We start from the raw sequence: 72,089 nt of genomic DNA, 5'->3' as shown, positions 1-72,089 counted from the left end.
ACGAGAGTATGGTGGTGTTGAGCAAGTTAATCGAAGAATGAATTGTTTATCTTTGATCTGTGAGTGTCGTTGTGTCTTCATACATAACTTCACTCTTCTCTTCGATGCTTCCGCTAAAACCTGTTTTACTTATTGTTTAATCTTGACACTATTTTGAGTTTCGTTTTAGAATCTAAATACATGATACGTTTTGGAGTACGCTGAACCCGTATTATTTTGAATACCAATGATAATAATTGTTTTTCTCCTTTTGGTCTATCTGTCAAAGCGTCACCCTTTTCTCTTGATTTATTGTTCATTTATTTCCTTGGTCAAACCCCTTTTATAAAACCCTAGCCTTTTTCTTTGATTGCGTTTAAGTCCTGTTTAGTCGCGATCGCCGCATTTATTATACCCTAGAAGGGTCGTGACACTATACCCCAATACCTACATTTGAAAACAATATAGGAAAAAGATCAGTTGAAAGCAGCCACAATAAATTAAACAAGCAAAATTCAAAATTCTTGGATTTGCTTTTAAAAGTTTTTTGTTTATCTATTAAAAATAATGATTTTTTTTTTGTTACTGACCCTCTTTGTGAGTCTTTAAACTCGGGTTCGAGGACGTTGGCGATGCCGTTATATGACAAGCCGGCGATCTGGCCCGACGGATTTAGCAGACTGAGTTTAACAATGCCGTTGTCTATCTCCACCTGATTTTTCATTTGTATTTTTAATCATGTTAATTACTTAGAATTTGTGTTTTTGATTCAAAAATTTGTAGATAAGAAATTTTTTCATTTTAGAATTGAAGCTTACAATGCCAGGCGAAAAACGCAGTTGGGGTGGAGAAGATGCGGTTGCTTTGAAGCAGCCTGCATTCATGAGATAAGGTAATAAAAAAAATATGATTTTTTATACATTTTCTCAAAAATCTTTAACATATTCTTTTTGACCATTTATGTTTTGATATACTCCACTATGAAATGCAAACTAAATTCGGAGTATTTAATATGACAATATCTGAAGGTGTAATAAATTGTAAACTACACTACGAAACGCAAACTAAATTCAGATTTTAGTTTGCATTTTGTAGTGAAGATGCAATTCGAAGTATAATAGAACTCACAATAATTATTGGTCTCAAACTATAGATATGTACTCCCTCCTTCCATGATTAATTGACACAAATTTTATTTTTCGTCCTTGCACGATTAATTGACACCCTTACTAATGGATCTCACATTTCTACTAACTTATTAAACTCACATTTTATTTTAAAAGTAGGATCCATATTTCAATATCTTTTTCTTACTCACTTTCCACTATATTTCTACCATCTGAGTCGAGTCAAATATCAAGATTTTAAACAACAAACAACAACATTTTTTTTAATCCATGATACTGATATGCGAAATGGACCAAAATGTGTAAATATAGAAAAATGAATATGGTAACAATATATATAGTTGACTTTTGGTTGTATTAAATTAATCTCATCAACTCATCAAAATAGTTGGTTTAACACCAAAAATAGAAGACTAAAAAATACATGTTGCGTGCTAACCTGTGTGAAGGAATTGCAGTAGTGGAATCGACAAAAAAGAAGAAGAAAGAAAACATGAATCCAAAACATCCCATTAATAAGCAATTTCGAGTCGTCTCCATATTCAATAGCTTCATTCCCTACACAATTAGTAAATTGTATAATTATGCATTTTCGAACAACATATCAAAAGAAGCACTAATTTTTCAAAAACCAGTTGTAAATAAGAGAATTTCATCATAGTATATACGTGCAAGTTATTAATATATTTACCTCGAAAAAATTAAAATGAACCCTAAACAATTAATTTAACTGTCTCTTTTAATTCCTCTTCACGGTTTCTTCCCTTCTATCCCACAATAATTAATGGCTTCATTCTTTGCCATTTCTCAACTTAGATTCTTCCCTTTAATTTTATTGTAAGTGTAATTTTTGTCACTATATTTTTTATTTACTCTAATTTTTGCTGCAATTTATGATCCAAGGAATGAAAGTGCTGATGTTGTCAATAGACTAAATTAAAAATGATAAAGTTGCATATGTTGCCTACAAACTAAAAACTTTCAAGTTACATTTTGTAATTCTTTTATCTTTCTTTGTTACATAAAACTGTTGTACATCTGAATGTTTTAGGTTTATAGTAGAACTGTGATCTTTTAAGTTCTGTGTTATCTACTAATAATTTGTTTTATTTTGACTAAGAAAGGATAAAATTTTTCAAAAAACCAGTTCTAAAAAATACAATAGATAACAATTATCCATTTTAAAACTAGCTTTTTTTCCATGTGATGTGAATCAAATGATGCTAATTCTACTCCAAGATTTCTCCTATTTTTTATATTAAAATCATCTTTCAATTAATCATTAAAGTTTGATTATTATATATTAGTTGATAGATATACATGTGGAGTGACTACAATGAGCAAAAGCGGTGGGGTCTGATTCAAAGTGTTCGTTTCCTATTAAGACAATGTCCAAATTCTTTTATCTTATCACCGTTATCTTTGTCTTTGAAATAGTTTCATGTGGGTACCTTGTATGCCTCAATCGGAGCTCGGATGAAAAAGTTATGACCATTTGACAAAGACTGCGCGGAGCAGTGCAAACCCGGCGAAAACGCCAGGGTCCAGTAGAAACGCCCGGTTTGGCATAAAAAACGCCCGGGTCGGGCGTTTTTCTCGGAAACTGCCGAATTTAGTCTTCAAATTGGTTTCGGGAGCAGTTTTTGGGGATTTTCAGATATTCCAGACGAGAAAGGAGGGGAAAAGAGAGGAGAAAGGAAGAGAGGAAGATTGGAGGTGCAATCATTCAACTTCCATCATCCCCAAGAAGATTTGCTACCATCTACACATCAATTTCATGAGTTATATGGTTCTTCTTTATTGGTTGTGGATGTGTAACTAAACTTTTACGTTGCTCCTAATTTGTGAAAGATGTGAATTACTTTTGGATTCTATGGATCAGTATTAATTTAAAAATAAAAAAAATAAAAATAAAAGAGAATGAAAGTGCTGATGTTGGTGAATATATAATAGCCATCTACGTGTTTTATTTAGAACTGTATCTGATACTATACGATATTTAGGCGTTTAAATGATAGCAAATGGAATCATTTTTTAAATAAGGTCGAGAATATTTTTTAATAAATGCTTGGTTCCTACAATTTTATCAACGGAATATTTTTCGATTTTTTTAATTTATAAGATTTGAAAGTTTTTTGGGGTCATAGCTATATTTAAAGTTTCTACATTTTATATGATCTTTGGGCATTAATTTCATGTTTCTTTGCTTGATTGCAATTAATATAGCAGTACGTATTTTTTAATAATAGACCAAATCCAACTGCCATCGGTTAAATTGACACCAAAATTTTGTAAATAAGCACAATTTAGAATGTAAAAAACAGTAGAGGATAAATTATTTTAATATTTTATTTTTTTAGGATACTTTTATTTATGTCCTCTAACTTTATTGGGATATAAGAACAAGGACTTTTTTTAAACTTTAGTAATATATTTAAAAACACAAATTAACAAAACATGTCCTTAAAATGTTTACTGTTTTTTATAGTGCATTTATTAATTGTATAACTATTTGGCTTGGATTTTTTTACGTAACTTTTGAAAAAATCAATATAGATCAATAATCTGAGAACTTGATATGTTGTTAAGAGAAAAAAAAATTATATACTATATATATACGCTCTTCAATTTTTAATCTAATAAGAGTGGTTTATATCTTTTTGGTGAACGGATTCCTTTACAAATTAATTAATGTATAACTAATTGGCCCCTTCTGCTGCAACTGCAGGGGAAACTACGTCATTATTATGTTAGGAAAATATATAATTAAATTTATTCTTGAAAATCACCATTATTATTAAAAGATTCGCATAAAATTAATTATTCACAATATTTAAATGGAATAAGTTTAATTATTTCCATTTTCTTTAAACTATCAAAAGGTATAAATGAATTATTTCACTTCTTTTTCTTTATAATTTTGAAACTAGGTAAAATACTCCTTTTATGTGGAACTTGTCTTGTATCACCCCATATATATATATAAACGATTACATACCTTTTTTTAAGTTTTTAAAAAAATTAAAAGATTTATTAAAATTATTTATTTAAATTTATGAAGTATTTCTTTTAAGATTTTGTTTTTAAATTTAGAAAAATGAAAGATAATTATTAGAAAAAAATTAACATTTTCCCTTTGAAACTGAGTTAGAAAGTTTATTTTTTACATTTCTTAATTGGAATGGTCAAAGTCAAACGAAAGTGAAAGTGCAATTAAATATGAAAACCCCTTAAATTGTGAAGTGACGAAAAATAACAAATTTGTATATATTTATGTAAATTATCATTGCTCCTTAAAATATTGTTATCTAGCTATAAAATACTACTCCATTTGTCTGTGAATAAGAGTCTCGTTTTTCCATTTTAGTTCATCCGCAATTAGGAGTCTCGGTTCATTTTTACCAATTATCATAAATGGTAATAGTGTCATACCTTCCACTAACTCATTCAACTCACATTTCATTTAAAACCAATATATACAAGTAGAACCTCTATTCCACTAACTTTTTTTCCACTCACTTTTCTTAACATTTGTTAAAACTCATGTCACCAAGAAATGAGACTCATAATGGTGGACGGAGGGAGTATATAGTATGTGACATAAAAATTTCACCAATTTTTTACTCCGTTTCATTTCAATTAGATGAACGGAGGGAGTATATAGTATGTGAGATAAAAATTTCACCAATTTTTTACTCCGTTTCATTTCAATTAGATGAAGATAAAGTTTAACAAAACATAGTCGACCATTGTGGCTGATCCAGAACCAAAATATGGTAGGGCTGAATTAAAATATTAAAAAAATGAGTATAGTTCTAAATAATAAAAGTAAATAATATATTAATGAAAATATAACAATACAAAAGTAATATAAATAAAATTGTAAATATTTAGACCCCATAAAAATTTAAATGCCTATTTTGATATACAAATAATAAGATGCAAACATATACTAAAATAAGTATTTCATAGCAATAAAGAAAATGTACCAAATATTTAAAAAAATTACTTAACTAAAAATTAAATAATACAATAAAATAATGTATATAAACTAATAAAAATATAGATTCATAAAGTATTTTAATGGTTTAATTTGGTAATAAGATAATAAAGAAAGCTTGATTTGGTAACATGAAGTACTACATCCGTCCCATAAAATACTCCCTCCGTCCCGTAATAGAAGTTCTATTTAGTTATAACACGAATTTTAAAAAATGTAAAGAAAGTGGATTGAATAAGTTAGTAGAATATGAGTCTCACTTATATATATATATATATGGGAGCGTTATTCTCCTATTCATCCCTGAGATCCTTTATTCTTCTTAATATGGGCCGTTAGATCTCATTCATCAACGGTCCAGATGATCTGCATTATTATACTATAATGGTGCATTATTAGTCGGTGTGCATTATTCAACTGAAAATCTGCATTATTACATAATAATGGTGCATTATTAGTCGGTGTGCATTATTCAACTGAAAATCTGCATTATTAAATGACACGTGGCACCAATCTAACCGTCGGATGACAAAATCGTGGGGTTGAGATTAAAAAGAACAAAGAACAAAAGATACAAAAAGGAAATGAATACATCCCTATATATATATATATATAGGATAGTGATCAAGATATAACTAATCTTAAGTGTATAACTAGAGAACAAATCTCAGCCACACATCTTAATGGAATAAATATTATTTATTTTAATTATAGAAAATATGCTGAGGGTATTTTTGGAAATTACATTATCAAATTTAAATCAAATTATCCAGCCAAGTGCGACAAGGCCAAGGCCGCCAGCTCCTCCGTCGACCTCCTCGGCGTCGCCTCCGAGTACGGCAAGCTCAACTCCACCCAGCTCTTTTCTGTGGTGATCGTGGATCCGATTGATTGATAATTTGATGGTTTGACTTGATCCGAATTTTGTTCTGTTTTGGTCGGATTCAATCCTTAATTACGGATCTCCGATTGTTAGTTTTAGCTGTTTCATTGATTTTAGCAGGTTTTTCACATTATGATCTGTTTTTTGCTTGATTGTGTGTGATTACGTTTATTATTGTGATGGAAGAGTTGTTGTAGGCTATGTTGAGATTGGAATTTTTGGGGGAAATAATCATGGAAGTACTTGTTGGCTGCGTTACTTCCTGATTTGGGGAAATGAGAGTTTCTGTGAGCTATGTTGATGGATCTTCTGGATTCAACTAGCTAGCATCAAATCACATGCCATGTCATTTGTAATTTGAAATCGTCCGATTATGGAGCTGTAACGTCTTCGATCAGAATGCTGAAATTGAAAACAAATTGGACAAAAATCATGGAACTAAATAATTTGGAACTAAAAATGCTGAAACTGAATACAAATTTGATGTAATTGGGATCAAAACTGAATATAACGAAACACATCACTCTTAGCGTGATTTTACTTCACTCTTGTTTACAAAATACATCACTCTTATTCTGATTTTACTTCACTCTTGTTTACAAAACACATCACTCTTATTGTGATTTTACTTCACTCTTGTTTACGAAACACATCACTCTTATTGTGATTTTACTTCACTCTTGTTTACAAAACACATCACTCTTATTCTGATTTTACTTCACTCTTGTTTACAAAACACATCACTCTTAGTATGATTTTACTTCACTCTTGTTCACAAAACACATCACTCTTACTGTGATTTTACTTCACTCTTGTTCACAAAACACATCACTCTTACTGTGATTTTACTTCACTCTTGTTCACAAAACACATCACTCTTATTCTGATTTCACTTCACTCTTGTTCACAAAACACATCACTCTTATTCAGATTTTACTTCACTCTTGTTCACAAAACACATCACTCTTATTACGATTTTACTTCACTGTTATTTACAAAACTCATCACTCTTAGCATGATTTTACTTCACTCTTGTTTACAAAACACATCACTCTTAGGCATGATTTTACTTCACTCTTGTTTACAAAATACATCACTCTTAGGCATGATTTTACTTCACTCTTGTTTACAAAACACATCACTCTTATTCTGATTTTACTTCACTCTTGTTCACAAAACACATCACTCTTAGGCATGATTTTACTTCACTCTCGTTTACAAAACACATCACTCTTGGCATGATTTTACTTACAAAACACATCACTCTTGGCATGATTTTACTTCACTCTTGTTTACAAAACACATCACTCTTGTCATGATTTTACTTCACTCTTGTTTACAAAACAAATCACTCTTAGTATGTAATTTGACTCGGTAAATTTGCCACGATTGTGAATTTAAAAATATTAAATTTATTTTCTAAGAAATGAACTTACATATTTTGATTCATATATATTGGATTGATCCACGTAGGAGTATTTTTTATGAATTAATAATTGATAAAATCTTCGAACACTATTTGACAACCAACTACCCAGTTTGCTCTTAAATATGTATTTCTTCTCTTTCTCTATCTAAAAAGACACAATTGAATTGCACAAGAAGAGGAAGAAGACAAATCCTCACTCTGCTCATCAAAGATCCTCCGAATTTACACACACACTCATGATTTACACACACACGCAACCTTCCTCCTCCCCTTCCTCTCTTTTCCTCTTTTTGTTGCTCTTTATCACCAGCGTGTTTTCCTCCTCTACCATCACCTGCAGCAATTCCGCACCAATTTCATAAATACCTTCAGCTCGAGCGAGCTATTTCGCATCAATTTCATGAATTCCTAAAGAAATTTCGTTTCAATCAAGCAACGGAGCTTAATTTCTGGTGAATTTCCAAAACAGAGAAGAGGAGAAGAGAGAGGAGTAATCGCGGTTCTTTTTCAAATGAATTCAATTTGCAGACGAAATCTAATTTTGGCTATGCAATGACTATTATACCCCCGCCTTGTTATTGTGGAGTAAATTTATGATTGGGATAACTAATTTCTCCTTAAATTCGAAAATTAATACTAGCCCTTGATTTTTTTGATCTTGTGGCTATTATTTGTTCTCTAGTTATATGGTTAAGAGGTGTTTGCCATAGATCATGACCCTATATATATATATATATGACTGTGATCAATACCAAACCACTCATAAACCTTAAACGCCGAACAACATCATTATATGATAACCTGGAGTTCATTATAATGAACTTCAGATTTCTAAACTATGCATGATGATGTAATTGTTTTTAAATCTCAGAATTCCCTATAATGAACTACAAATAAAGTTGTAATGAACTCCGCGTTATTATATAATGATGTGTTTGGCGTTTAATGTTTTAAACTAGTTTGGTATATAATACAACCACATATATATATATATATATATGTATATATTAGTTTTATAAGAAAATAAGAGTGAAATAAGTTAGTGGAATGTGAGGCCTACTTATCATTTATGGTAAAAATAAAATAGGACTCTTATTGTGTTATTGTGGAACAGACTGAAATGGTATAAGTTGTAAATAAAATAAAGTGTAGGAGTAATATGTTGTTTAACTATTCTAGAATTAGAAAGTATATATTTTTTAGACACAGACTAATAAGGAAATAGTTAATAAATTTCAGGGATGGAGAAAGTATTTTTCTACACATGGTGGGAGCGATTTTACTATTTTTAACACTATCCTAAAAGATATTTAGGCTCTCCGGATGGCCAAGAGGGAGCGGAGGCCGCCTCCCTGATTCCGCCATTGTATATGTGTTTGTAACCTTACTAATACAATAAGGAACCTTACTAATAAAAAAAGGAATCTTAGAATGGTAAGTGTGTATTATATTATAAATATGAGCAATGAGTATGGCACGAGAATTAAGATAAAATTAGTAAAGTAAGAAAGAGGAGCAGAATGGTATGGTAAAGTAAGAGACAGAATGAGAATGCTAGTTAAAGTAGTGTTATTGGATAGTTAGACCTATATTATTAAATTGATTTCACTTTTCAAAAATGGAATGCACATCTTTTTGTGGGACAAATAAAAATAGAAAGTGCACATATTTTTATGGGACGGGGGTATCTTACCATGATCTCTATTATTTTTCTTTCATTTTAGAAGAGCATATGTAATTGCAAACCACAATTTAATTGATAAAATGGTACTTCCTTCTCCCATCATTACAACTGATTCTGCTTAAGGGCCTTTTTTTTTAAGAATAAGTATGGAAGAATAAACACCAACGATCGTCTCTTTAGACATGGAATCCAACGAGTTGAGGATGATAGGTGTACCCTTTCAAGGAGGAATGAGAGACTATTGAGCATCTCTTTTCAGCTGCAAGTTCTCCTCCAGCTTGTGGTATTTTTGTTGCTCTCAATGGGGTATCTCGTACTGCATCTCAAACCATGCAATGGCAAATCTACTCTCATGGCGTGGTACACTGCTCACAAAGTTTGATATGAAATCTTGGTTGTCACTGTTCTACGTTATTATTTGGACAGTTTGGGATATCAGGAATAAGGTTGGTTTCCAAGGCCTCAATCCGAAATGGGAGCTTGAGAAAAAAAATGTTGTTTTGGCGCCTCAGCATGTGGACTCGGGGTTGGTGTCACGATTTTCCCTTCTTGTTCGGATAAATTCTTGATAATTTGAAGGAAGACATGAAGTGGGCAGGTTCGTGTCAACCTGAGGCTAGGTGGTAAGCTTTTCGTGGCTTTCTTGACAATGGTTTTATGGTACTTTTTACTTGTCGTAGTTTTTCTTTTCTAACTGTGTTTGGGGAGGAGTTTGTTGCTCCTGTTGAAAGTTGATTCAATTATTCTATAAATATTAGATAAGCTAGGAGTTGGTTATTATTAGATTATGATAATGTCAGTTATGGAAGTTATGGATATCAGTTATGGATACAAGTTAGGAAAAGTAGTTATTCTTAGCATTATAAAGTGTTGCTGTATATTACGTTTGTACATATGTGTTTTATCAATAATAGAACAGAAGTTTCCAGCCTAATCCTTTACTTTGATATGATTATACCACAATAAGTGGTATCAGAGAGATTAATATTTCCATGTTTGATCCCCACCCAAATTAAAAGGAAAAATGGCAGGCAATGGAACAACATCTACTTCACAGTCCCAAATTCCAAATTTTAGGGAAAATAAATATCATCTATGGAGTTCAAAATGAAGACTATGTTCAAATCCCAAGAACTGTGGGATTTGGTGGATAACGGTTTTACTAAACAGAATCCGGCACACTGAGGGAGAATCGCAAGAAAGATGCTAAGGCCTTGTTCTTCATTTAGTCTGCGTTGGAAGATGATATATTTCCAATGATTTCGGCAACAAATACAGCCCATGAAGCATGGGAAATACTAAAGCAGGAACATTTGAGTGATCAGAAAGTAATTAAGGTACGATTGCAAACGCTTCGTTGCAGTTTCGCTGAATTAATGATGGGTGAGAAAGAAACTGTGCAGAATTATTTGTCGTGAGTGACTGAAATTGTCAGTCAAATGGGATCCTATGGTGAAAGTATCAGCGATGAACAAGTTGTGGGTAAAGTTTTAACAAGTTTGAGTGAAAGCTTTGATTATCTTATTCCTGCCATTGTGGAGTCAAAGGATCTGTCCACTTACACATTTGATGAATTGATGAGTTCTTTGTTAGCCCATGAAACCAGGGTGAGAAAACCTTGTGATAAGGTGGAAGAGAAGGCATTTCAAGTAAAAGGAGATTCTTTTTATAGAGGAAAGATTGAAAATTCAGGAGGCCGATACGGTAGAGGCGGATTTCGCGGTGGATTTCATGGCCGAGGACGTGGCAGTGGCAGAGGACGCGGACGCCAGGATGAGGGACGTCAAAACATATAAGGTATTCAATGTCATTATTGCAAGAAGAATGGACACAAAGAAGCTTTCTGTTGGAGTAAGCAAAAAAGATGAACAAAAGGCAAATTTCACAGAGAAAGTGGAAGAGGAAAATAATCTATTCATGGCACACACAAATATAGTTGCTGATGCAAATGAAAGAATGTGGTTCGTGGACAGCGGGTGCTCAAATCATATGTCCGTGTCAAGGTCATTATTCAAAGATTTTGATGAGAAGCAAAAATGGAGAGTGCGTCTTGGAGAAGATAAACAAGTCTCTACTGAAGGCCGAGGTGCAGTGGCTATCAAAACTGTTTAAGGTGATGTCAAACTTATACCAGATGAGCAATATGTGCCTAGCTTAGCCCATAGTTTACTAAGTGTTGGTCAATTGATGGCTAGTGGATATTCTATTGTGTTTGATAAAAAGACTTGTGCCATTGTTGGTAGTGCACTAGTGGCTTAAAGTGACAATGAAACTAGACTGTGGCATTTTCGTTATGGGCATTTGAATGTGAATAGTCTAAGGGTCCTAAATCAAAATGAGATGGTTATTGGATTGCCAAAAATTGGAGAACATGTCTTTTGTGAAGGGTGTGTGTATGGTAACCAATGCAGGCAGCCCTTTCTCTCCGGGGGAAGGCATGGAGAGCGTCACATATTTTGGAGTTAGTACATGTTGATTTATGTGGGCCAATGCAAACCGAATATATTGGTGGAAGTCGATATTTTTTGCTATTTACTGATGATGACTACACTCGGATGAGTTGGATATATTTCTTGAAATTAAAATCTGAGGCATTTGAACATTTAAAGAAATTTGAAGTGTTGGTGGAAAATCATAGTGACAGGAACTTGAATGCTCTTCGTACTGATCATGGTGGTGAGTTTCTAGGTCATGGATTCACAAGCTACTGTGAGGAAATGGGATACGCAGAGAGCTAACGGCACCCTACACGCCTCAGCAAAACGGCGTGGTGTCTCTAGAAATATAGAAAAGAATACCAAAATTACCAATAATTATTGGATATTATATAACATAATGATTTCTATAGCGATATAAAATTTTGGATTTCTTTATCACAATTCCAAATTCGAATAAAATAATATTGGATAGTCAAACTTTTTTAATTTTGAATTCACTTTTTTAATTTTTAATTTTCCATTTTGGTTAGTCCCTTATTAATTATTGCACTTCATTTTTACTACTTTTGGTACTGGTCCACATATTCCACTAACTCAATTCCACTTATATTTTATTATAAAAATAATAATATATATAAAAATAGGACTCACGTACCACTAACTTTTTTAACCCACTATTTTTTTACATTTCTTAAAACTTGTGTCAGGTTTAAGTGGGATACATATTATGGAACGGAGGGAGTAATATCTACTCCTGATATTTAAATTTCAGTCAGTAAAGCGGTTATTTATAGCTTTCATAAATTAAAAAGATGGCGGCCCCTCTAGGCGAAGATAATCATACATAACTCCGGTGAAAGGATTGCCGACTTTTGATTGCCGGAGATAGATTGTATTGTTTCCTTTGATAATCATTTTTTCCCATATATTCACATTAAATAGCCAATATCTCCCATGAATCATGTCTTGCTATTGTATTGTCACTGCCTATAACTCCTGTCCTAAAATAGGGCTTACTCTTTGGATTATTGTATTGTCAATGCCTATAACTCCTGTCCTAAAATAGGGCTTACTCTTTGGATTGTTGATTCTTACCTGCAAATATCCAACAAAAGTATTTAATACTCTCTGCATCCCCATAAAAATAAGGACACTTTCCATTTTCACTTGTCCTATAAAAATATATCATTTTTATTTATGAAAAGTTCCTACAAACTCATTACCCATATATATCAATTTATTTATAACTTATACCACTATGGCTCACCATGAAACACTAATAATAATATGGTATCATTATCCACTAACCACTATTTTAACTATCATTTTCCTCATTTCTCTTACGTTATCAATTATGCGTTCATTCGTGTGCTGTCCCAAATGTCTTTAGTTTTTTTATGACAAAGGGAGTAAATTGAAACCACTAATTGAAGTTAGTACGTAGAATAGATGGATCATACTTGTAAGTTGGCAATGGTAGCAGACGCAAGAGCTATCCTCAGTGTGTAGTTTACTGTCCTCACCACATCATTTCTAAGATTGAATTTTATTTGCCACGTTGTTGCTTCGTAGGTATTTTTGGTTGTTTTCCTGCAAATTAGTTTTATCACTAATATTGCAAAATATTGCAAAATATCACAAATTAAAAGGAAAGTTTTGTGTATTAAATATTAGGAGTAAAATGAATGACTTAATCCATGCTATACATCAAATGATGCAATTAGACTTGAAAATACATATCAAAGAAAATTAATCAGGTAGCTGCCTAGTTCGCTAAAGATAATCTTAGATTAAATGCAGAATTTTTTTTATTTCAATTTCCACCTAGAGAGGTTGTTAAACTGCTTCTAAAAAATGTTATTGGTGTTTCCCTGTCAAAATTTGTTAGACATTCGTAATTTAACGTAAAGAGCTACGCCTTTTTTAGCACCAACAAAAAAAATAATAAAAACCTTTAAAAAAGAATAATCAACCAAAATAGAAAATATAGTACTCCCTCCGTCCCATTGAAGATGACCCACTTTCCTTTTTGGTTTGTCCCAATCAAGATGACTCATTACTTAAAATGGAAATCCCTTTATCTCTACTTTATTCCATCGCTCTTACTTTACTCTCTCCACTTAACACACAAAATAAAATTACATAAAATCACGTGCCGCCCAAGGAAGGGGTCATCTTCCTTAGGACGGAGGGAGTACTACCTATTAACCTGCGCAAAAAACCAATCTTTTTGGTAGTTACTCTTTCCAACTGTATAAACTAGATCATTTCTAGGATATTCATCCGTGTACCTGTTAAGGAATGCCTTTCCTTAACGGTCGGAATCCTCACAATCAAGAAACAGAGACCGTAGTCGTCGAGCGCCCAAGAGGTTTGTGTCGGCGATGACGTCGGTCGAGGGGGGGTGCTGGGCGCGAGAGAGGTTCTCGTTGGCAGCATTGATGATAGTTTCTTGAAGCACAAAATAGTGAGCCAATTGAATAAATTCCTATATTGATCGACTCCATATTATGGAAGACTCCACACATATTATAAATATGTGTGGATACAAAAAGATATGCTAAATCCCTATAATATCTAAACAAAGAAGATATGTTAAATCCCTATAATATCTAAACAAATTAATAATAATAGAAATACGCGTATCAACTCCCCCACAGTTAAAATCCACCTTGTCCTCAAGGTGGGAACCATGACACCACGAAGAGTCCCTCCGGGATCAAACGCACAAGACTGCCCTCTCTTTTTCAATATTTTCTTTGTGTAGCTGATTGCGGTCTTCTTCGTAACCAATTTTACAGTCTTGACTCTAATCTCATCCTCAAATAACCTTCTCTTCTCTTCCATTTCCTCTTCAAGGTTGTACTTTTGTATCTCAAAAGCAGCCTTGTCCATCTTCGCGATTTTGCTCTGCTTTTCAGGATGCATACTTAAATCCTTTTCTTTCGACTCCAAACTAGAATCAAGAGCTTCAGGTTTCATCTCTTTCTCGATCAGCCTCATAAAGGTGTTGTTGACCTCATCTTCTCTTTTGATAATAGAGTCATTCTCCTTCCTTATCTCTTTTTGATTCCACACATTACTAAGTCCTATCGACTTCTCTTCCCTCTTCTCTTCACCATCGTGCGAGTCAATTTTCCACTCCTTATTCCTTGAGCTTGAGACACCCGCTTGCGGTTGACGAGGAGAGGCGCATAATGGAGCTTTCACGGACATCGATAGCAAGGGCTGGCAAGGGCTCGGTGCGGCGTAGGGAGGAAGCTCAATAGTCGATGTTGTACTTGGCTGCTGTAGCTGACGATCTGACCATAGCGGTGGCTTCTGGTCGAGCACGAGCTACGGGCGTGTGGGGGTACGAGAGCTTGGGAACGTGGGGCGTTGGTTCCGGTTTTGGGGCTGCTGGCACAACAGGTTTGGGGGAGTCAGCTGTGGTGGATGTTCTGGCAACGGGGGAGCGCGAATCTTTCCAACACGGCGACCGGACGTTTAGGAGGGCAGATCCCAGCAAGTCTGGTTTTTCGCAAGCAGAAACGGCTGCTGGTGCGATTCTGGCGAAGACCAACCCGAGTTCAGGCTTTGGCGAGCGTAATGCGGCTGTCGGAGTGGTCGTTCCTGCTCCGCGAACTGATCCCCAGAGGTGAAGGCGTTGCGCGGAGGCCGGTAGACCTTCTGTCGGGCGGAATACCATCTGGAATTAGAGCACGTGTGTGGCGGCTCGTAGTAGTCGCTGAGCCCTCCAGGTGGCCGGTAGGCATTCCGTCAGACGGAATACCGGCTAGAATTAGAGCGCTCGTGCGACGGCTTGTAGTAGTCGCTGAGCACTCCAAGTTGTTCCCAGTCTGAACAAGAATACGGCTGCGGGCCGTACATATCTGGGCTGAAATACGATGACGGCCCAGAGGTGTAAGGAGGTGTTCTAGGCCGCGACTGACTGTGGGGCAGATAGCGGCGGGTTCGCTGCGAGTACATCGGGTCTGGAGTCTGATGAGGCGGAGGCTCCGGCAGCGGAGGCTCACGAAGTTTACCAATGTGTCGATTGGTTATGTCCAACCGGGTCTCCAAATTGTCAATCGCAGCATGTATGCGATCAAACAACTTGGTTGTATAGGAGTCTTCCAAATTTGGCATCTCAAAGTCTTTTACGGATGCAAGAGGTGGCAATGGTGATAATGGTGAAGAACTGACAATATAAAGAAAATGATGTGGGTGTGTTTTCTTCGCCGTAGAAATTGACCTCTAATTAGGGTGAATGGATGCGGAGGGTGAGAACCGATGAAAGCACCAGTTGTTAAGGAATGCCTTTCCTTAACTGTCGGAATCCTCACAATCAAGAAACAGAGACCGTAGTCGTCGAGCGCCCAAGAGGTTTGGGTCGGCGACGACGTCGGTCGAGGGGGGGTGCTGGGCGCGAGAGAGGTTCTCGTCGGCAGCGTTGATGATAGTTTCTTGAAGCACAAAATAGTGAGCCAATGGATAAATTCCTATATTGATCGACTCCATATTATGGAATACTCCACACATATTATAAATATGTGTGGATACAAAAAGATATGCTAAATCCCTACAATATCTAAACAAAGAATATATGTTAAATCCCTATAATATCTAAACAAATTAATAATAATAGAAATACTCGTATCAATACCTATCCCATAAACCGTATTGTCTGTACCTGGATTGATCAACAAAATGAAATGAAATTAACATCAGCCTTGATCTTATAGACAAGATAGTACCATGTGACTTTCAAGTGTTTAACAAACTTACTTTTCTTTTCTGTTGAGAAATATCTTGTTTGTATAGTTGGGTGAAGGATCGGGGACGTAGAAATCGGCAGCAGTGCGATCAGGGATTCCGATTTCCCCTAGTGTCGGCCCGTCTTGGAGCTGTGTACACAACATCCCCTAAGTTAGCTTTACTCCCTGCAAAACAAACGATGAATCATAACTCAGTTATGATTAATAATAATAGAAATACTCGTATCAATACCTATCCCATAAACCCTATCCCATAAACCGTATTGTCTGTACCTGGATTGATCAACAAAATGAAATGAAATTAACATCAGCCTTGATCTTATAGACAAGATAGTACCATGTGACTTTCAAGTGTTTAACAAACTTACTTTTCTTTTCCGTTGAGAAATATCTTGTTTGTATAGTTAGGTGAAGGATCGGGGACGTAGAACTCGGCAGCAGGCGATCAGGGATTCCGATTTCCCCTAGTGTCGGCCCGTTTCTTGGAGGTGTGTACACAAAATCCCCTAAGTTAGCTTTACTCCCTGCAAAACAAACGATGAATCATAACTCAGTTAGTTGGTAAGATAACACGCATTGATTTACCTAGCAATTTGTAACTTTAAAAACATAAATTAGTTTTTGCAAGAGCATACACTACAAGAAAAAACGGCTATGGACATTTTACTATTAAAGACTGTTAATTTGTGTCTTTATTGTTGGTGTCTCAATAAAAATTATGGGACACTAATAAAAGTATCCTAAAAAATTAAAAAAGTTAAGATAATTTTCCATCAACATGTTTTCTTTTGCATCCTAAATTATAGTTATGTTTAAATATTTTCAAACGCTAGTAATTGTGTCTCAATTTTTTTGTCCTTAAAGAATAAGTTTTTTTGTAGTGATACTAGACATTACCTGGCTTGATCACGACATATCCATCGCATCTAAAGTCACCAATGACACCCGGAACCCAAGCGTACAGATTGTAGACACCTGCACGAACTCCTCCGATGGTAAAGAGCCCATCAGAGTCGGTTCGTGTCCAAAATTGATAGCCCTTAGAATCAGATTGCCAGGATCTGAGGGGTCCAGGTGGAGCCAACCCTACGTAAGCTGATCTTACGACATCCGGAAAAGGAGAAGCGTACTTGTCGTTGATCAATAATCAGCCGTTGATTTCTCCTTGTTGTTTTGCATCAGAAAAGTCTACCGAAGATGGGAACTCATACGGCCATTTTTTCATTTCTAAGTTCATCTGCGTTTCTTACAAGTTACTTCAACAAAATATCGAAAAACCCAACAATTTTAATTCATTGTTTGATACTATTACCTGTGTTTTTGCATCTTACCAAAGAGTTTTAGGGTTATTGTCTGACCCCGAGTTTAGGTATATAAAAACTGGACCCAAAACCTTTTTCCATATCTCTCCAGCATCTAAGTTCACTCCATATCTAGGACCGCATAATGTGTACTGAAAAATATCTGTATCACATGACCAAAATTTAGTCCACATTGATGAGTTAAAATTGGATACATAATTTTAAAATATATACTCCCTTCATCCCATAAAAATAGAGACTTTTAGAACGAAGTGTGTTTTAATGCACAATTAGTAAAATAAACTAAATTTTTGGTATGAGACATACCAAAATAGAAAAAAGTCTCTATTTTCATGAGATGAAGAGAGTACATAATTTTAATGTTATTGTTAAAACCAGAATTGAATCAAAATTCATGGTTTTTCCAACAATTGATTTAATGCACTACTCACAGCTAACGAAGTAGAGCCAACATGAGAAGTGAGATCCGCTTTCATTGTACCACTTGGTCGAAACTCATCACTCGGCGTTACAACCCAAAATCCGACCTGGGGCCGTGAGCCAATCCACCTGTGCACATGGTTGTCCTTGTTGTCACATGAGTACTGGTACTTGTCGTCTACCTAGATGACGTCATCAGTATACAGGCTACAAAATCATAATCAAAATATTTAATTAGGGTTGTCACCTCTCCTTTGAGGCTTGGTAACGTTATTTAATCAAAATAGACAAACTTGTAAATGACATGGATTTTAATGTGCAATTGGTAACGTTAGCGTTAGCGAGAGATGAGAAAAAGTAAGAGAAATGGGAAAAGGTAGTGAAAGGAGTGTTAGTGGGTTGCTTGGTCCACAGTATATATGATGTGTACGATTATTATTTGTTGAAAACTTTATATATTTAGACTTGGTCTAATTTTGGAGGACGACCTTAAATGGTAAAACTAGTCTATTTTTTAAGGACGAAACTGACCCTCGACGGAATCAACAAACTCTTCTTCAAGGATATTTCCAACGACACCTTTAATGAGCCCCCCTGGATTTGTTAAGCTTAGTTTTACAATGCCATTATCAATTTCCACCTGTAAAAATCACTCTTTTCAATTTCATAATGACAATTGACACTCCATGACAGAGAACAAAATTCTAAGTTACAACACAAATATGAACACAACTAATAAAGACATAAAGATGGATTACAAATTCAATCTCTCATCAGTTCAAAAATCTAAAAACATTACTAAAATAGGAGGAAACTAAAGTTTATAATATTCGTGTTTGTTAATACACAAAAAAAATTTAGATAGATATAGTTGATTTTATGCTTACAGTGTCACGCTCTACGCGAAGCTGGAGTTGAGAAGTTGAGCTCTCGTTGATATGTGGAATCGATTTTCCAGAATTGATGCTCAGGATTGAAAAATATATGCAAATGCACAGATTAAAAACCCATTTTTTCATTTGCTTAGATTTCGTCTGTTTTTATTTTTATTTTTTGAAAGAGAAGTAATTGGTAAAGAACTGAAATAACTACGATAAATTTTTGTTACAATAGTTTCATACGTTAAACAAGTGAGATTAATAATAAATTCATAATTAAAGGATGTCATCAATCGAAACATCCTTAAATTTATGTTTCGATGTTATATCACTCATATAGTCAGGAAATAGACAAATGCTAATTATTTTTTCTATAAACATATGGAATGCGAAAGAGTGCCATAAAATAAATAAATAAACGGAGAATAAGAAAATTAAAAAAGAGAGTATCCTTTTATTTTATTTTATTTTATTTTTTGCCTAATGGGTTTGAACTGTACAAAAATTGACTGAGGTAGTTAATGCATGAATCTATCGGTAATTAATTGTGGAAATAAATGAAAGTTAACTGTGACTTCACTTTATATTTGGGGAGGTTTGCTTTAAAACTTGGATGAGAAAGAATAAATGCACGTTTAATATTAGTTCGGTGCGAAATATACAATTCACTAATGCTATATGATCATATCACATTAGTCACAATATTAATTCAATAGGAGTAAATTTAAGCATTAATAAAATATTAATTACATCTAATGGACAAATAAAATTATATAGTACATATTCTTTGCCTTATTTCCATTTTATTTAATTCCCTGAATCAATTAGAGAGAAACAATATATGTATAATCAAATCAGATCGAGATGTGATTATTTTAAAAGTGAAGTGATTTTCATAATAAAATACGAAAACAATATTAGATATAAATAAAATAGAGAATTAATTACATATTTTGTTTCTGCTGTGCTACTCCTACATTTATCGGCGTTGGGCCTTCTAAACGGATATAATCGTACATGATACTATTAAAGGGTCCAAGCTTCGAACCATTCCTATTTGCTTGTGTTAAGAATAACTTGTTCTCTCCCACAACAAGTTTTAGGCCTTGTACCGGGATGCTGTAGAAACGGTACAGCCCTCGAATCCCATGTCTTGCTAATGCATTGTCACGACCTATGAATCCCGTCTCGAAATGTGGAGGGGATATTTGATCGTTGAAACGTACCTTAAATTAAACAAGATTGATATAAATATATAATTATGAGTATGTGATAGTGAATTAAAATTGATTGATGGTAAGAAAAATGAGAAGGTACTTGTAAATCTAGTGCAGTGGCTGATGCGAGGGACAATTGGAGAGTGTAATTTGCTTGTTTGTCGACGGTATTGAGGTTGAACACTATTTGCCATGTTGTTGGTGCATATTCTGTCTCTCCCATTTTCCTATATTGAAATACTAATAGTTATATATGTAGTCTAGTTAAAATAAAAGTAGTAAGAGCAAGGTAGCTAGTGTTACCTTGTAACATGTGCGAAAAACCAATCTGTTTTATAGTTGCTAGTCCCAATTGTGAAAACAAGGTCATTTTTAGGGTATAAATCGGTGTAGCGATCCCAAAGCCCGTATTGTCGGAACCTGTGAACATAAGAAATTTAAGAGCATTCAAGTCATAGAATACAAAGTTTAGAAAATTTCTAACGATCTAAAATGGAAATAGTTTCTCTTTATAAGGGAATGAGGTAGTACAGTATCTGCACGAAGAAATAATTACTTTTGAATGGAAAGTTTGTATGGATGAAGCTTGAATTTTGGATTAGGGTCCGGGATGAAAAACTCGACAGCAGAGCGATCTGGAATCCCAATCTCCCACAAAGTTGGACCGTTTCTCGGGGGATCGAACACTAGGTTTTCAACCTTGACACTAGATCCAGGGTTGATGGCGATGTCGGATACATGCTTAAAGTCTCCTACAACTCCCGAAACCCATCCAAACAAGTTGTAGGTTCCCGGAATCACATTCTTGATCTCAAAATTTCCCTCTTCATTGGTCCGTGTCCAAAATTGATACCCCTAATTAAAATCCAAACCAAAGATATGACAATTAATCACATGAAAATTAATTGGCATTTTTCCCAAGTGCAAGCTCAAAATAACCTTATTCTCAATCTGCCATGACCCAGCCGCCCCGGGTGGAGCTAATCCCACATAAGCTGAGCCAGCCGGCATAGGTTGCTCACTAACCAACCTATCAACGTCAAAATAACAAGCTAATTAACTAGACAAAACATAAAAATAGCAAAGGCCATTTATATATAATCGTACCGATCATGAACTAGCAATTGACCGGTAATAGATCCCCGTTGATCTGATTTGAGGTATTCGTTCGAATGTAGGAAATTATACGGCCAATCCGCTTCCTCCTTTTGCAGCTGATGATCAATCGACCCAAAGACGAATCATAAATACAATTCTCTCTACCATATTCAAAATAAAGTCTAGAAACATAATTGTGTGATTATTTATAGTACTATTAAAAATTTGTAGTACTATATAAATGCATACCCTTAGTTTAGCATCGTTCCAAAGAATAGAAGGATCTGCTAGTGCAGAAGCATTAGAGTTGAGATAGATAAAATTTGGACCAATAACTTTTTTCCAATTATCTTGAGTTTCAAACTTGACATCTATATCTGTCCCAATATAATGTCTGCTGATGAACATCTACACATGTTGGTAGGTAGGTAATTAGTTGGTAGCATAGTACCACAGTATTTTGTTTCAAAATTAATGGAGTTGTAAAATAAACTACTTACAGAGAGCAGAATTGGACCAGTATGAGATGTGAGATCTTGTTTGATTGGGCCACCTGTCCGAAATTCATTGCTTGGAGTTATCATCCAAAACCCTATTGGGACTTTGTCATTGCTAACCCATCCATGAACTGTGTTGTCACTGTTGTCACCTGAGTACAAGTATTTATCGTCCACCGAATACATTTTATCATGTATTTGTCTATCAAATATCTCAACTAATGTCACCGATTTAATGTCAAAATAGAAAAAAGATAAATAGAAAAAGTAATTGAAATGTGGAAGTTGACTAATTTTATAGGACAGACCAAAATGGAGACGAATGGAGTATAATACTTCTTAATTACGTACCTCTCCGTTGAATTCGGGATTAGTTGCATTTTTCAAGAGAACGGCTTCCTTATAAGCAAGTGGTTCGCCAGATTTGCGATCTTCATACATTGGCATAAACCTTTGCCTTTCATCAGACATAGCCATGTAGTGAAACCTATGCATAAATGAAGTGAGATTCAATAATTAAGTATTATATACTTTTTTACATATATATTCTAAATATTTAATTGTTCGTACTTATTTTCCTGAAGCTTGAACACAATTCTTCCTTCTTGTATAAGAAAAGAAGGCCACCCTTCAAGGCGTTCGAGTAGAGCATATGTATAGAATCCAGGGGACCCACGTAGCATCACATATCTATTTAATTTGCCAAGAAATACTATTAGCTAGAAAAGGAAAAGAAGTTTTCAATTCATAATTGTTGGAAAGAAATCAAAGAAGAACCAAATCACAAGCAAATATTCACGGAGATATGAAATTAATTGTAATTACCGTGCAATAAGGAAACGAGTACTAGGGTAAATCTTACCATATTTTGTAGAGGCTCCTCCCTATATAGAACATTGTAAATCCGTGACAATACTCAGAATTGAATAAAAAGAAAGCCTTTTAACATGGTATCAGAGCAAGGCTCAGAAATAATTTCATCATAGCCTTTGTTTACCTCTCTCGACCTAAAGGCAGATTAAGCCATGGCCGACGAAACCAAACCCCCAGTTCAAGACGACCACAAGCTACGGGTCAGCAAGAATGTGACCGTGGCAGTAAAGCTCAACGGGACGAATTACTCCATATGGAGCCGACTCATGAAGATCCAAATCGGGAGTAGACGAGTACTCCGCCACATCAACGGCAGCCCGCCACCACCCGAACCAGGGGCGGCTGGCTACACGGAGTGGGAGGAGACGGATTTAATCGTCTTCTCATGGATCCTTGACAATATCGAGACCGATATTGTCATCGACTTTGCTCACCACCAAACGGCGGAGGCGCTATGGAAGAGCCTAGCCGTGACTTTCGAAGCCACTTCGGATCCGTTCCTGCTATTCGACCTGGAGGAGAAGGCGGAAAACATTAAACAAGGAGAACAAAGTCTCGAGACGTATTGGCGACACCTACACGGAACCTGGATCGACGTGGACCGGTGTCAAGAAAAACCGGTCACGTGCTGTGACAAAGGAGTAGGGCAGTTCCGGAAATACATCGAGACACGCCGGCTATTCAAGTTTTTGACCGGCCTCAATCTAAAGTACGACCAGATGAAACGAGAAGTCCTCAAGGATCAACCATGGCCCTCAGCGGAGGTTGCATACGGCTGGATTAGACGAGAAGCCGCACGGCTAAGAATTATGCCGGCAACAAACATCAACTCCAACACCGGTGCAATCAACGACGCTATATCATCATCGGGCAACGTCGGGCTCGGTTTTTCGGCCCGAAACCAGCAGCAACGAAGCGGACCACCACAATACCGAACGGGAACGCCAAATGCCCCAAACCGCCGGCCATTCAAGCCCGACAAATCGAAGCTTTGGTGTTCTCACTGCGGAAAGCACAAGCACGCCAAGGAGTCGTGCTTTCTTCTCGTCGGTTTTCCGGATTGGTGGGATGAAAACCAGAAATCCAAGGCGAGATTGGCTATTGGAGTAACCGAGAACGATGGAGGTACGCTCCCAGCGACTGGAGCGGGCAACTCCGAGGCCACCAGCACTCACGGCCGACCGGAAACGAGAGGCGGGGCGGCTGGGGAAGCAGCGGTCGCGGAATACAGAGGAGGCGGCGAGAGATTTGGAGGTACCGGGTTAGGGTTCTTTAACCCTAACCCCCTTTCACTCTCTACACTTAAGTCCCCCAAAACATTAAAATTGCATAATTTACCCCATACTTTGCAATTAGGCCCCCAGATTCATGATACCTTGCAATTAGGCTCCCAGAAACCTGGAAATACGAAAAACACCCTCCCAAATTCGAAAAATGCATTTATTAGCCCTAATTACTTTGCACCCCTTGAAAACACACATATTGCCTGCATGGCGAAAAATTCGCAGTGTAATACGGGTAGTGAGTGGATTTTTGATTGTGGGGCCACAGATACTATGACTCATGAAAGGAAAGATTTCTCTGTTTTTGATGGGACAATTAAAAGTCAGATTCAAACTGCTGATGGTGAATTTACGTCTGTGCATGGAAGTGGAACTATTGAAATTACTCCGAGTCTGAAACTTAAGAATTGTCTCTATGTGCCAAAATTGTCTCACAAATTGATGTCTATTAGTCACGTGACTAAAGAGCTGAATTGTACTCTACTGATGCACCCGAATTTCTGTGTGTTACAGGATATCAGGACGAGGAGGATAATTGGGCGTGGCACTGAGCGTCAAGGACTCTATTATGTGGACGAGATAGCTCATCAAGGTGGCGCTGCGATGCTTGCTCACGGATCTGCTAGTAGGGAAGCTTGGTTGTGGCACCGAAGATTGGGTCATCCATCCGCGGGTTATTTTAAATTGCTTTTTCCCAAATTTTCGCATTTAAAAGACATTTCTTGTGAATCGTGTGTTTTTGCTAAGAATCATAGACAGTCGTTTAAATCCAATGATACACGAGTAAAAAACATTTTTTCTCTAGTTCATGCTGATGTGTGGGGCCCTGCGCCTATTAATGGTGATCATGGTTTTAAATATTTCCTTCTGTTTGTTGATGATTGCACACGTATGACCTGGGTGTATTTTCTGCGAAATAAATCTGAAGTGTTTGAAAAATTTGTCATATTTTTTAAAATGATTCAAACACAATTTCACAAAACAGTGTCAATCCTTAGGTCGGATAACGGGAGGGAATTTGTCAACAAAGACATGGAAATTTTTTTTAAAAAACACGGGTTAGTGCACCAAACCTCATGTCCTTATACGCCAGAACAAAATGGGGTAGCTGAGAGAAAAAATAGAATTCTTCTTGAAATAACTAGAGCTTTGTTTTTTGATTCCAATGTCCCCAAATTTCTTTGGCCGGAGGCAGTAGCTACCTCGGTCTATCTGGTAAACCGTCTTCCCACCAAAGTGCTTGATATGAAAACACCTCTCCAAGTCCTCACGAAACAAACAAAGGTCCCTGAACCCCTCACTCTTCCGCTCAAAATCTTTGGCTGTTCTGTCTATGTGCATATCCCAAAACACGAACGAACTAAATTTTCTGCCTGCGCTGTAAAATGTGTCTTTCTTGGGTATGGGATAAATCAGAAAGGATATAGGTGCCATGATCCGTCATCTAGGAAAATAATCACCACTATGAATTGCAATTTTCTTGAGTCCGAGTATTTTTACCAAACCCAGCTTCGGGGTCAGGGGGAGAATGATGAAGTTAGGAATAGCCTAGGAAATGTAAATGGACCCCCAAGTTGGTTGGTGCCTCAATTAAGCAACTCCACCGTGGAACCAACAGAACAAGCTAGCGTCACCGCCGAGCAGGTCATGTCTGCTGTAGATCCTCCTCAGCCAACCGCGCCTCCATCCAATCCTCCTCCAGTGATATCTGAGGTAACTCCTGAATCCGATCCTGAGAATACATCTATTACCGCTGACAATTCTGACACAGAGGAAGTCACTGCCGTCGATGGAGACACTGGCCGGTATATTCTTCCTCACCGCAGTACTCGAGGAGTTCCGCCAAGGAGGTACAGTCCGGAGAAGATCGGGGCTAAAAGCAGATACTCAGTAGCCAACCTTGCTAAAGCCAATCTCACCGAAATGGCTAAAGCATTCACGGCCGCCCTATATGAAGAAGAAGAGATACCTCAAACAGCAGAAGAGGCTATGCAGATACCCCATTGGAGGAAAGCAATGATGGTGGAAATGAATGCCCTGACAAAAAGTGAAACATGGGACATATGTACCAAACCAGAAGGAGTGCGAGCCGTAGGATGCAAATGGGTCTTCACCATTAAGAGGAGACCTGATGGATCGATTGAAAGATACAAGGCGAGGTTAGTAGCTAAGGGGTACACTCAGACCTATGGGGTTGACTATGCAGAGACGTTCTCCCCAGTAGCCAAAATGAACACGATCCGAGTCCTGTTCTCTATTGCGGCCAACAAGGAGTGGCCCCTTCACCAGTTCGACGTTACTAATGCATTTCTACATGGAGAACTTTCAAAGCCAATATATATGGAAGCCCCACCAGGGTTCTCTGAAGATTTCAAGGGCGGACAAGTGTGTAAACTCAAGAAGACGCTATATGGATTGAAACAATCTCCTCGAGCATGGTTTGGGAGATTCACCGAAGTGATGAAGAAGTATGGGTACAAACAGAGTAACTCTGATCACACTCTGTTTCTAAAGAAGAGGGGAGGAAAGATCACCTGCCTGATCATCTACGTGGATGATATGATCCTCACCGGCGACGATGAGGAAGAAATCAAGATGTTAAGGCAGAACCTGTTCTCAGAGTTTCAGATGAAGGATCTCGGATTACTAAAGTATTTTCTGGGAATTGAGGTGTTGAGATCGAAGAAGGGGATCTTCATTAACCAAAGGAAGTATGTGCTCGACCTGCTAGCGGAAACGGGGATGCTGGACTGCAAGCCAGCAGATACTCCTATGGTGCAGAATCATGGGCTACAGATAGTAGAAGGAGCAGAACCTACTCATCGTACGAGATACCAACGCTTGGTTGGTAAGCTGATCTACTTGTCTCATACAAGGCCTGACATTGCATACGCAGTTGGAGTTGTGAGTCAATTCATGCACAAACCTCAGGCAGCTCATTGGGAAGCAGCAATGCGGATCGTTCGATACCTAAAAGGAACTCCGGGGCATGGGGCGATGTTTAAGAAACATGGTCATATGGACATATACGGATTTACAGATGCTGACTGGGCTGGAAACCCGAATGATCGAAAGTCAACCGCAGGGTACTTCACATTCGTTGGTGGAAATTTGGTCACCTGGCGAAGCAAGAAACAAAAGGTGGTAGCATTGTCAAGTGCTGAAGCAGAATTCCGAGGGATCAAAAGTGGATTGACTGAGATCTTGTGGTTAAAGAGGCTAATGACCGAGTTGGAGTTGGTAACTTCGGGACCCTGCAAACTGTTCTGTGATAACAAGGCAGCTATCAGTATATCTGAGAACCCAGTACAGCATGATCGAACGAAGCATGTTGAGGTCGATCGACACTTCATCAAAGACAACATTGAAGCCAAAATTGTGGAACTACCGTTTGTCAGATCAGAAGACCAGCTAGCTGATATCCTCACCAAAGCAGTGGACTCTCGAAGCTTTCACGAAGTATTGGGCAAGTTAAGCTTGGATGATCCCCTCACTTAACTTGAGGGGGAGTGTTGGAAAGAAATCAAAGAAGAACCAAATCACAAGCAAATATTCACGGAGATATGAAATTAATTGTAATTACCGTGCAATAAGGAAACGAGTACTAGGGTAAATCTTACCATATTTTGTAGAGGCTCCTCCCTATATAGAACATTGTAAATCCGTGACAATACTCAGAATTGAATAAAAAGAAAGCCTTTTAACAATAATTTTATAAAATATTTTAGATTTATGGAGTAGTATAATTCAACCTTTTATCGATGTTTAATGGGGCGAGTGAGCTAGGAGGAGACCATGTTCCGGTAAATGAAATCTCAATTTGATTTTCACTTTGCGATATCACCTTATAATCTGTTCCTTCCAAGCTGCACAAAAATATTAGTTAGTATTAATACATTAATTCGATTTAGTATTATGATTATATGATTACTTACTTGTCAGTTTTGCCAATGCTGCTTGATGCCTCGTTCCAAACAACGTCCCAATGCCTAATATTAATATAAGACAACAACACTCAATCTTAATAAATAAAAAAAACCATTTTAATACTATCATGGTGTTCGGTTTCTAACTAAAATAGTAGCAAGATATAATCTGAATTAAGTTGTGAGATTATTTAGTAGGAGAGAGCAAGATATTATCTGAATTAAGTTGTGAGATTATTTAGTAGGAGATGTCACTTGATTATTCATTTAGGATTAAGTCATGAGATTCAATCTCATGAGTCAAATATAATACAAATTTAATCATGAGATATAATCTTCCAAATTATAATTATGGAATATTACTATACCCTCTGTCTGTTTCTTTGTCTTGAGTTTGAAGCAAGTTGTCACTTCCTTGATATGTTATATTGGTGATTGAACCACCCGGTGAGGTCAATGTAATGCTAACTATTCCATTACTCATCTCAACCTGCGCATGATCCATTCTAATTAATTCATTCATTCTAATCCAAATTAAATTTAATTAACAATTTTGTCTAATTTAAAAACATACTCACATGATTACCACCTTCAACAAGTGTTACTCTCTCATCCTGAGATGCCAAATCCACCACCATTCCTCTGCATGAAATCGTTCAAATATTATTGAAGCGGAAATTAAAAGAATAAAAAATCCATGGTTAATTTGTCAATAAAGTAAAAGAAATACTAAATGCATCCACTATAATTATTCTGTCACACCATTAAGATTTGAATTTAGATAATATTACCAAGACATAATTATGATTTTATATATATTTATAATTAAATCTCGACATGTCTCACATATGCACGACTTTTACAAATATTTATGTCACTACAACAATTTTTTTTAAAAAAACGTTAAAGACATTTTTTTAATGCAAATAAGGAAGCTAATTTGTGTTTCTATATATACCATCAACGTTTCAAAAAGTGTCCTTATTTTTGGTGTCACAATTAAAATTAAAGGACGCAAATGGAAACATTCTAAAAAAATAAAAGATTAAATTAATTTGTCTGTAATTTACAAATGCTTTCTTTTACATCCTAAAATATTGTTATTTTTAAAAAAATTCGACCTATTTGCGTCTCGAATTTTGCATCCTTAAAAAAGTATAATACATATATGTATTATATCAACACAGAGATGATCTCACATAATTCTCTCGTATAATGACAAGTCGCAAGAGAAAAATAAAATAAGAACAAAAATATTTACCTGTTAACAGTCTGAGAATGAATAGGCAAAAACAACGAGAGCAAAACCATTCCAACCCACAACATCATTATCCTAAGCCAAATACTAGGCTGCTAACAATTCAATTTAAAAGCTAAGCCAAATATATTACTATGCGATGAATAAAAACATACACAGTATCCTCCTATTTATATAGGCGTCCGTCTATTTACTATGATTCATTTTCATATGATTATGATTAAGTTGTGAGATTAATTTAGTTAGAAGGGTTGTCTATGATTCATTATCCTATGATTATCTATCTAAGATTAAGTTTTGAGATTCTATCTCATAATGAATAAAATTGAATAATGATCTCAACGAGCAAAAAATAATACTCTCAATTTGCCATTTCGGGAAGCCCACAATTTAAAATTTTATTTACTTTTATAAGTGGATCCACACTCCACTAAATCATTAAAATCACATTCCATTATAAAACTTATATATATAAAGTAGATCTTATTCCATAAAATTTTTTCACCAATTTTTCTTCTCGTTTCTTAAAATCCATACTAAGTCAAAGTGAGACTTAACGTAATAAATTTTGGACATCTTATTTTGGAGTACTAAATTTACATCAAAGATTTTTGGATTGGAACTATATAAGTTGAATTGATTACAATCTATTGCATGGAAATCCCAGTGCGTTTTTATGGCTGAAATTTATATGCTACATGATCTTGTGTTAGTCCCACAACGTAATTTGGTCTCCATAATATTCAATAATCACACACACACACAAAAAAAATTATGTGTATATTTTATCGTGTTACATTAACAAAAAAATACACGTAGATGTCGTTAGATTGCTATAACTCATTATCATATAATTATCTATCTAAGATTAAATTATGAGATTATTTTTGTTGAAGGGGATATAATTATTCATCTAGGATTAAGTTTGAGATTTAATTTAATGAACAAATATAACACATATTTAATCATGAAATATAATATTTCAAATCGAACGAATATGGAGTAACGTGATTTTGAATTACTCAAAACCATTCAGCATACACATTGGTACACGAATGCATTCATGCACTTTTTGAGAATTTTTTAAAGAATTACTCCTCCATAAGGCCATCCACAATAGCGCTAAGCGCACCGCTTAGCCAAGCGCCGACGCTAGGCGGTGCGCTAGGCGATCTATTGCAACCGCCCAGCCATTTCCGGAAGTAAAAACCGCCTAGCGCTCGGCGGTTCCGTGGCGCTAGGCGGTGCGCTGGGCGATCCGCTCGGCGCTATTGCAGCGTCCGGATCGCCTAGCGCACCGCCTAGCGCGAATTTTTTTTTGAAACACTATATATACGCGCCTTGCACGCCATTTTCATTCGCACCACTTGTTTTAACGAGTACTCTCTCTATCTAAATTTCTGTACAAGATCAACAACGGTAAATGGATCTCAACAACGAGCCTACTTCAGGGAGTAGCGGGTCTCAAGCTCAAACTCTCCCGGTCCCCGTGGGAAGTGGATGGAGTCAGATGCCACCATACTAGAACATGTACCCGTGGCAGCAGATGATGCCCGGGATGCCAGCCAGGGGGGAGTCTGCCGGGGGGGTTTCCGGCGATGCCGGGGTGGGCACCCGGGATGCAGATGATGCCCGGGGGGTACAGGTGACGCAAGGGACGCCGGGGGGGAGGGGTACCGGCGACGCAGTGGACGACGGGGGGATCCCAGGCGACACAGGGGATGCCGGGGGGGGGGGGGGGTACCGGCGACGCAATGGACGAAGGGGGCGCCGGGGGACGTCTATCGCCCCAGTTTTGATTTTTCGACTGGTTCGTCGCACACATCGACCCCAACGGAGGCGCAGCCGTTGCCCCAATTTGACACTTTCTCCTTCGATGAGTTAGGGTTATATCTTTTCGGTGTTCCGGATGCTCCCGTTCAAACGGGGGGAGCAGGGCGGGGTCGTGGCGCCCCAAAGAAGAAAAGCAAGGGGAAGAGGGTCGGCGAGTCCTCGCAGCCGGGTGAGGACGACAGCTTGGTACGGAGGAGGTGGACGGACTCGGAGAACGTCGCGTTGTCCAAGGCGTGGGTGAGTGTTTGCGATGATCCTCTCGTTTCGAACAACCAGAGGCTCGTCAACTTGTGGGGCAAGATAGCAGCAGCCTACCAGAGGTTTTGCCCGGAGGGGGGGCGATGCACCGGGGAGGATTGCCGGAAGGGGTGGGACCGAATCATGGTTGCGGTCTCCCGATTTTTGGGCTTGTACACCAAAGCCCTCCGCATGATGAACAGTGCCCAAACGGAGGAAGACTGCAGGAGGATAGCGGAGAAAGCCTTCCCCCTGAAGGGGGTGTATAAGGACTTCACCTACTGGAACTGCTATCTTGTGCTGAACGACTCTAAGAAGTTCCGAGTAGGTGTCGACGCTGCAACGACTGAACTATACCGGTGATTTCAGCGGCAGCAGCGGTGGTTCCCACGACCTCCCCGAGACGGCCCAGGAGGTCCTGACCCCTCGTGCGTTCGCTCACCGAACTCGCCCGGTTGGGCACAAGCGGGCTCAACGGGAGGCGAGGGGGGTCGCCGGGGGTTCCCAGGAGGTCCAGTCGGCATCCCCCCTTGGCCAATCCACAGCGGATCTCAAATTCTTCGCGCGTCAACAAACGGGCGCTCAGATGGTCAAGACGATGGCTGAATGGCGGGCGGCGGTGGACCCCGTGGAGAAGAGTTTGCTTCAAACATTGCTCCTAAGCATGCAGGAGGATTTGGAGGCGGCACGGAGGGAAGCCGTCGGGAGTAGAGGCGGCGGCGACGGAGGCGGAGGCGATGGTGCTGACGGAGGCGGAGGCGATGGTGCCGACAACGACGGAGGAGACGACGACGGAGACGACGACGGAGCAGAGGAGTGAATTATTGTACTTTTTTGTTAATTATTGTAGTTTTTTTAAATTATTGTACTTTTTTAAAATTATTGTACTTTTTAAAATTTTAATAGTATTATTAATGTTTCACGTATATGTCTCGTAAATTAAATTCCGTATATTGTGTGATTGTTAATTATTTCATTTTTATATAATTGTTATTAGTGATGTGGCTATTGATGTGGCTGTGCTATTTATGATGTGGCTAGGCTATGGCTGAGCTATTTATGATGTGGCAGGAGGAGTTTGTGGCTAGGCTATGACTGGGCTATTGCTGGGCTATTCCTATTGTGGATGGCCTAACAGTTTTATCACCTGGTGATTTACGAAACTGATTGACTTTATTTCACTTTTACTTGTATGTATTTCCTCATTCCAATAATAAATGTTTCATTTATTTGCTTAAATTTCAATAATAAAGGTTTTATTTGCTTAAATTTCAAGGAATTGTTTAACTTAGTAGAATAAATTCACTAGGAAAAGCTATTGGAATATAATTCTACTTTCATATATTGATTGTAAAATAACATGTGAGTGATATTAGTTAGTAATGTGAGATCCACTTCTAAAAATAGTAATAATAAAACGAATATGTATTGATGGACGGGTAAAAAAAATATTATAATCATAAAACAAAAGGAGTATTTATTTTAAAATATGGATATAAATGAAATTAGTTAATGAAATATGAGGTCGCTCTTCCAGAAATAGTAAAGTGGAGTAAGATATTATTACTGAATAAACAGACAATGATAACTGAAACATTTAATAATGGCAGATTAAGTACATGATTTAATTGAAATTATCATATAATATTACTCTCAATAAAATTGTAGTCAACATTCCGTTATTTAAGTAAAGCAAACGAATATAATGTCGACTACTTAAAATGGGAGAAAATTCAGAATATAGGTCTCAATTCGCTGACCTTTTGAAATTTGAGATTAAATTTGCTAACCTTTCAAAATATGGAATCGAGGAATTTTTCAAAATATATGAATGGATTATGGACCATCCTCTCCTTCTCACATCTCTCTTTGCCTAGTCGTTGTGCCTTTCATTTCAAAATTATGTCTTGAATGTTTACTTTTATCATGATTGTTTTTAGTTGTTAAAAGTTGTTTCTTTAATCTGTTGATCTTGAATTTACCGTCTATCGATGTCTCTTACTCCCTCCGTCCCAAGGTAGTTGAGTCGTATTTCCTTTTAGTTTGTCCCAAGGTAATTGAGTCATTTTCTTTTTTTGTTAAAAACTTGATTTCTTATTTTGTTCCCTTTCTTACTTTACTTTCTCAACTTTAATATTTAACAAATCAATTTCTTAAATCTGGTGCCCAAAAAAAATTTCCCAACTAACTTGGGACCGAGAGAGTAAAACTTATAGCAGAAAATAGGTTATTCTTGAGAAATAGGAAATATTCAGTGGCCCGTAATCTTGAGAGCAGATAGTGAAACCTCAACTGGATTAATACCTCTTGTGCCCGTTCGGATGGACAGATCATATCCCAGAGATAATTAAGCCCATGTTCGGATGGCAATATTAGACCCCCCAACTTCATCCAAGACTTAATCAGAGATGGATTGTCCCGCGACTCTCAGTCTCCGCCTCCCCCCTCCGACAAAACAATCTGGGGCCGCGACTAACATTTATTCCTTTTTTAGCCTTTTCCTTTTTTTTGCCAAATCAATCCTGCTATTGTCCAATTTTGCAAGAAACCAGTCTACGCAACCAATTTTCTATCATTTGGGTATTTCAAGATTGTGAAAGAGATGATAAGAAAACATAATTCCAAGATAGGTAATTTATCTCCTCGTATTCTGCCGTTGTATGGTTTATGAAAGAATAAAATGAAGTAATTTTTCATGGTTAGAAATTTGGATAAATGTTCTGGTTTGCTAATCGCTTATTATTTTGAGAAATTAGGGTTTTAGTTGGTTGGAAAGTGACATGATTTTGTCTTGGAAGTTCAGATGAAAAATAATTAAATTTTAAAAATTTTATGGTAATAAACTATAGCATATTAGACATATTTATCGGAGAGGTTTTTTTGAGGGCATAGTAGTAAATATGCAGTAATTTGTTATTAATTAATATTTCAAATCAAAATGGTGCATATTTATATCAAAATTGTCCTATTAACCGAACAGCTTTGTATCAAGCAATATTCAATCCTATACTATATCTTAGTACTATTTAATCTATGCAACCGAACATCACCCTTGATGATTAGATAGTGCACTTCTCATATTCTCCACTAGTGATACATGCTTTTCCACACACCAATGATTAGTTTAATAGCAATGAACATTACACAATATAGTTCTTAAGTATTGAAAAAACAACCAACATTACATCGATTGTGAATCATTTTATCAGACACCAAATGCAAACGAATACAATATCCATTAACTGAGATAATGAGAATTGGAGTTAACGGGAAGGAGATGAAGTGAACGAGAAGATGATGAAAGGGAAAAAGAGAGGAAGAAGGAGAGCATGGTTCATTCATATATTTTGACAGAGAAATAATAACAAAAAGAAAGAAAAAAAGAGAGAAAAATAAAAAAAATCCATATTCTTAAAAATTCGCAAGCCTCGATCCCATATTTTGAAAGGTTAGCAAATATAATCCCAAATTTCGAAAGGTTAGTGCATTGATATCCATATTCCAAAATTTCTCTTAAAATGGTAAAGAATTGACGTTCACGATTAAAATAAATAAATTGCGCCAATATTTATTTGTAACATATCAGTAATTTAATTTTATAGATAATTTTTATTTAAATTATATTTTTTTATTAATTTCTAATTGACAATAATTTAGCTTTTAAAATTGTACTTCCTTCATCCCTAATAATTTGTGACCATTTGACTAGACACGAGTTTTAAGAAATGAAATAGAAAGTGAGTTTAAAAAGTTAGTGAAATGTAAATCCTATTTTTATATATTAGTTTTACAATAATATGTGAGTATGAATGAGTTAGTGGAATGCAGGGTCTACTACCCAAAATATTAAAAGTGAAAGGTGACAACTTTTTTGGAAGGGACAAAAATGAAAATAAATAACAAATTTTTTAGGAACCGGGGGAGCAATATAAATTAATTTTATTTTTCTCAATAATTTCACATTAACATTGAAAAATCAAATATGATAACAACCAAATTTTTTCTGATAGAACGACATCATTATATTCTGAATATTAATTAAATATGGTGATGTATCAAGAATTATGTGGCTTTGTTGTTATCATATTAAAATTCGGTGTATTAATTTTGATTTTGATCAGCATGAGACACTTGCAAGAATTTAATATATATGTACTGCATAATTTCCTTATATAATCAGATCCCTTTATTTCCAAATGGAATGAAGATCACATCTTTACAAAGAGAAAAGTTATCAAAAATAAAATGAACTATTTTTATGTGACGGATAAAAATTAAAAAAAAAAGTCTATTTTTATGAAACGAACGAGGTAATTTAGATTTATTCCTTAATCTGTGAAACAAATAAAAAGTTCCACTAAGCCCAACCGATGAATGTAGTGTAAAATATAAGATTCCTGGCCCAATAGCACTAATGAAAGCCCAATCAATTTAATACTACAGCATAATTTCCTTATATCATCAGATCCCTCTATTTCCAAAATCATCAATACACGAATTAGGTTTTTCTGTGAGCTTCGTCAATCTATTTTCTGTATTTCTGGCTTCGGTTAATAGCTTCGGTCGCTCGAAAGCTCAGCTGCAATGTCGTATATTCACCGATTCGGAAATCAATAAGGTAAACAGCACTCATCTCTTCATGAATTCTCGCAAAACCTACCTAATCAGCTTATTGAGTGTTTCAACATTTGTTAAACTTTCACTCTGAAACTTTCAATTGATATATGCCAGTTTCTCAATTGTGACCTGGCTGGAATATTATTGGATCGTTGCAGAAATAGGAGCCTAAGCAGTGGTTGTTTTCCGATTTGAAATTTACACAGACTAGTAGTAGTAAGATGCTGCAGATTCGGCTGAGCAAGCCAGCTAGTGAAAGCGGTGCGACTGCGAAACCTGTGCCTGTGGACACTGTTACTGTCGCTTGCCCCGATCATCTTGTGCTAGCTGATCTTCCTGTGGCGAAGGGTTTGGGTACAGCATCTGCAACCGCTGTTATCAAGTCTGTTGGACGCCGCTCCCGTCGCCAGCTCGGTGAGCGTGTTCATTTCTGTGTTAGATGCGATTTTCCGGTTGCTATTTATGGGCGTCTGGTGAGTAACATTTACAGTCTTTTATTGAAATTTGAGTTTTAAATAACCTTAAGCCATGGCATGCTTAGAATGATAAGTCAGAATTTTATTGTGTAAGTATCTTTTTGTATGGTATTCACTGAGACCGACACTCGAAGCGTTGATGCATCTGTTTCCTTCCACAGTTTGACTTGATGAAGAACTGAGCATGTGCTGTGTGTTTTTTGTCAGTTTTTGTTTGGGGGTGTTTACATTTTTGGATTAGCCTAGATAGATGAAAATAGTATAGTTTACCTTGTTTACTAAGGTGGATTTGGGCTATGGGATGTCCGAAGGTCCTTGATAATTTCTCGTTTGAGGTAATTTTGTTTGATTCAGATCCATTGAAAGGGTTGTAGGATTGGAGAAATCCTAGTTATGTGGATAAAAATACTTAATCGTGTATCTTATGAATCACGACTCAAGTAAAATGCCCCCCTTAATGTATTGCTTTAAAACTGACAGTCACTTTTACTGGGACACCTTTAGCTACTGATGATCTTATATTTAAAAAGTTATTATTGTATCTTGGTTTTCTTTATGAATCTTTATTTTACACGGATCATGTAATCATGGTCTACAAGAACCTATGCTTTTATGTGCTGTTAGTAGTTGGCACATCTTGATAAATGTATCTGATCTTTTTAAAGATATGAAGAAGAGTGCTAAAGTCATTTCTTACATGCAGCTAATTTCTATGCTTATATGTTTAGTTTAAATACCAACAAACAATTTTTTTATTGCAGAGCCCATGTGAGCATGCCTTCTGTTTGGACTGTGCCAGGAGTCATTCTCTTTGTTATCTGTAAGTCACACTTTCTTATACATCTGGTTCCTTTGTGTTATAGTGTGTTGCATTTTGTTGAGGATCTTGGTTTTAAATAGAATTTCCCCTATGATTACATGAAATCTCTCAAAATTATGGTTGGCATTTCTGCATCAAAATCAGCTGGGTAATGTACAACATGCAAAATTGTTTCCATGGATGACTTAGTAAACTTCTGTTTGAAGCTGCCAACACAACATTCTTATCACTTGTCAAGAAGTCAATTACTTAAACTACTGTTTAGAATTAAATGAGTGAATTGTGGTTAAATTTATACTGGTTATTTTCCAGTATTTCGTGTACCGAACGAAATTTCTTACAAAATACAACATCTACTGTGAGCCTTTTAGTATTAAGGAGGGCTCTGACCGTGTCAAGACTAAAAAATCTCATATTCAAACCTTTGTTTTGGTTGTTTGCTTTGATAGTTCATTGACCTTGTTAGTGATCTGTGGTAATGCATGACTTCAACCATCCTTTGCATTCATCTTCTACAGTTGTGATGAACGCATCCAGAAGATTCAGACAATCAAACTGATGGAAGGAATCTTCATATGTGCTGCCCCTCGTTGTCTCAAGTCCTTCTTAAAGAAGAGTGAATTTGAGATGCATATAAATGACGTCCATGCTGATCTTCTTCACCCCAATAAGGAGAAAGAAGGAAATGAATCAGAAGCGATGAGTGCTAGGAAACCTTCAGCCTCGGATACCACTGTTCAAGCACCCCTGAGGCCGATTTTCTCTCCCCTTTCAAGTTCTCAAGTTCATGATCGCGAAGACAAAGCCCAGCTGCCTCAATCCAGGGATCAACCACCTTTGAAACCTGCTGCACAGCAAAGGCCAACACCATCTTTTCCGGGACAAGCTCCAGATCATCCATCAGAGCACCCTGATGGTATTCCATCACACCCCTTTGATAGAGCTACTTCCCAGAACCACTTTCCTAGGCAAACTTTTGAAGGTCATGGGCAGAGTGGTAGTCGACAAGATTCAGGTCAGTTCCAAAGAAAATGTATCCAAGTCTCATTTCTCCTAGTACCTGCAACTCGTAACCTTTTAATTATATTGTACCAGTTAACCCAAACTCAGGTCCAGCTCCACCTCAATACGGTTATCCTCCTTATGCAGCTGATGGAATGCAACCGTACTTTGGTGCACCATATGGAATGCCAAGACCAGACTCTGCACCAGAAGGTGGACAAGGACAGGGCTCGTTGCTTGGTTTCCCTCCCAGTCCTGCTGGACCCATGAATTTTCCTCAAAATTATCCACAGTGGAATGCAGTTCCCGGTTCTGTGCCTTTGGAACCTCCTATGGTATCTCAAGGATCTATGGATGGCTTTATGAATGTCGATCCTCAAGGAAGAGGATTCTTCCAGAATGATTACGGACAGAATGCTGGGAATAAGAGTTTGGAGCAACAGAGGCAGGGTGGGAATTTTGTGGACCCAAGGGATGGTAAAGGAATATTGGCTCCCCAACCGCTTCATCTTCCTCCTCCACCTCTAAGACCTCCTCCCCATCTGCCTCAAGGCAGCTCATACTCTGGTGATGGGAATCATGATGGACCTCCGGGCTTCAGCTGGCCAGCAGAGAGGCGGGATAGCTTCGGAGGTGGGGAGTAGGCTTGATCTTTTGTAGCCTGCTGACTCATCTTCAAATTAGGTGCACAACTCCAGCTTTGGCTCCATTTTGTTCATGTTTGGAAGCTTACTTAAAACTGTAAATTTTCTAGTGTTCAGTATGTGAACTGCGTTGCTGACATTTGGTATAATTTTAAAATTGGGACGTCTTTTGAGGTAATCTCAGTAATTGAGTTTTCTTGAACATCATGTACTTAATTAGCTGATTCAACATTATATTGTGCTAAGAAATCAAATAATGTTTAAACCGTAAGGGTGTTTTTTAATGGAAAATTTTCTAAGAATAGTACTCCGGTCCATCCTGCCACAAATGATCACTTCTTTTTGGCCTGCGATTTAAGAAAATGATACTACATTATAAAATAGTGGTGAGAATAAAGTAGGAAGAAATAAAGTGATACTCCCTTTGTCCATGAATATATGGTCAAATTTGTTTGGGCATGGGTTTTAGTGGATTACACAGTCTATTTCCAAAAGTTTCCTTAAATAGAATTGGTCTACTTTTAAGAAATATCCCAAAATGATAAATATGGTCTATTTTCAAAGGATGAAGAGAGTATGTTGTATAGCGTATGCGTTGATATATTCTAATGGCCTAGTAGGAAAAAAAAGTTTTGTAGTTTGTTTTCCTTATTAGTACTCCCTATGTTCCACTCAAGATATCCACATTCTTGAGTGACACGAGATTTGATGAGGGGTTGTTAGGTGGAGTAAGTAGAGCGAAAAATATAATTGAATATTTTAATGAGGAGAGAGGAGATAGAGAGATTTATTTCCAAATATATAAAGTGAATATCTTGAGTGAGACAAATTAAAAAGGAAAGGTGAACATATTGAGTGAGACGTTAGGGAGTACTCTATTTTATTATATAGAGGTACATAAAGATAATGACAATAAATAAAATAAAAATATAAAGTTAAATTTATAGTAAAAGGGATGTATTCATATTCTTTTTCTAATTTTGTTCAATTTTCCAACTAAATCTCGGCCCTTCAATTTCAAGATCTGATGGCCAAAAATAATGCCACATGTATTTAATTAAAATGATTAAATAAATTGAAAAGGTCATTTTTGGTATACACAATTGAGTTGGTTATGGTAAGTTGCTTGATTTTCTCCATCAAAAGATCTCAGCGGTTTTTGTTCTTGAATTACACGAATCTTTCTTCTCTCTCCAAACTTTCATCGTTTCTTTTCCGTTGAAGACAAACGCCGTTGAAAACTTTCTCTCTAAAGTTTAGTCGATTTTTATCCTCGTAAAAAATCGTTTTTGTTGGAGCAGTCGTTCATTGTTTTCGTTTTCTTCAACAATGGAAGAAGGTAATTTAATTTATTCCTTTATAGATTATTAAATTGATTTGTTCACTTAAAAACCGATTTGTTGAAGTAATCGTTATACAATTATGTGTATCTTTTGTTTGGTTGTGTTATTCAATTTGCAATATTTGATTGTATGTCGCAAGTTTTTATTCACCTAGGGTTCATCATCGTTGGGGCTAGGGTGTAGTATGAAGTAAGTAACCCAACGTCGTCAATGTCCATGAGTTTCAGTCATTCCTCTAGGGTTTAGATACCATCTCGGCTAGGTAGCAGTTTTAAGTGATAAATATAATGTACCAATATTTCAGTGTAATGTATTTTATTTTCTCAGTAATGGACGATGTGTGTATTGTAATGTATATTTTTTCTGAGTCGTGTTTAAGATTGACAGTGTTTGATTGTATGCCGCAACTTTTAATTTATTCCCCTAGGGTTTAGAAATTCTTGAGGCTAGGGTGTAGTATGGAGTAAGTAACACAACGTCGCTAAAGTCAACGAGTTTGTGTCATTCCTGTAAGGTTTAGATATCAGTTAGGCTAGGTAGTAGTTTTAACTATTTAATATAATGTACAAATATTTCAGTGCAATGTATTTTATTTAATCAGTAGTGGACGATGTGTGTTTTGTAATGTATATTTTTCTTAGCAGTTGTTGTTATGATTTTATACAGTGTTGGTTGTACCCGAGTGTTCTCCAGAATTGAAGCCCATCGTCGGTCAAAAGTTCCAATCACAAGATTTCGCTTTTGCGTTTTACGATGTGTATGCTCACGCTGTTGGATTTGATACGCGCAAACAAGGAATAAGGAAGACGGACGGTGTTACTACTTGGTATTATGTTGTATGCAATAGGGAAGGCAACAATAAGACAAACGAGGATGACCAATTGAATGCACGTTCTGATTTTCTATGAAACGCAGACGGTTATCCAAGCGTTGTGGTTGTAAAGCGAGCATATCGTTCAAGTTCTTCTCCGAAGAAGGACTTCCAGGTTATATTATCCAGGAGTTCAACGAGGTTCATAACCATTATATGGTTGCTCGAGACATCAAAGCATACACACATGAGTTCGACGTACAAATGGTGTTGGATGATATGGCTAACAAGAAGGAACTGTCCAAGGCGTTCGACGTACGAATGGTGTTGGATGATACGGTGCGATGGTTTGATGAAGAGGAATAACCATATGTTTGGTGATATTGTAGCGTTTGATTCTACCTACAACACAAACAAGTATATATTATTTACTTATTAAACTGCATTACTTACGGTTACATTACAACACTGGGATATGTTCATTACTCTCTGCATTAATACGCGTCTCTTATACATTATTCATAGCTAATGATGCATTTTTCTGTGCTTGTGATACGCATGTATTGTATGATCTTCACGCTATTTACAGGAAAGGACAATCATGGAAGACCTGTAACTTTCGCCGCTGGTTTGGTGCACAACGAGAAAATAGGGGCTTTTGCTTGGTTATTCAAACATTTCGTTGAATGCATGGGTGTTGCTCCAAAGATGATCGTAACAGATCAAGATTTGGGGATGAGATCAGCTATTGAAGAGGTTCTTGTCGGTACTCGCCACAGATGGTGTATGTGGCATATTATGCATAAGTTGGCCACCAAGGTTCCGAACAGGTTACTGAGGGACGAAGATTTCAAGAAAGAATTCAATGCCTGTGTCTTGTTGAATCTGCTTGAACCCCACGAATTCGAAGAAGAGTGGAATGGAGTAGTGGAACGACATGGCCTGGAAGACATTGACTGGTTCAACACCTTGTACGACTATAGGCATGTCTAGATACCTGCGTACTTCAGAGATTTTCCACTTGGGTCCATGATTAGGACTACCTCCATATCTGAATCGGAGAATAGCTTCTTTAAAAACTTTTTGAAGCCACGCGCCAACATTGCGAAATTCTACTTGAATTTCAACAATGCTCTGGAATTTCAGCGGAACAGTAGAACAAAGTTGGACTACCACGATGCAACTGCCCTACCCATATTGGCCACTACCTTGTCGTTCGAGAAACATGCTTCGACGATGTACACCGATAGTATGTTCAAGAAAATACAAGAGGAAATTGTTGAGGGTAATGATAGATGCCGCGTTCTGGGTTTTTCATCTACAGATATGGTTAACACCTACAAACTTGGGGACAACAATCGCAATTCATACTTTGTGAGACACAATAAGACTGATGAGTCATACTCGTGCGATTGCAAACTGTTCGGTAGGCAGGGATATCTGTGCAGCCATATCTTTTTTTTTTGTTCAGGAACAATGAAGTGAAAAAAATTCCGGACAAATACAGTGAAAGTAGATGGATGAAGACTCCTTTAGCTAAGGCTGTCCATGGTCAGTTTGATGACACTTTACCTACCAAATCCATCGGTGACGACAGGCAAATCATTTCAAAGCAAGGGATTTTGATGTTCTATGGTTTTCTTCGACGATTTGAGACGGACATTGATGTGCTTCGTGCTTTCGTAGGTGGTGTTGAAGAACTTGGTAATTCTCTTCAATCTAGGACTCCTACAACGTCTGCCTCTGAAAAGAGGAGAATGATTGAAGAGTTTTGTGGAATGGTAAGACCTGAAGTAGTTGAGGTCCATCCTCTGGATGTTGTCAAAACAAAGGGCCACGCTAACAGCTCCGCTAGCCGTGTGATTTCGAAGAGAGAAAATGCTATATAGGAGGCTACTAGGCCCCTTCGACGGTGTAAGGCTTGCGATGAGATGGGCCATCATGACTCTAGAAACTGTCCAATGCTTAAAGAGATGGTGAACGAGAAAGAGCTGCGCAATGGTAAGAGGAAATGTTGAATTATTTTAGCAAACTACGTTATTAATTTTGATTTTCGCATTGTTTTTTTATTCAGTACATTCCATTAGCTTGGGTCTCAGATTGGTTTCGAATAATACATTTATGAATGATTTTGACATCTGGTATATTATTACTCATTTATAGTACATTATTATCCACTTAAGTTACATTATTAATTTGTTAACATCATTCTTCTATTAGTATACATTACAGTCACTTTAATCAACAATCAAGTAGTTTGACTACATTATTATATCCACCTTGTACATTATTATTCTCTTATCCCACATTACGAATATTTTGTTACATTATTTACGTCATTCGACACCTTCAAACTGTATCACTAAGAGACATGAGGAAATGTTGTAATATCCAGTATATGGTACATCTGTTACATTATTACTTAGTTATAGTACATTATTGTCCATTTAAGTAACATTATTTATTTTTAACATCATTCTTCTATTATTATACATTACAGTCATTTTAATTAACAATCAATTAGTTTAAACTACATCATTATTTCATCAGGTACATTATTATTCCCTTATCCTACATTACGAAGATTTTGGCACATTATTTAAGTCATTCACACCTTCAAATCACTGACAGAAATGAATTATAATAATATCCAGTATATGTTGCGAAATAATGATCTCATAAATTAGTACCAAAATGTGATTCCAAATCAAACAAGTTTACCAAAGTAGCTTTGGTTCAAAACAAAAGTAGTGCCAAGTCATTCATGTTTGTTTCCAACATAAGCTATCACAAAATAGATTTAAAGTGTATAAAAACAAAGTATCCATTCGGCATCCAGAACATCACTCCAGCCCAAATTCGTCAACCCACTTATCAAAGTTGAACTTTGCCGGCTTTGCCTTCCAATGCCTAGTGGCGGCAGCTTGGTTGATGGCACCTCGGGTGTTGTGTGCACATGTAAGTAGTGTCTTTGCAAACTTGATTCGCAACATGTCCAAGCTCTTTCCCCCCTTTGCAGTGAACCCGCACTCCCATTCTTTCTCCCTTTCGCCAAAGTAGGTCTCCATATGGCGCATCACATACACCCCTGTCTCCATTGAGACTATATTGTTCCTCCACGGCATTGTTACCACGTGGGTAGTGCATTTTCTGATTTGAGTTGCCATTTTTGTAACCTTGCACTTGGTAAGTGCATCGACAAGGAATTTTTTCTGCATAAACAAATAATGTACGATTAACTCCAAATAATGTAAGTTACCAGCAATATAATGCAATGTAACATAATATAGACATCACAACAGTAGTTGAAATATATACCAGCACTGATGGTGTTTTTCCGTATTTGGCATTGAATGAGGAATGGGATTTAGCCAGGCTATTGTCAATGATATTCATTTTACCATCAGACAGGTCGAAACATACTACGTATTGGAGGCTGCTACCCCAAATTAGGAAGAAAACCTGCACAAGCAAAAGTAAATTATATTCTACATTATATTGCACATCATTAACATCATCATATACATTATTCCTACATCACTCACCAAGTCATAGTTCTCCCACTGAATGTCACCTGTACCCAGCGCTTCATCATAAAAAAAAGTCCAGAATGCCTCGGACAACCTTTTTTCTTCCAAATCAGGTGGTGCGTCCACCACCGTGTGTGTCAGACTTAATTGAGTACGGCGGACTTCCGCGGGAACAAAGTCCACCACCGCTGAACAATGCCTCGAACAATGTCGGAAAATCAGGTTAGAATAACCTTTCATAAATGGAAATGCCTATATTTTTATGGGACAGACGAAAATGGAAAGTGCACATATTATTATGGGACGAAGGGAGTAATATTTTTGGCTCGGTCATTAATGGCTTAAGATCACTTTACTATAGTGATAAATATCATGGGAATCTCAAGAACGGAATTGTTATCCCCAACAAGAAAAAATAACCTTTGGAGGGCCACATTTCCAACACGAAAGATAGATCGGCCAATGCTCACGAAGGGAGTAATTTACATTGTAAGTTTTGTAGAGCATTGGCCGATCTATCTTTCGTGTTGGAAATGTGGCCCTCCAAAGGTTATTTTTTCTTGTTGGGGATAACAATTTCGTTCTTGAGATTCCCATGATATTTATCACTATAGTAAAGTGATGAGAAGGGTAAAATGCAGGACTACACCAACATACAATCCTGGCACTTGCAGATTAATTCGAGGCTTCTTCGATTTGTTAGATGAGAAGGCGTTAGGGTTTGGTTGGGAGTTAATGGCGGTGAGAAGGTGCTGGGTGGGGTAAGTTTCCACCAATTTAAGTATCAAGGTTTCAGAATTTTTAAATTTTGGAGTACTAAGAGACAGAACCTGCAACCATCCATCTCTTATCCGTCTCTTATCTCATCCCTTAACTATTCATTCAATTTCATTTTTTATTTTTATTTCCAACAAATTCAATTAATAAAAACACACTTCATTAAATAAAATAAAATTACAACTTAAAATTCTTAAAAAATAAAAAAAAACATAATTAAAAATCCTAAAAAATTTAAAAATACATAATTTAATTTCTTCCGCTCACTCTCTCTAAATTCAAAATCTTAAAGCGCAGAGAAGCAGAAGAAAGATCATGTGCGTCTACCGGTTGCCAAATTTTGCCCAAATGTGCTCCATTAGATCATCTTGGAGTTGGGCGTGGGCGGTAGAATCACGTGTCCTTGCCCGAATAGACAACCGATCTTGCAAAGACGGATGCACTCCACTCCGAGGCGAACTACTTGCGGTAGAGCTTCCGGGGGTTTTTGGGTCGAACCAATTTCCCGCCTCGGGTCTTTCGTCGGTGAAAATCATGTTGTGCAAGATTAAGAACGTATACACGATGTCGACCATACTCTCCATGAACCACGTACGAGCCGGGACTTTGATAATGTTGAAGCGCGCTTGGAGAACCCCGAACGCCCTCTCCACATCCTTACGAGCAGCCTCCTGCTTCTGCCCAAAAAGAGCCTGCTTTTTATTCATCGGCCTGTTGAACGTCTTCACGAAGGTTGGCCACTTCGGGGTAGATGCCGTCGGCAAGATAGTACCCCATTTTATACCGCCGGTTGTTAGCGATGAAGTTGATGGCCGACGCTTTACCATCCAAAACCCCGAAGTACGCATGCCAAATCCATAGCCGGTAGTCGGCAACGGCCTCTAGTATAACGGTGGGGTGGCCGTGCCTTTGTGGCAGCTCGTGTATGAGACCCTCCACGCCACAGGGCAATTCTTCCATTGCCAATGCATGCAATCGACGCTGTCAAGCATCCCGGGGAATCAGTGCACTTCTTCGTGAAGGTGGAGCAGAAACTGACAATCTGTCATGCTTGGATTCCGGAGAAATTCGTGTGTGAAGGCTGCCCGGACGCCTTTGCAGAATTGCATCAAGCACATTCTCCTAGTGCTTTCTTCAATGTGGAGGTATTCGTCGAACAAATCCGCCGTTTGTCAAGTCGCAAGCTGACGGATCGCTGCAGTACATTTATGCAGCGTCGTGTGGTTGGGACGGCCGACGGCGTCGAACCCTTCTTGGAAGAACTCTTCCCGGGCGGCCAATGTATTTGCGATGTGGAGAAATAGCGGTCGCCGCATGCGGCAACAGCGACGGAAGTAGGTATCTCCCCATAACGGGTTATCACAGAAGTAGTCGCATACTAACCTTGCGGCGGCTTCCTCTCGGTTACGATGGATGTAAGTCCGGGATCGTCTTTGGGGCGGCGCAGCTTCCTCCGCCTCCATACGTCGATCTTCTTCAAGTGATTCTTCCATTATTCAACGCATATGCTTAAATGGATCCATGAATAGATTAACTTTGGTAGAAGAATAAAAGAGATGATTTGAGATGAAAATTGGAGAGGAAAGAGAGATGATTTGAGAAGCATAGATGTGTGTTTGTGTGTCACGACCGCATTTTCTAAGGATAGAAAACACGGTTGATCGCGACTAGGGGAGGATTAAAGAAGCGGGGAAGAAGGGGGAAAATCAACACAACTCAACCACAGCCCGAAACAAATGGGAATAGCTAGAAATAAATCAGAGTTTTGAACAAAATAGACTTGAGTCTTTTAAGATGCACAACGGAAGCAAATGAACGCGGTTCCATGTATGAAGACATGAACCTCCGAGAGTCAAAATCTGACTGAATTAAGTGTCTTGTCTCAATAGCACTTCCTCCACCACTTCGCTGCTCAACCTGCACATTTAGAAATATATGCAGGGCTGAGTACAAAAAGTACTCAGTGAACACATTTCTGAAAATTACACATATACATTTGAAAATATTGTCAAGCCATCATCACAGTAACACTCGGGGCGTTGTTGAAAAGACCCGAGCTTACTAAAAATATCTCATTGGGTTGCAACACCCCTTTTTCCTGTACTTAGCCATATCTGATCACATTATGCCGTCGAGATGGTGTTCTCACACGGTCACACCTTCTCTGCCCATCATGTCAGAGGTATTCTTGTGCCGGGAAGGTGGCCACCTTCCTCGGTCACCTGCTCTGCCCAACATGTCAGAGGTAGCTTGTGTACACTAGTCCGAGCGGGGACACCACCCTCACTGGGACCCGAATTCGATTTACATATATCATCATTCATAAATCACTTGGCCGTAGCCAACAGATAGGCATCATACACAAAAACATTTATGGCAAGACAACATCTTTAAGAATCACGAACTTGTGTTCGTGTTTTCATAAAATACGATTTGTATTTTTAGTATAAGAAAGCTCACCTTGATCGTTTAGTTCCCTTAACTTGAATCTTTCGTTCCGACTTTACTTGCGAACATACCCTCCGTGAGTAGGACGTTGTGGAGTTCACAAGGCTGAAAGGGGAGGTTCTTGAAGTTGGAAAATTTCAATTCCACAGTTAGGATTGATCTAGGAATTTGGCACCCTTCGAAGTCTGTCGTGGATTTCAAAAGAAAAGATCTCCCTGAATTCTTGTTGAGACTCGTTGCAGTGATAGGGAAGGGAATGGATCATATGTTGTCTCTTTTTTTTAGATGAATAAACTTTGGTGAAAGGATGAGGCGGTGGAAGGGTGAGGCGGTGATGGTATTTAGGTGTGAGGAAAAGCAAGTGGCCTGACATAATCCTATCTCAAATATTCTTCTTTATTTGGAGAATGATTTCATTCTCTAATTAAATGCACCATTTAATGCTGTGTCTGAAAAATAATTGAGCCCAAGGGATCTGCATTCCTTTTTATTTATTAATATATATATTTTTTTATTAATTGATTATTTATTTATTTGTTTATTTAATTTGGTGTAGGTATAATCGGTTCAAGTTCGTGGCTGTCCGCGTTGAAGCACCCGATTTTCTTAGAACGTAGGATGTATAAATTAAATTTTGTTGGACTTTTGTTGGATATATCGGACATTAGAATTTTGATTATAGTACTTTATTTATTAATTTAAATTTATTATATTCATATAGGTGTATTATATATTTGCGTGTTTTATTCACTTGCCTATTGTCAAAACAAATAACGACAACAATCTATCGTAGCTCGGATTTAATCGCATAAAAGTCACTTATATAAATAATCAAGCTAATAATATAGTTTATAATAATATCGGCTTAGCGGGTCGTTACATTCTACCCCTCTTAAAAGAAATTTCGTCCCGAAATTTAGAAAGTATTTAGGCAAAAAGTTCAGGATATTTCTCCTTCATTTTCTCTTCTAGCTCCCATGTTGCTTCTTCCTGTGCGTGGTTTTTCAACAAAACCTTCACTGTAGTAATCGACTTATTCCGAAGCTGTTGCACCTTTCGATCTAGTATTTCTACTGGCTTTTCTTCGTAACTCAGGTCAGGTTCTAGAACGATTCCTTCGTGGCGAATCACATGTTTTGGGTCGAACACATACCTTCGAAATTGGGAGACGTGGAATACGTTGTGTACGTTCCCAAAGTTGGGTGGTAATGCCAAGCGATATGCTACTAGGCCCACTTCCTCTAGAATTTCATAGGGTCCAATAAATCGTGGTTTTAGTTTACTCTTGAGTCCAAATCTGGTTATTCCTTTGGAAGGGGCTACTTTCAAAAAGACCTTCTCTCCAATGTTAAATTTCCATTCGGTTCGACGTTCGTCGGCGTAGGATTTTTTTTTCTGCAGTGGTCAGTGTCTTGCCTCCCATGAGGGTCTCACGCGAGGAAAAAAAAATAGAGTTGATCTAACCGTTTTAACTTTGATAGGAACTGAATTTGGGATTCCAAGAGAAATATTCGAATCGTTCTTTCTTTGTGTAGGCTCCAAGGTAGCCATGAAAATAAAACGATTATAATTATTTCCATTACGTGAGTGTTTGGTTCACCACAAACTCTCAGCAGTTGCTTGCAACAAAGGTTTTTATGAAATGCGAAGACTAGGCTCAATTGGGCTCATTATGCTCACCCCAAGAAAAGAAAAGATACAACTTTAAAGGGCTTGAGCTATACCCATAGGACTTGGAAATTTTATTGTGGGAAGAGCTTGCCAGATGGAATAAATTGCGAAAGTGAGGGTATGATGAATAGAATGTAGATGTCAATAATAGGTTGCCAATAATATAATCAAAATGAACAGTGAAGTAGAAAAGTTTCAAGTATCCCCAGATGATAACAGGAAGACCTGAGATGGTTGGTTAAAAATGGATTTGAAAAGAATAGGAAAAACAAACAATTGCAATTTTCTCAACAACACTGTGATAGAAGATCATATCAACGGAATTTTTTTTAGAGTTTATAAGTAGTTCAGGGAAACTTAACTAATAAAGAGGGTAACAAGAAGAAACTAGCCAAGGGAGAAGCAATGTGCCAGCTTTAACATGGAGCTTGCAGAAAAGCTCAAATCAAGAGACAACAGTCATATTTGAATTCAGAAGATGAGAGTACTCATGTAAAACAAAGAGCTTGTCAATAAGTATGTCTGAAAACACAAAAGATCAAATTAAAAGGTTTAAGGTCTCAACAGATGGCTGTTCCAATATAGTAAGACTGAAAATGATTGGTCTCAAGCGGATTTGAGAAAGAAGAATAACAAGGAACTACCCTTTTGGGTCAACAACATCGTGATACTATATCACGTTAATGAATTCACAAAGTTTATAACCAAATCACGAAAATTAACTAGTAAAGAAGACAACCAGAGCAAACTAGTTTGGGAAGAGAGCAAATTACTTTAGACTTGGAGTTGCTAAAGAGCTCAAAGCATGATGGAATAATTATAGTGGGATTAAGAAGAGGTGACTATCCTTTATAATTTAATGAGTGTCAGCAAGCACATTTGAAAACATTAAAGGTCTACTAATGATCTTTGAAGAATATTATCATTGAAGAGACAATAGTTTAGGGAAACATGTTCATTATGAAGGCTATAAATAAAGCAGCCTCTAGTATAGGAGTTTGGGAGCAAGAATTCAGAGAGTCAATGTATTGCTTTTATACAGAATGAGTAAAGAATTCCGTAGTTACTGGAGGTTATCAGAAAACATGAGGGAGCAAGCTCAAAACTGAAAGTGATGCACAACCTTGACATAGGAGAGGGAAGATAATTACCTTGCAAAGGAAGTCATTTAAGATCGTAATTCAACAAAAGTATTTTGATCAGGGGATTCGAGAAAATGGAATTCATGGGAATCCAAGTAAGCGTTGGTGATGAATCTTCTTGGTTAACTACAATGGTGATACTCCGTTGTTTAACTCTTTATAGAGGATGGTAAATGAGATATGTGAAACTTTGGTCACAAGGTGCTTTCACTTCACGATCACGTCAGATGACCATATGTGAGGATTACGACTCTTTGGTACTCTTGGTTCGTCATAACGCTCATCCTCGTAACACGTCGTTTCTGTTTACTTATGTTGTAGAGCTAGGTTCTTTGTTCACATTGTAATCATATTGTCTTGCTATATATGTGTACATCGCTTAGTTGGATCAAAGGTATGATCCTTTGGAGTGATTGGATCGTCACAAAAGACAAAAGCTAACCTAGATTACTCATGTCATTGGGACGTAGGAAATGACATCTAACCCCTACCATCTTTCTAGAACATGGTTTTGTTATATGTCGGATTGCTTTTCTCGTGACGAAGTTTCTTTCTTATCCCGTCCTTTTCTTTTCGTCGCTCAGGAAAGCGAGAAATGTTCATACTGTACTTCTAAGTTCGAGTTCATATTGTGTTCTAGAAGGAACGCATAACTAAGTATTCTAAGTTCTTGGAAATTTCGATATCCCCTTACCATCAACATGATTCAATGACTACTCAAAAAGATGTATCATTTCACAAACTCAAAAAGAGGCATCATTTCAACAATTGGTACCAGACTCATATACTTTATACTTTCATATTTCAGTACCTTTTTCCATTCAAGAAAATTATTTCTTTTATTCATACATTCGCAATCTTTAGCCAAGAAAAGACATACTAACTCTTTCTTTAAGCATGCAACCAAATCAAGAAACATCAACTCTTTCTTTAAACTCATTATTTTCATATGTTCAATCAAATTAACTGCATGAGTTATTTCTCCATTTCAAACTTTCAAACATCTTGACTTTCTTTTGAAAAAGAACAAGTTACATTTTTCTTCATTGAGCGCGATTGGGGGAAAGTGCTAAGAGCATTTTCATCGATTAGACAATCTAGTGGAACAAGACTAGACCAAAGATTTTTAAAGAAGACTCTCGGGTTCAGAGCGAGAAAGAATGCTCTGATACCACTCTGTCACGACCGCATTTTCTAAGGATAGAAAACACGGTTGATCGCGACTAGGGGAGGATTAAAGAAGCGGGGAAGAAGGGGGAAAATCAACACAACTCAACCACAGCCTGAAACAAATGGGAATAGCTCGAAATAAATCAGAGTTTTGAACAAAATAGACTTGAGTCTTTTAAGATGCACAACGGAAGCAAATGAACGCGGTTCCATGTATGAAGACATGAACCTCCGAGAGTCAAAATCTGACTGAATTAAGTGTCTTGTCTCAATAGCACTTCCTCCACCACTTCGCTGCTCAACCTGCACATTTAGAAATATATGCAGGGCTGAGTACAAAAAGTACTCAGTGAACACATTTCCGAAAATTACACATATACATTTGAAAATATTGTCAAGCCATCATCACAGTAACACTCGGGGCGTTGTTGAAAAGACCCGAGCTTACTAAAAATATCTCATTGGGTTGCAACCCCCCTTTTTCCGGTACTTAGCCATATCTGATCACATTGTGCTGTCGAGATGGTGTTCTCGCACGGTCACCTTCTCTGCCCATCATGTCAGAGGTATTCTTGTGCCGGGAAGGTGGCCACCTTCCTCGGTCACCTGCTCTGCCCAACATGTCAGAGGTAGCTTGTGTACACTAGTCCGAGCGGGGACACCACCCTCACTGGGACCCGAATTCGATTTACATATATCATCATTCATAAATCACTTGGCCGTAGCCAACAGATAGGCATAATACACAAAAACATTTATGGCAAGACAACATCTTTAAGAATCACGAACTTGTGTTCGTGTTTTCATAAAATACGATTTGTATTTTTAGTATAAGAAAGCTCACCTTGATCGTTTAGTTCCCTTAACTTGAATCTTTCGTTCCGACATTACTTGCGAACATACCCTCCATGAGTAGGACGTTGTGGAGTTCACAAGGCTGTAAAGGGAGGTTCTTGAAGTTGGAAAATTTCAATTCCACAGTTAGGATTGATCTAGGAATTTGGCACCCTTCGAAGTCTGTCGTGGATTTCAAAAGAAAAGATCTCCCTGAATTCTTGTTGAGACTCGTTGCAGTGATAGGGAAGGGAATGGATCATATGTTGTCTCTTTTTTTTAGATGAATAAACTTTGGTGAAAGGATGAGGCGGTGGAAGGGTGAGGCGGTGATGGTATTTAGGTGTGAGGAAAAGCAAGTGGCTTGACATAATCCTATCTCAAATATTCTTCTTTATTTGGAGAATGATTTCATTCTCTAATTAAATGCACCATTTAATGCTGTGTCCGAAAAATAATTGAGCCCAAGGGATCTGCATTCCTTTTTATTTATTAATATATATATTTTTTTATTAATTGATTATTTATTTATTCGTTTATTTAATTTGGTGTAGGTATAATCGGTTCAAGTTCGTGGCTGTCCGCGTTGAAGCACCCGATTTTCTTAGAACGTAGGATGTATAAATTAAATTTTGTTGGACTTTTGTTGGATATATCGGATATTAGAATTTTGATTATAGTACTTTATTTATTAATTTAAATTTATTATATTCATATAGGTGTATTATATATTTGCGTGTTTTATTCACTTGCCTATTGTCAAAACAAATAACGACAACAATCTATCGTAGCTCGGATTTAATCGCATAAAAGTCACTTATATAAATAATCAAGCTAATAATATAGTTTATAATAATATCGGCTTAGCGGGTCGTTACATTCTACCCCTCTTATAAATTTGTAAGCCCTTATTCTCAAATTTATAAATTGTGTGGTTTTCGGCTTGCAACCTAAGTGGGCCAAACCCGAAACATGATAGGCGGCCCGGTGGATTGACCAAGGTACAACTACTATCTATTATCTCTTCATGTTCAACATCTAATTCGACATTTGACTAATTATTTTTAAAATATAAACACGTATATAAAAACTCAATTTTATATTTAATATACATATATATTTAATTTATATTAATATAATATTAGATAAATAGATTAAAAAATTTAAATTAATCATGGTTGTGAACTGATAGACCATTAATAACTGAGACAAAAATAATTTTAAAATCTGACTCAATATCTTTCCACCGTCTCTCGTGAGATTTCACATAATACTCAATACACATTTCTATATCATCATATTTGGCCCCCTTTGTTAACGTAATACGGAGCCACTGATAAAAAGTGTAGTTTATATTCTCCACTATCGCAATAAAATTATCATTGTTTAAATATTTTATCGTCAACGTATTAAAATCCTCATGATTGAAGAATTTCTTATAAAGCTTAGAATCTTTCTCCTCCATAGATTAACAGCTAAATTCGCATTGATTTATGAGAATATCTATTTGGCTTTGCAGAAGGATCTTTGCTCGTCTTCCTCTTGTTGTATTTCATAATTTCACATTTCACTTTGTTGTTGTTTTATCAACTTATTGTTGGGCATGTTGGTAGACTTCTCTTCCATTATGATTCAATTACTTTACATAAAAGATGATAAGAAGAAAATTTATCAAAGAATGATGAAGAGTTGCTAGTTAATGAGTTATTTATAAAGCCATAATACTCTATAGTTACCGTTTAGTTTTTTTTTTCCTTTTTTCATGCAACGATCAAATATCACTTAGAATAAACAATTGTTTGAATATAAATTGACCCGATGGGTTGGTCCGATTGATTGACCTGGTGGGTTGGACTTAGGTACAACTATTGTCTACTATATTATTTCTTCATATTTGACATCTAATTCGATACTTCATTGATCATTTTTTTATAAATATAAATAACTACACGCAAAAATCTTCAATTTTATATTTAATACACATATATATTATATTTTTTTATTAATATAATAATAGATAAATAAATTAAAACATTCAAATTAACTATAAGAAATATTCTAATTTCAAAAATATGCTTCAAACTTTTTCAAAATGTGTTTAATTTTTATTTTACCTATACAAAATTTAAATTAGTATTTAATTATATTTAAGTTTAAATATATATCTCAAAATTATCATAATTAAATTTTTTGCATTCTAATAAATATAACTAATTTTCATAATTATGTATTGGATTAAACACATGTTAATTTAATCGGTAGCAGCCCGCTAGACTGGCCCAAAACCTGAACACTTAGGGTTAAGATTGAATATTTATAACCCGATAAAAATTCAATCCTATTAAGGCGCACCCGATTAACCCGCGATTTGAGTAGAGTTGGCACGAAACCAGCTAGGTTGATTGACATCCATACGTAAAAGCTATGAGGATTGTAGATAGACGGGAGTTAATTCTAAATATTTGTGCTAACTATATTTTTTTATTCTTTTAGTAATATCTGTTTTCTGGAGTTAATTTGCTAATACTCCTATATGTTTATAATTAATTATTAAACGGTGGATGAAATAAAATAATTAGAGAAAATAAATCAAATTAAATTTTAATAATCGTATAAATAAATCATAAAAATACAATTAAATTAGTACCCCACATATTACAAATTTATGCATAAAAATAAATAAATTAATCAAATTATAGTTATCATATAATTAAATCATAAAAATATGACGAAATAATATTATAATTTAATACATAAAATTAAATAAATCAAATCAAATTCTAATATCTATGTAAACAAATCCTAAAAATATGACTTAATAAGTAGTATATAAATTTAAATAAATCAAATTAAATCCTAATAATATATATAGCTAAACAATAAATTTATGCATAAAAATAATTATATCAAATCAGAGTTGTGATCAATGTCGAACTAGTTCGGCCTGTAAAATTAGTTCGACTTATAATGGGACAGTCTTTAGTAAGGAGTATTTATTTTTATGCATAAAATGTATATGGTTTGACGTTTTGACAATACTTAGCGTTCTGACCTGAATAGATCCATCTATAATATATATATATACATCCCTCTATAATATAACTAATCTTAAGTGTATAACTAGAGAACAAATCTCAGCCACACATCTTAATGGAATAAATATTATTTATTTTAATTATATAAATTAGGCTAAGGGTATTTTTGGAAATTATATTATGAAATTTAAATCAAATTATGCAGCCAGGTTCAACAACGAGCAGGAGAAGTGCGACAAGGCCAATGCCGCCAGCTCCTCCGCCGACCTCCTCGGCGCCGCCTCCGAGTACGGCAAACTCGATTCCACCCAAGGCGGAGCTGCTAGGGCACCCGTTCTTCGCGGAGGCGAGCAACGGGGTTAGGAAGTCGACGAAGAGATCACCTACGAGTGTGATGGATTTGTGCTTTTGGGATGAATTGGAGGTTTCAGATTGTGCGTCGGATCTAACAGAGAGTCCTTTGACTTCGGACTCTCCGGCCGGGAGGATCGGGAGCTTGATCGGAGATGGATTGAATTTCGATTTCTCAGCGGCCGCGAGGGAGGAGGGTTGGATCACGGTGAGGGACAATGGGATGGGAATTGAAGGAGTTGTTGAGTTGATTATGAATTAATTAATGGAGGTTTAATTGAAGTTGAGGAATCATTGTTTCATTCAAATTGGGATGAAATTAGTAGTAGCAATATTGATGTTAGTAGTTTAGAATATATTCTTGGTGATAGTGATGTACATGATTCTGTACCAATAAGTGTTGCTTTGGAAAGAATGGTTATGACTCATGAATGATTTTTGCGATTCAAATCAGCTTTTCAATGTGTTTATCATTTTCCTCTTATTACTCGCAATCTTCTCGTTATTCATATCAACTCTTTAATGCTATCTCTTTTTGTGTTTTCATTTTCCTTTCTCTACTATATTACTGCAATCTACTCATAATTCTGATGATAATTTTGATGTGCAGCCAAAATTATTTGATTAAGCCTCCCTTTGACTTTCCAGTATTGTTTGATCTGGGTGTTTTTAAGCCTCTTTGTTTATAGCATAAATTATTAAAGTCGTTGTTTTGCTTTTTACATATTAACAAAATACATCAGTACACATCACCCTTACTCTAATTTACTTCACTCTTGTTCACAAAACACATCACTCTTACTCTGATTTTACTTCACTCTTGTTCACAAAATACATCACTCTTGCTCTGATTTTACTTCACTATTGTTCACAAAACACGTCACTCTTACTCTGATTTTACTTCACTCTTGTTCACAAAACACATCACTCTTATTCAGATTTTACTTCACTCATGTTCACAAAACACATCACTCTTACTCTGATTTTACTTCACTCTTGTTCACAAAACACATCACTCTTACTATGATTTTACTTAACTCTTGTTTACAAAACACATCACTCTTACTCTGATTTTACTTCACTCTTGTTCACAAAACACATCACTCTTATTCAGATTTTACATCACTCTTGTTCACAAAATACATCACTCTTGCTCTGATTTTACTTCACTATTGTTCACAAAACACGTCACTCTTACTCTGATTTTACTTCACTCTTGTTCACAAAACACATCACTCTTATTCAGATTTTACTTCACTCATGTTCACAAAACACATCACTCTTACTCTGATTTTACTTCACTCTTGTTCTCAAAACACATCACTCTTACTCTGATTTTACTTCACTCTTGTTCACAAAACACATCACTCTTACTATGATTTTACTTAACTCTTGTTTACAAAATACATCACTCTTACTCTGATTTTACTTCACTCTTGTTCACAAAACACATCACTCTTATTCAGATTTTACTTCACTCTTGCTTACAAAACGATTTAAAGTTTTACTAGTTTTCATTTTCAGTAAATTAACCTCACACTATATTAAATCATTACAGTCACATTTCATTATAAAATCCATATATAAAATAAGATTTGTGTTCCACTAACTACTTTCTTCCATTTATTTTTATAAAGTTAAACAATTCATTAATAAAAAAACTAGACAATAAATAGCAATTGGAGGAGAATTAAACATAGTAGTAAGTTTTATAGATGCGCATTGTGTTTCGAGGCCAGGGTAATTGCTAACCCATGGGAATTTGAGGTCGTCGAAGCCTACTGCTGAGAAAAAATTTCAACAGTATGAGAATATGAGGAAACTGAATAAAAATTTCAAAGAGTGAAGTAAGAGTGGTGCTTGGGAAATGAAGCTCTCTAACAGGACATCGATCTTCGGGCTGCAGCTATGGATGGTGATCGGAATTTGTAATCAGAGCAGTGATTTTGATCATTCTCTTCCTCCTGCGTCCCCGCCTTTTGCCGCCGCCGCAGCTCCGGCACCAAAGGAAAGCTCTGCCGCTCGGTAAGAGACCCGAGGCCAGCCGTATCCAAGGAGATACAGGTGATCAACCGCGATTCCGCCGCCGATCAACGCTCTTGTTTACTTCGAAATTCAATTTGCCGTCGTAACCTATTTTTTAGCTATGCAATGACCATTATACCCATGCCTTGTTATTATGGAGTAAATTTGTGATTGAGGGAACTAATTTCTCCTTAAATTCAAAAATTACATGTATTAATAATAGCCATTGATTTTCTTGATCTTGTGGTTGTGATTTATTCTCTAGTTATAGGTTTAAGGGGCACTTGCTATAGATCATGACCCTATATATATATATATATATATATATATATATATATATATATATATATAGGGGTGTGATAAAATACAAACTCTCTAAAATACAAACTATACAAACTTTAATCATACTCACTTAATACAATTAATCAACGGTTAATATAAGAGATTTTTCTAATGTCAACATTTTGACATCGAAAAATCAGAATTTGGACACCCCCCTCGACAGAATTTGTACACTCCGTACATCCCCCCGATGACATAATTTGTACATTCCGTTGACATCGACCCCCGGTGACAGAGTTTGTACAGTCCGTTGACATAATTTGTACACTCCGGTGACAGAATTTGTACACTCCGCTGACATAGTTTGTATAGTTTGTATTTGATCACACCTCTATATATATATTATATATATAGTTGTGATCATACGATAACCCCCAAATCACGTAATAACTCTATAACCAAATCTGAACCACACATATTTTCTAATCTTGTGGCAGAGATTCAAACTTAGATTTACTTCATAAAAAGGCGCAGAGGGTAAATATGTCATTTCCCTCATTTAATTTCTGAATTTCGCTCAATTCTTTCACTCTCTTAGTTCGATTCTCTCTTCTTAGCGATTTTGTTTCCATATTTATCGCCTAATTTATTTACATATGCTCCAGATTTTCTTCCGATTTGGTTCATTATTCCATAATCTCCAGATTTTGTTTCCATATTTCTTGAATAATTGTGACCGGGAAGATGTTTTCAATTTTGCCTATAAGTTGATAAAATGATACTTTAACCTGACAAAATGACATATTATACGTAGCCGATTATGTGTTAACATGATACTTTTCGCTTATAAATGTTAGGTTTACTGCATAGAATGATAGTTTTGCCGGATAGAATGATACTCTGAGTTGATAAAATGATAGCTTTGCCGGATAGAATGATACTCTGAGTTGATAAAATGATAGTTTTATTGATTTGTAGGTATGTACATTCCTGCATACAATGATAGTTTTGCCGGATAAAATGATACTCTGAGTTGATAAAATGATAGTTTTGCTGGATAGAATGATACTTTGAGTTGATAAAATGATAGTTTTGCCGGATAGAATGATACTTTGAGGATAGAATGATACTTTGAGTTGATAAAATGATAGTTTTGCCGGATAGAATGATACTCTGAGTTGATAAAATGATAGTTTTATTGATTTGTAGGTATGTACATTCCTGTTTGTGATGATGCTTTGAAGCCAATGATTGGTATGAAATTCAATACATTAGTAGAAGCAGCTGATTTCTATGAACATTATGCTCGTTCAGTTGGTTTTGGCATTCGTAAACTGGGCAACAAATCAGTTCATGATATTATGTAATTATATTATGCATTGCAGATTATGTGTTAACATGATACTTTCGGTATAGCGGTGGTTCCGGCAGCGGAGGAGCACGAGTGTCTCCAACACGGTGACTGGAAGTTTGGAAGGGCGGATCCCAGCCAGTTGGACGATGCCTAGGCGCTCCCGAATCGAAATCCGCATAGGGTTGTCGTCCATACGCTGCTTTTGACGCATGCAATTTTTTCACACGGCGATCGATTTCTTCACATCGTGATTTTAGCCTGGATTCTAATTTGTCAAATCGGGCCATGATATTCTCCAGCCGGGCGGAGAAAATCTCGCTCGATCCTGGGAAGGCGCACGGCAGATTGCTGCCTTCCGGATTATCGCGCAGGGAAAGCCCCGGTTGACCATCCCCGCGACGGGTCATCGCCGACAAGCGACGCGACGGATGGGGGGGATCCAAGTGGTGTGAGAAGTAGGGTGATTCTGGATCAGGCCACGACGGCGGACGGAGTACTTCCACCCGGCTGCTCGGAGGGTCCCAACAGGTTACACGGCGAGGTTGGACCGGCTGGTAGGGATGGAATGGTTGTGTGGCCTGAGGGAAGTTGTATTGAAGACGACGGTAGCCGGCGTAGTCGTATGACATGTCGACGGACTGAAGCGTGGGTGTGGTAGAGATGGTGGTGATGCGGCTGACCTTTTTTTTTATATTGGTGATTTGTTGGGGGGATACGGATGAACGAAGACGGAGGATGAGCACGGGATGAAAGCACCAGTTGTTACGGACGTCCTCCGTAACGTGACCGGATGGCGATCTTCGCGCGAGTTGCTGTGACCAAATCTTTGACGTGCTCGAAGGAAAGCTCACGGATTATCGGTTCTCAGACGTTCTCCGATGAGCAGCAATAGGGAACGATAATATGCTTATTGCACAAGTCAAACTTAGGGAAAATATTTCATTGATTCTAAGGATAATCTGATCATCTCAGTCTCGAGTATTAAGACAGTTGAATTTATAGGTCTAATAACATCCATTACCGCCATTAAAATGGCTCTGATACCATCTTCTACCTGATAATCTTTTGATAGCTTTGAATCATCAAACTTGTTGGTTAAAACCTTGTTGTTAGAACACGTATTGGCAGAAGCCTTGTTGTGTAATAACGTATTGGTCAGAACCGTATGGTTTGTGATTAAAATGTTATGATAAATTATTCCGTTATTAAACAGTATGAAAGACATATTGAAAATATTTTGCATAATGAAAGAAAACAGAATGAAAGTAAAGAGATTTTGAAAACTAACTTTGGATTAAAACTCCGAGGTAGCAGAGGGAAGGAGGGAGAAGAGCAATGGTTCTGAGATTAGTAACTGGTGTGCTTCTCTTCCTAGAAAACCTCTTATTTATAGCCAACATCCCTGGCTACATAGGAGTACAGTATCTTACAAAAACGTAAGCAGTGACGTAAAACACAATAATTTACATAGTGGGAAAACTATTACAAACAGTAAATTACATTATTGGTGGGATTGTGGTGTTTCCTTTTGAAGTAGATGGCCGTCATTCTTGACCTTTGAACACTCTTTCGAAAATGGACCATATCATGCTGCCATGATAAGATGGAGTCTTTGGATTTTATTCTTGCATCTCCTGATATACTGAGCATGTCTGAACTCTTCATCATCATAATAATAATCAAAATGGTGACTCCTCCGAAAATTGACTTCATAGTAAACCTGGAGACTTTCTTCTTCGTCTTTGATTGCTTGTTCCAATCTTCTGATTTCTTTGCCAAAATTAAAACGATAAAGAGGATGCATCCTGAATGATGATCACAATCAAGCTGCAGTAATAATGGAGATAATTTTAAGAGTTCTTTTCATCCTTTTGATTCTATTGACTCTATGAAAAATGTCATCAATGGTTTCTCTAAGAAATGGAAAATCCACTTCTTCCGAAGGTACTTCAAGAACAATCTTTGCAATCTCTGAAAGGGAGATAATCATTTCGGTATCAATCTTGATATTATCAATGAGAAACCTAGAATAGGCTACAGTATTCTTCTTTCTAAAGAAACCTGTCATCAAAAATCAAAGGGGTCTTGACCCCCAATAGGATCAGAAGAGACCGATTCTTCAGACTTTGAAGAGACAGACTTTTGGGCCATAAATTCAAAGAAGTCTTTCTTGATATGTTCTGGAAGGTTTTTCAGAAAATCATTTGGCTCCGAGGTACTGGCCTTCTTTGTTCTTTCTGCCTTGCTTTTCTCTTTGTTGTCCTTTTGGAAAATCACTTTTTCACCAGTGGTAAAAAATTATTTGACAGCAGATTCATCTCCAATATGATTTTGGAACTTAGCCCACCATTTAACTTTATAGACCCTTGTCAAGGAGAAAGGAGTAGGATCTGGGAAGATTTTTTCAAAATTGAAATCCCAGGAAAAGATCCAAAGGACTTTGAATTTCGCATGGAACATGATGAATTTCTAGAAATTTTTGAGAGTAGAATATTCAGCAAAAGTATGAAACCCTTGTTGAACATCAGAAGGGAGAATTTGGATTAAAGATCCCATTTTCCTCCACCAATCAAGGAACCAAACAGGGAACTGTTTTTCACAATTATGATGAAAGCTTATGAACCAAGAGTGATAATAATATCTCAATAAGAAAGCTCTGAACCAAGCATTCTTATAATCGATATAATTGTACCCTTGAGCTGGGTGGTTAAAAATTTTGAACTCATTGAGGCCACCAAAAGTGGTTGTGGTAAGGACTCTTTTGATAATGCATTTTGAATACTCAATTTCTTTGGATCTGTTGTAAATATGAGTTATTTCAACTGAGTCAAAGTCAATTAAAATAAACTCATAATACTTCTGATCTTTTAAACAATCATCAGATTCCCAGAGTTGGGAAGTATTTGGAAACCGGTTTCTTATGAAATCAATTTGAGAGGGTTTGGCAGGAAACTCAGAGAAATGAGTCATCCCACAATCTTCACGCCAGTCTTTAGGAAAGTATTTGAACTGGTCAGGCATGTTTGGTATTTGAATATTAGTGGATTTCAGAATATTTGAGGTAAGAGCGGTTTTATAAGGTATTTCAAGGGCGTTTTGAAGAGGGGAAAACCTGTTAGAAAGAATTTGATTGGGTTTTTGAGGAGTTGTTGGGGTCGAGGAAGAGACCAAGGCTTTTGAAGGGAAGACTTCATAGTCTTTGATACTTTGTCTCTTGGATGTCCTAGAGTCTGTCATTGTGACCTTGAAGAAATTCTCTAGTTAGAAAATCAGGTAGAGAATTGTTTTCTCCTTTAATGAACTCAATTTCAAAATCAAATACGGATAAAATGGCTTGCCATCTGGCAAAGATGTGTTTTGAAACAATATTTTGGACATCTTTGGTAAGGACTTCTTTTGCGGATTTGCAATCAATCCTTATTAAGAATTTTTTGTTGTAAAGGTCATCTTGGAATTTTTGGATGCAAAGAACTATGGATAAGATTTCTTTCTTAATAACGGAATAATTTATTTGTGCATTATTCCAGATACCAGAATGGTATCTGACAAGATTTTCTTTTGAACCTAATCTTTGTTTTAAAATTCCTCCATAGCCAATGTTTGAAGCGTGTGTTTCTATAATCATAAAGGCTTCTGGATTGGGTATGCCAAGCCATGGAAGAGTCTTGACTTGTTGTTTGATAGTTTTGACAACATTAGTATGTTCTTCTGTCCAATTTGAGAAAGAGGTTTACATGTTTCTCTAAGGTTGGGAAAGAAATCTGAGATGTAGTTCAAACATCCTAAGAACCTTTGTAATTGGGTTTTGTCTTTAATTTCATCAGGAAATTTGTCTGTGAAGGTAATAGACCTGCTGATGGGTCTAAAGGTCCCTTTGTCAATCTCGTATCCTAGGAACCTAATATTGGTTTGAAAGAGTTTCATCTTTGGGGTGGAGATGACTAAACCATTTTTCTCTATAGTCTTTAGGAAAATTCCTAAATGTCTTATGTGCTGATCAAGATCTTGAGAAAAAACGAGAACATCATCAATGTAGACAATGCAGAATTGACTATATGGATTTAAAATGTCATTCATGATCTTTTGGAATTCAGAGGGGGCATTTTTTAACCCAAAGGGCATTACATTCCATTCATAATGTCCAAAGGGAACTGTGAAAGCTGTCTTATATCTATCCTTCTCAGCAATTTGAATTTGCCAGAATCCTGACTTAAGATCGAATTTGGAAAATATTTTGGAACTATAAAGTCTATTTATGAGGTCTCTTTTATTCGGGATTGGATGTCTAATCCATTGTAATACCGCATTGAGAGGTTTGTAATTAATAACCAGTCTGGGAGTTCCTCTTTCTAATTCTGCCTGTTTCATAACATAAAAAGCTGAACAGCTCCATGGAGAATTTGAAGACCTAATAAGTTTTTTATCTAATAAGTCTTTAATTTCTTTCTTACAAACTTCAAGAAGTTCTTGGTTCATTTGAATGGGCCTTGATTTCGTAGGAATCTTACTTTCATGAAAACCTTCTTCATAAGGTAGATAAATCACATGATGTTTTCTTTCCCAGAAAGCATTGGGGATTTCATTACAAACCTTTTGGATAAAATTGTCTTCTATTTCTTTAATTTTTGAAATAATTTTAGGAGTTTCAAGTTGCTCTTTAATCCTTTGGAAAGGAATTTCTTCTTTTAAATAGCTTATCTGTTTTTGTTTTTGGGTTATGTTATTGATTTGTCTAAAAATAGAGCTATTTTGAAGATTAAGGATTTCTTGTTTTAGAATAGGAGAAATGAATTTAAATTTTATTTTTCTTCCTTGGACATTGGTAGTGATGCCATTATCATCAACATAGAAGGGATAGATTTGAGTTAGGAAGGGTTCCTAGGATCATGTTATAAGTAATATCTTCAACAATTGTGAAAATATTTTTGAAACAATATCCTTCATTACAGATATTGGCTTTGGAGAGTTTGTATCTAATTCTTAAAGGGTTATTATTGGCCGTATAAAGTTTTTCTTTGGTTTTATCACAATATTTAGTAGGAACAATTCCTTCTCTGATTATGTTATGATCAGCTCATGAGTCAACCAAAGCCATAATATTAGTTTTGAAATTATTTATAACAAGAGTTATGTTAACATGTCATTTTTGATAAATTACCTCTTGGATGACCTTTATGGAGTTATTTGCTGAATCTTGTTCCTGATTTTCCCAATTATTTACTTCTGCATTATTCTCAATGACCGAAAGTCTTGTTTCCAACTCAAAATTCTTTTCTTTTAATTCATAAAATTCTTTATTAATTTGTTTCTTAAGATTGTTTATCTCGCTCTGGAGGTCCTTTGTTGTTATTTGTTTGGATATACTTTGATAGGGATATTTATCCCATAGTTTGTTTAAACTGAATTGTTTCTTGATATTAATCTTTTTGGAAGTAGAAGGTTCCTCAAGAATTAAATCTTTTAACTTCTTAAGATATTCATCCCTTGTTTCACTGTCAGGAATTTGGTGGACGAGATCAAGAATAGCCTCTTTATTTTCTTTAGAAATAGCATTGATGCAAATTTTGCAAATATCCTTTTCATTTTCAACACTACTATGGTAATTACTACTTTCAGAAATGTTTTGAATTTCTTCAATTTCTGACTCACTTCCAGAGTTTGAGGAATTATTTTCTTCTCTTAACATGTTATTAATTTGTTTACTTAATAACCTGATGTTTTTCTTCTTTTTCTTCCAACACTGGTCTTCAGTGTCCCGATTTTTTGCAATACCAACATTTTATTTCATTTCTATCTTTATTATTAACTGGTTTAAATTTTCTTGTAGGCTTGGTTCTTCTAAAATTACCTTGAGGTGTTTTATAATTATCTTGCCTTTGTGATTCTTTTTTGAATTTTCTAGTTTTCTTTTTGATCTTAGAAGAAGGAGCTTCAATTTTTTCGATCCCGAACATTTCACAGAAACATCCTAATTCATTTTTCTCCTTTTGTTTGTCTTTTCTATATTTGTTCTGTATTTTTATTTCCATACAAAGGGCTAGTCCTTCTTTTTTGACAAAAGCAAATAATTGGCCAAACGTTATATTTTCGAAAGGGATATTTTCGGAGTTAATATCATCTTTGAGTTTTTGTATTATTCTTTCACTACAAAGTTTAGGTAATCCTGCTATGAATCTTTCTTTCCAGAAGGCTTGGTTACAATCGCTTCTTTTGAGGACATGAGTTAGAAAGACATCTTTGTACCATCTGTAATCAGATAAGGAAGGACATCTAAGGTTGTTTAAAACCATAGAAGAGCTATTATACTCTTCCCTAGGATTTCCTACGAAATACATAGAAATGGTGACAACAAGAAAGTCACAAGCATCGCTTGCTTCTTGTATATCTCCATCTTGACCTTCAATATTAACACCATGATTAAGAATTTCTTCTTTGCTTTCCAAACTTAAAGCGTTATCCCACCAATTTTTAAGTTGACCTGTAAAGCCATTAACCAGGAGGACACAAGCTTCTTTTTCAGAAATACCTGCGTATCTATACGCCATCTTTGCCATTCCCATTTCTTGTAAGGTATTGAGAATTTCATATTCAGGTTTTCCATCAATATTCCATTCAGTTATTGAAGTTCCGTCATAACTGGATTTATGAAATTGACCTCTTTCTTCGTAGAGTAAGTCTGCCGGCGAAGGTCTATTATAATAAGGTTTACTGCTGTTAAATTTTTTCCCTTTGAAGATTTTATTTATTTTGAGGGGGGAGTTATTAGACTCTTTGAAAACATCTTCTAATTTTTTAACAAAATTATCTTCCTTTTCAGATGAAGAGTAGCTTGATTGCTCAGTACTCGACTCATGGCTTTCATGAATAACATTTGTAGTTGGCTTACTTGATTCGCCAAGGTTTTCAGAGAGTTTTTTAAGAATGTTCTCAGTTTTTGAATTAAAGGAAATATTCTTATTTTTTAGAATTTCATTACTTTTGAGAAAAGGTTTGGAAGTATCATTAAGGATACTTTGTCTGCTAGCAGGGAGGTTATTTGAAAAAATAGTATCTAATTGATTTGCAATAGTATGAAGAGCCTGGTTAGCATAATTATTTTGTTGAATGATTTTTCGAAATTCTCTATTTTCTTCAGGGTCATTTACTTTAGTTCGTTTGAAAGGGTCAGCAATAATTTCTCCTTTGGAAGTTTGTATTTTTAAGGATTGAAGGGGATGATGAATCGCTGTAAAAATATCATTATTTTCAGAGGAACACCATTTTCTCATAAGGTTTGAGCCGACTTCAATAGTCGGTTTTTTAAAACAATCATGCCATCCTTCTGAAGATAGGTATATAGCAATGAAATCATAGAAAAGGAAATTAGTTTTAATTCTTATCATTTTTTTCATCCATTCATCTCTTATTTTATTTTTAACTTTAATGTTTAATTTATTGAACCATTTTTCTTTTTCTTTATAGCAAGGGTTGTTTAATTCTTTGTTTAAATAAACCATATCAGGTTTGAATTCTTTATTAAAAGTTATAACCATAGTACTTCTAGTAGGTGAGTAAGGGTCACTTGTATTTTCTTCGACAGTTAAATTTGGTTAAGGTATGGGGGTTTTAAACTTAGTCAAAGAAACGTTGGAATTCAGGTTTGGCAAGCTTGTAAGACGGTTGGTAAGCCTTAAGTCTAGGTGTTCCACGCATAGTGTACCCCTGCGACCAGTTTCTTAGATCTAAACCAACTCCTAATCTAAATCTCTATCCCTCTTTTTGAGTATGGCCAGTAAGTTTAGAAGTCTTTTAGGACCCAAAACCAAAAATAAAATGGATAAGAATATAGTTTTGAGTAATGAAACTTATGCTCCTATTAATTATTCAAACTGGAGTATTCCTGAAGAAAAAGTAGAAAATTTCTATGACATAAGTCTGTTTGATTTCAGGACAGCTTTCTCCATTGGAACTCAAGAAGAAACTAGGAGTATTTTGCAAAAATCTGAAAGTTTCCCTCTTCTCAAAGAAGAATCCATAAAAAGATATAGAGAACAAAAATATAGATTTGCCCATTTTGGGCTTGCTCAAGTTGCGGTTAAGCCTCTTGTTCATATAGGAGTTGATACCCCTATATATATTGTTCTTAGGGACAAAAGATTAAAAAATTACAAAACTTCTATACTAGCTACGGTTCAAACTAATATTTGTAATGGCCCAATATACTTTAATTGCTCTCCAAATTTCTCTGTAGATCTAACAGATCCTATGATTCTTGAATCCCTTGTTCTTGATGTTCAAATACAGGGAGATGAGTTTCATCCCTGCAAAAATTTTGCTATCATGTTTAGAGTTTATCTTAGACTTATGTCGTCAAACTTAAATCCTAAATTTAGTAAAAATCCCTTTTCAAAAGGAGAAACTATCCTTTTACAAGTAGATGCTGAGCAACCCACAACTTATACACCCAAACGTCTCAAATGGGATGAAATGACCATTCCAAATCAATTTATCATAAAAGAACCTCAAGCCCCAAGGAATATTGAAAGAACAGAACCATCTCAAATAATTGAAGAACTAGATGGTACTATAACTGTTAAATTTAATAGGACAAATTCTTTTTCAAATTTTAGAAATAATAGAAGTTTTAGTTATGAAAGTAGTAGAGCTTCCTGTTCTGATATGCCAAGCACGTCGGAAAGAAATTGGACTTTCAAAACCCCCATACCTCAACCAAATTTAACTGCCGAAGAAAATACAAGTGACCCTTACTCACCTACTAGAAGTACTATGGTTATAACTTTTAATAGAATTCAAACCTGATATGGTTTATTTAAACAAAGAATTAAACAACCCTTGCTATAAAGAAAAAGAAAAATGGTTCAATAAATTAAACATTAAAGTTAAAAATAAAATAAGAGATGAATGGATGAAAGAAATGATAAGAATTAAAACTAATTTCCTTTTCTATGATTTCATTGCTATATACCTATCTTCAGAAGGATGGCATGATTGTTTTAAAAAACCGACTATTGAAGTCGGCTCAAACCTTATGAGAAAATGGTGTTCCTCTGAAAATAATGATATTTTTACAGCGATTCATCCTCCCCTTCAATCCTTAAAAATACAAACTTCCAAAGGAGAAATTATTGCTGACCCTTTCAAACGAACTAAAGTAAATGACCCTGAAGAAAATAGAGAATTTCGAAAAATCATTCAACAAAATAATTATGCTAACCAGGCTCTTCATACTATTGCAAATCAATTAGATACTATTTTTTCAAATAACCTCCCTGCTAGCAGACAAAGTATCCTTAATGATACTTCCAAACCTTTTTTCAAAAGTAATGAAATTCTAAAAAATAAGAATATTTCCTTTAATTCAAAAACTGAGAACATTCTTAAAAAACTCTCTGAAAACCTTGGCGAATCAAGTAAGCCAACTACAAATGTTATTCATGAAAGCCATGAGTCGAGTACTGAGCAATCAAGCTACTCTTCATCTGAAAAGGAAGATAATTTTGTTAAAAAATTAGAAGATGTTTTCAAAGAGTCTAATAACTCCCCCCTCAAAATAAATAAAATCTTCAAAGGGAAAAAATTTAACAGCAGTAAACCTTATTATAATAGACCTTCGCCGGCAAACTTACTCTACGAAGAAAGAGGTCAATTTCATAAATCCAGTTATGACGGAACTTCAATAACTGAATGGAATATTGATGGAAAACCTGAATATGAAATTCTCAATACCTTACAAGAAATGGGAATGGCAAAGATGGCGTATAGATACGCAGGTATTTCTGAAAAAGAAGCTTGTGTCCTCCTGGTTAATGGCTTTACAGGTCAACTTAAAAATTGGTGGGATAACGCTTTAAGTTTGGAAAGCAAAGAAGAAATTCTTAATCATGGTGTTAATATTGAAGATCAAGATGGAGATATACAAGAAGCAAGCGATGCTTGTGACTTTCTTGTTGTCACCATTTCTATGTATTTCGTAGGAAATCCTAGGGAAGATTATAATAGCTCTTCTATGGTTTTAAACAACCTTAGATGTCCTTCCTTATCTGATTACAGATGGTACAAAGATGTCTTTCTAACTCATGTCCTCAAAAGAAGCAATTGTAACCAAGCCTTCTGGAAAGAAAGATTCATAGCAGGATTACCTAAACTTTTTAGTGAATGAATAATACAAAACTCAAAGATGATATTAACTCCGAAAAATATCCCTTTCGAAAATATAACGTTTGGCCAATTATTTGCTTTTGTCAAAAAAGAAGGACTAGCCCTTTGTATGGAAATAAAAATACAGAACAAATATAGAAAAGACAAACAAAAGGAGAAAAATGAATTAGGATGTTTCTGTGAAATGTTCGGGATCGAAAAAATTGAAGCTCCTTCTTCTAAGATCAAAAAGAAAACTAGAAAATTCAAAAAAGAATCACAAAGGCAAGATAATTATAAAACACCTAAAGGTAATTTTAGAAGAACCAAGCCTACAAGAAAATTTAAACCAGTTAATAATAAAGATAGAAATGAAATAAAATGTTGGTATTGCAAAAAATCGGGACACACTGAAGACCAGTGTTGGAAGAAAAAGAAGAAAAACATCAGGTTATTAAGTAAACAAATTAATAACATGTTAAGAGAAGAAAATAATTCCTCAAACTCTGGAAGTGAGTCAGAAATTGAAGAAATTCAAAACATTTCTGAAAGTAGTAATTACCATAGTAGTGTTGAAAATGAAAAGGATATTTGCAAAATTTGCATCAATGCTATTTCTAAAGAAAATAAAGAGGCTATTCTTGATCTCGTCCACCAAATTCCTGACAATGAAACAAGGGATGAATATCTTAAGAAGTTAAAAGATTTAATTCTTGAGGAACCTTCTACTTCCAAAAAGATTAATATCAAGGAACAATTCAGTTTAAACAAACTATGGGATAAATATCCCTATCAAAGTATATCCAAACAAATAACAACAAAGGACCTCCAGAGCGAGATTAACAATCTTAAGAAACAAATTAATAAAGACTTTTATGAATTAAAAGAAAAGAATTTTGAGTTGGAAACAAGACTTTCGGTCATTGAGAATAATGCAGAAGTAAATAATTGGGAAAATCAAGAACAAGATTCAGCAAATAACTCCATAAAGGTCATCCAAGAGGTAATTTATCAAAAATGGCATGTTAACATAACTCTTGTTATAAATAATTTCAAAACTAATATTATGGCTTTGGTTGACTCAGGAGCTGATCATAACATAATCAGAGAAGGAATTGTTCCTACTAAATATTGTGATAAAACCAAAGAAAAACTTTATACGGCCAATAATAACCCTTTAAGAATTACATACAAACTCTCCAAAGCCCATATCTGTAATGAAGGATATTGTTTCAAAAATATTTTCACAATTGTTGAAGATATTACTTATAACATGATCCTAGGAACACCCTTCCTAACTCAAATCTATCCCTTCTATGTTGATGTTAATGGCATCACTACCAATGTCCAAGGAAGAAAAATAAAATTTAAATTCATTTCTCATATTCTAAAATAAGAAATCCTTAATCTTCAAAATAGCTCTATTTTTAGACAAATCAATAACATAACCCAAAAACAAAAACAGATAAGCTATTTAAAAGAAGAAATTCCTTTCCAAAGGATTAAAGAGCAACTTGAAACTCCTAAAATTATTTCAAAAATTAAAGAAATAGAAGACAATTTTATCCAAAAGGTTTGTAATGAAGTCCCTAATGCTTTCTAGGAAAGAAAACATCATGTGATTTATCTACCTTATGAAGAAGGTTTTCATGAAAGTAAGATTCCTACGAAATCAAGGCCCATTCAAATGAACCAAGAACTTCTTGAAGTTTGTAAGAAAGAAATTAAAGACTTATTAGATAAAAAACTTATTAGGTCTTCAAATTCTCCACGGAGCTGTTCAGCTTTTTATGTTATGAAACAGGCAGAATTAGAAAGAGGAACTCCCAGACTGGTTATTAATTACAAACCTCTCAATGCGGTATTACAATGGATTAGACATCCAATCCCAAATAAAAGAGACCTCATAAATAGACTTTATAGTTCCAAAATATTTTCCAAATTCGATCTTAAGTCAGGATTCTGGCAAATTCAAATTGCTGAGAAGGATAGATATAAGACAGCTTTCACAGTTCCCTTTGGACATTATGAATGGAATGTAATGCCCTTTGGGTTAAAAAATGCCCCCTCTGAATTCCAAAAGATCATGAATGACATTTTAAATCCATATAGTCAATTCTGCATTGTCTACATTGATGATGTTCTCGTTTTTTCTCAAGATCTTGATCAGCACATAAGACATTTAGGAATTTTCCTAAAGACTATAGAGAAAAATGGTTTAGTCATCTCCACCCCAAAGATGAAACTCTTTCAAACCAATATTAGGTTCCTAGGATACGAGATTGACAAAGGGACCTTTAGACCCATCAGCAGGTCTATTACCTTCGCAGACAAATTTCCTGATGAAATTAAAGACAAAACCCAATTACAAAGGTTCTTAGGATGTTTGAACTACATCTCAGATTTCTTTCCCAACCTTAGAGAAACATGTAAACCTCTTTATCAAAGGCTTAAGAAAAACCTCTCAAATTGGACAGAAGA

General features: G+C 36.1%; 3 protein-coding genes and 1 pseudogene across 6 annotated transcripts; 2 read left to right on the top strand and 2 right to left on the bottom strand.

Annotated features, from left to right (window-relative positions):
- Nucleotides 1-12,994: 12,994 nt before the first annotated feature.
- Nucleotides 12,995-17,534, bottom strand: LOC121770428 (annotated as a pseudogene).
- A 477-nt stretch (nucleotides 17,535-18,011) lies between these two features.
- On the bottom strand, nucleotides 18,012-29,140 carry LOC121770426 (rhamnogalacturonate lyase-like). The gene is made up of 16 exons (XM_042167155.1): nucleotides 29,073-29,140; nucleotides 28,390-28,453; nucleotides 28,180-28,301; nucleotides 27,821-27,874; nucleotides 27,638-27,751; nucleotides 22,300-22,419; nucleotides 22,082-22,216; nucleotides 21,733-21,907; nucleotides 21,482-21,640; nucleotides 21,231-21,348; nucleotides 21,074-21,138; nucleotides 20,691-20,989; nucleotides 20,438-20,554; nucleotides 20,235-20,361; nucleotides 20,030-20,143; nucleotides 18,012-18,221 (listed from the first exon to the last, which is right to left on the bottom strand). Exons 1-16 carry the CDS (start codon nucleotides 29,138-29,140, stop codon nucleotides 18,012-18,014), a joined length of 2,061 nt encoding a protein of 686 aa, XP_042023089.1.
- A 6,468-nt stretch (nucleotides 29,141-35,608) lies between these two features.
- Nucleotides 35,609-38,876, top strand: LOC121772472 (E3 ubiquitin-protein ligase HAKAI homolog). 4 transcript variants are annotated; one of them, XM_042169588.1, is made up of 5 exons: nucleotides 35,609-35,757; nucleotides 35,963-36,229; nucleotides 36,994-37,052; nucleotides 37,571-38,067; nucleotides 38,148-38,876. In XM_042169588.1, the coding sequence occupies exons 2-5, from the start codon at nucleotides 35,978-35,980 to the stop codon at nucleotides 38,696-38,698; spliced, it is 1,359 nt and encodes a 452-aa protein (XP_042025522.1). In that variant the 5' UTR covers nucleotides 35,609-35,757; nucleotides 35,963-35,977; the 3' UTR covers nucleotides 38,699-38,876. The 4 variants fall into 4 exon arrangements, with proteins under 4 accessions (XP_042025522.1, XP_042025523.1, XP_042025524.1 ...); XM_042169589.1 differs by having other exon boundaries at nucleotides 35,915-36,229; XM_042169590.1 differs by having other exon boundaries at nucleotides 35,871-36,229; nucleotides 38,202-38,876.
- A 1,151-nt stretch (nucleotides 38,877-40,027) lies between these two features.
- LOC121770425 (protein FAR-RED IMPAIRED RESPONSE 1-like) lies at nucleotides 40,028-42,741 on the top strand. The gene is made up of 6 exons (XM_042167154.1): nucleotides 40,028-40,037; nucleotides 40,708-40,798; nucleotides 40,957-41,191; nucleotides 41,378-41,835; nucleotides 41,890-42,273; nucleotides 42,324-42,741. Exons 1-6 carry the CDS (start codon nucleotides 40,028-40,030, stop codon nucleotides 42,739-42,741), a joined length of 1,596 nt encoding a protein of 531 aa, XP_042023088.1.
- Nucleotides 42,742-72,089: the final 29,348 nt, after the last annotated feature.

Source organism: Salvia splendens, chromosome 16 (assembly GCF_004379255.2).
Source record: "Salvia splendens isolate huo1 chromosome 16, SspV2, whole genome shotgun sequence".
NCBI lineage: Eukaryota > Viridiplantae > Streptophyta > Magnoliopsida > Lamiales > Lamiaceae > Salvia > Salvia splendens.
This window is presented reverse-complemented; position numbering and strand designations above follow the sequence as displayed.

Excerpts from the sequence above, each read along its gene's own strand:
- LOC121770426 (XM_042167155.1), bottom strand. The coding sequence starts at position 29,140 with ATGATGTTGTGGGTTGGAATGGTTTTGCTCTCGTTGTTTTTGCCTATT. Across the intron at positions 28,454-29,072 it reads CATTCTCAGACTGTTAACAG|AGGAATGGTGGTGGATTTGG; the intron begins GTAAATATTTTT and ends GATTTCATGCAG. Across the intron at positions 22,217-22,299 it reads TTCAAGCTTCAGGAAAATAA|GTTTCACTACATGGCTATGT; the intron begins GTACGAACAATT and ends ATTTATGCATAG.
- LOC121772472 (XM_042169588.1), top strand. The coding sequence starts at position 35,978 with ATGCTGCAGATTCGGCTGAGCAAGCCAGCTAGTGAAAGCGGTGCGACT. Across the intron at positions 36,230-36,993 it reads TTGCTATTTATGGGCGTCTG|AGCCCATGTGAGCATGCCTT; the intron begins GTGAGTAACATT and ends TTTTTATTGCAG. Across the intron at positions 37,053-37,570 it reads AGTCATTCTCTTTGTTATCT|TTGTGATGAACGCATCCAGA; the intron begins GTAAGTCACACT and ends CATCTTCTACAG.
- LOC121770425 (XM_042167154.1), top strand. Across the intron at positions 41,192-41,377 it reads GAATGGTGTTGGATGATACG|CTAATGATGCATTTTTCTGT; the intron begins GTGCGATGGTTT and ends CATTATTCATAG. Across the intron at positions 42,274-42,323 it reads TACTCGTGCGATTGCAAACT|GAACAATGAAGTGAAAAAAA; the intron begins GTTCGGTAGGCA and ends TTTTTTGTTCAG.